This window comes from Protobothrops mucrosquamatus, unplaced genomic scaffold (genome assembly GCF_001527695.2).
Source record: "Protobothrops mucrosquamatus isolate PMUCROS unplaced genomic scaffold, P.Mucros_1.0 scaffold65, whole genome shotgun sequence".
Lineage (NCBI taxonomy): Eukaryota > Metazoa > Chordata > Lepidosauria > Squamata > Viperidae > Protobothrops > Protobothrops mucrosquamatus.
In genome coordinates this window covers 275,248-347,336 of record NW_015386443.1, presented here as the reverse complement: position 1 = coordinate 347,336, position 72,089 = coordinate 275,248, and the positions used below count along the sequence as shown (strand labels likewise).

At 35.3% G+C, this 72,089-nt stretch overlaps 2 protein-coding genes across 8 annotated transcripts; both read left to right on the top strand.

Moving 5' to 3' along the window:
- The first annotated feature begins 17,566 nt into the window (after positions 1-17,566).
- SIKE1 (suppressor of IKBKE 1) lies at positions 17,567-26,400 on the top strand. 3 transcript variants are annotated; one of them, XM_015812061.1, is made up of 6 exons: positions 17,567-17,696; positions 18,164-18,325; positions 18,433-18,538; positions 20,589-20,731; positions 22,165-22,278; positions 24,184-26,400. In XM_015812061.1, exons 2-6 carry the CDS (start codon positions 18,167-18,169, stop codon positions 24,298-24,300), a joined length of 639 nt encoding a protein of 212 aa, XP_015667547.1. In that variant the 5' UTR covers positions 17,567-17,696; positions 18,164-18,166; the 3' UTR covers positions 24,301-26,400. The 3 variants fall into 3 exon arrangements, with proteins under 3 accessions (XP_015667547.1, XP_015667546.1, XP_015667545.1); XM_015812060.1 differs by lacking the exon at positions 17,567-17,696 and having other exon boundaries at positions 17,956-18,325; positions 24,184-24,331; positions 25,062-26,400; XM_015812059.1 differs by lacking the exon at positions 17,567-17,696 and having other exon boundaries at positions 17,956-18,325.
- Positions 26,401-32,573: 6,173 nt separating this feature from the next.
- CSDE1 (cold shock domain containing E1) lies at positions 32,574-70,061 on the top strand. Of its 5 annotated transcripts, XM_015812052.1 has the most exons (22): positions 32,574-32,641; positions 38,285-38,680; positions 39,316-39,475; positions 41,570-41,719; positions 43,528-43,726; positions 44,653-44,762; positions 45,125-45,217; positions 45,603-45,700; positions 48,431-48,512; positions 49,509-49,637; positions 50,100-50,225; positions 50,392-50,604; positions 52,181-52,321; positions 52,406-52,564; positions 53,463-53,570; positions 54,095-54,270; positions 57,108-57,220; positions 58,538-58,657; positions 59,238-59,416; positions 63,978-64,141; positions 66,780-66,912; positions 68,772-70,061. In XM_015812052.1, the coding sequence occupies exons 3-22, from the start codon at positions 39,350-39,352 to the stop codon at positions 68,817-68,819; spliced, it is 2,667 nt and encodes an 888-aa protein (XP_015667538.1). In that variant the 5' UTR covers positions 32,574-32,641; positions 38,285-38,680; positions 39,316-39,349; the 3' UTR covers positions 68,820-70,061. The 5 variants fall into 5 exon arrangements, with proteins under 5 accessions (XP_015667538.1, XP_015667543.1, XP_015667541.1 ...); XM_015812057.1 differs by lacking the exon at positions 39,316-39,475 and having other exon boundaries at positions 41,696-41,719; XM_015812055.1 differs by lacking the exon at positions 39,316-39,475.
- The last annotated feature ends 2,028 nt before the right edge of the window (positions 70,062-72,089 follow it).

Sequence of the window (72,089 nt, the reverse complement as noted above, 5' to 3'; positions counted from 1 at the left end):
TGCACTTGCGCACACGCAATTTGACTTGCATGAGTAGCAGGCCAGCAGCGAGCCACACACGAGCGCATCTCATTGTGCAAATTGAGCTGTGTATGCATGCGCGCCAGCCCACTTCTCAGGTGGCACGCTTCCTCTCTCCCCCCCCCTACTGGGCCGCCAAGCCACAAAGGTGGGGACTGCTGCTCTAATATATTTCATATTATTACAAACTATAAAGTCACTTCACATTTTCCTTTGTACTATGATTAAAATAGACTGCATCTTTCCATGAAACCTTAACTATTTCTTTTTTATTCCTCAATGTTTATTTATGTTTCTTGAACTACAGAATGTTTTATCTATACTCCATATAGTTCTGGTATTTTTCATTAATGTTATGATAAAAAGAATAAATGGAAAAAAATAATAGCAAAACAATTGAAAACTAGCAACTTCATGTATTTTGTATTAGACATATGACTTAAAATAATGATAACTGAGGTTGTAATTTATAATCTTAGGAGGAAGGCCCACTAATCTCAACAGACTTTATTTTAGTACTGATATCCTTACCAAAATGCTTGAAATCCCATAATTCAACATTATATGGAAATAGTAAATTACAGAGTAATGGTGAGGGTGCTTTTTCCATAACAAATTAAAAATATTATTTTTTTCAACTTAAGTGTTTCACGTTGAAACTGTATCTTTTTCTTTTTGGAAGTTATAATCATCTCTTTTGCTCTTATTTTTTTCTTTTTGGAAGTTATAATCATCCCTTTTGCTCTGAAGCCAACTGTTAAGGGAGTAAGAGCAACAGTATTGCCCCGCTCTAAGTGCTGTTCCTATAGAGAGGGAATTTGTGGACTAATTGCACCAGGGTACAATTATGTGACCTAATGGAATGGCCTTAAGGTTCTTTTTGAGTGACACACCATATTGCAAGCTAGCATTTTGTCCTGGCATGTTACATAAATTGAGCCCCCTGTGGCTAGTTTATGGTTTGGTATATGGTGTAAGCCAAGAACATTGAGGAAATAAAACAATGCTAATTCAACCATATTAACAGAATTCACAAACATGGTGTTTTCCTTAAATTTGGAACACACAATTGAAACATCAGTATGTGACAGTGAGGAAAATTTCTACTATCTGATAAGTTATACACTAGTCTTCATCTCCTAATAACTATTCAGACTTTAGGGTCTTTATAATCTACATCTATATGGAGATGAGAAGCTCTTTTTAAGAGTAGAATTATCTATCAGGTAGGCTCTATTAGAGGTATGTATTTTCTATATTTCAGGCAAAAACAATCTGAATATCTACCTGATATTTTATTTGTTTGTTTGAAGTCCGAGTACTTGGAAAGAATCTCCACAAGACATAGAAAATTAATCTGCAACCTCTCTTTAGATAAAAGAACCCTTTCTTATTACCTAAGTTAATTTCCCTTTCCCAGATAGATAGACACATACAATTATAAGAAATTGTATTATTATGCATCTATTACAGACATGTCAAACTCGCGATGTCACATGACGTCGTGCAACATATTGGGACTGTTTTGCCATTGTTGGCAATGGGGTGGGCATGGCTTCTGCATGATGCGTCCGGCCCTTGGGCCGGCAGTTTGACACCCCTGATCTATTATAAACACTCTCTTCTCCTTGTTTTGGGTAATATGACACTAAATGACAGCCATCTGAAACCTCAACATACATAACTGCTTAGCTACACAGTTTCGATTACTATGAACTCTGATTTACTAGCCTCTTTTTTTTCTGAAAAAGTCAGATATAGGTAGTCCTCAACTTACAACAGTTCACTTAGTGACTGTTTGAAGTTACAATGGCACTGAAAAAAGTGACTTATGACCATTTTTCACACTTATGACCATTGCAGCATCCCCAGGGTCATGTGATTTACATTCGGATGCTTGACAACTGACTTACATTTATGACGGTTGCAGTGTCCTGGGGTCATGTGATCCCCTTTTGCAACCTTCTGACAAGCAAAGTCAATAAGGAAACCAGATTCACTTAACAACCGTGTTCCTAGTTTAACAACTTCAGTGATTTACTTAACAAATGTGGCAAGAAAAGTTATAAAATGGGGCAAAACTCACTTAACAAATTTCTCACTTAACAATATAAAATTTTGGGCTCATACACTGTGATCATACGTTGAGGATTACCTGTATTTGTTTTTTATTGTCCTCTATATAGGTTTCTTTGGTGAGTTGAAATTTGTCTCTAGGCTCAGAGAAAAGTGTTTTCTTTTCAACTTCTAAATAGAGACCTAACCATTTCTTCTTCTCCATTATGAATTTTCATGATAGCTGCATTTAGTTCTGAAGCTTTTCTTTATTATCTTTTTGCTAGAAGAAGGGTTTATGAGGACAAGAGAAGTGGCTTTTTCAGTAGAGGTGCCTAAACAATAAAATAGCTTTCTTTGCCTGTTTTAAAGAGGTTCTCAAAGCTATTTTATTCCTGCAATTGTTTTAAAGTTGAGTGTTTTATCTTTTTGTTTCAGTTTTTATGATTTTTAAAATTTATATGATATTTTGAATTTATGTTAATGAAGTATAATGAAAGAGAAACATTTTGACTAGTGGCAGTGAATTTATTGCCCATTTTCAGTGTAGCATGAAAATGTAACCTATTGTAGAACCTATTGTAGCAGAATAGAAATCTAATGGGCTGAGATCTCAATTCAAAATAATGTAGTTAGTTCATAAATAAATCCTCTTTCTCTGAAAAAGGGAAATTTAAACTCCAGGCTACCTCATCTCAGAGATTTGATCTGAGGGCTCCTGGCTGCTCTCTGAGCTTGGTTGTTTTCTTGCAGAAGTCTCATTACCCAAACTAGGTAATATCATCAGGGCTAGTTTTGACTGATTTTTCACAAATTTTCTTTCCTTACTTACCATATTAAAAGTTACTTTCCTTACTTTCTAGAAAAGATTCTGATGTCTGAATTCACCATGTGTTCACTTGTAATGTGACTGCTTCTGAATTCTTTCAATAATAGGCAATAGAATGATGCTCTTAGATTTGGTACGTAAAGAGTTAATGAGAACTCTTTCAGTCCAGCTGGATCTTTTCTCTGCGTAACTGACCCTTCTTGCCTGATCTGGTAGTGGATTTGTTTACAGCCACTTTGGTAATTAACCACTATCAGCCTCATTAATGAAACATAAACCACCTCTCCTGCTCATTTATAAAGCTCTTGTCAAACATTTAAACCCAGGGCAAAATCTCAGCAAAGTAGCAGCCTTTCCACAGCTACTGAAGACTGATTACTGGTGGTCATTTTGTTGTTGTTTTTCATTACAAATATTTCTTTCAAAAAAATTAAATTATATCCTAATCTATTGGTCTTGGTAACCCCCCAAGAATCCAGCTGTAATCTATCATTTAAAAGAGTAATTTGGGAAATCACATTGTCCCTTTCCCTCCCACTAGCCCCCCCCAATGCAAAAGACTGATGTTTCAACTCTTAACTATAAATTATTTAACTATAAAAATGAGATGAGACCAAAGCTCACATATACTTCTTTAAAAGACTTTCTCTTCACTTGCATCTGGGATGAAGTTCAAATGGAGGTGCTAGGCTATTTAGTCTGCTCATTATTCACTCTAAGACTCCTTCCTGGGATTGGAAGACCGGTGGGCTCCACACCCAGAAAGTTAATTATCAAAATGCACCCCAGTTTATATCATCAAAGACTCAGAACTGGATAACTTTAAACAACTAAAAGAATTTTAACAATAAATAACAATTAGCAATAGCACTTAGACTTATATATCGCTTCACAGTGCTTTACAGCCCTCTCTAAGTGGTTTACAGAGTCAGCATATTGCCCCCAACAATCTGGGTCCTCAGTTTACTGACCTCAGAAGGATGGAAAGCTGAGTCAACTGATAAAATGAATAGAAATGGGCCTATAAGAAAATTTCATTTACCATCTTAAAATATTTGAGTAATTGCCAAATGGATGTTGATATAAATCTGTTCTTGGCTGCTCCATAGATTGGAATCCAAGGTAACACTATAGTTATATAAAATAAAAAGACCAAGGGCTAGGGGTGGAGAATCAGAAGGAATCCAGTAGCACATTTTCCAAACAACAAATTATAGTAAGTTATAAAATCTCATGGTGCATAGAGTGGCTAGACTGATGTAGAATTTTAATTGTGACAAGGCTCGTTATATCAGTTGGTTATACAGATGCAGGTTACATGTGAGACGGATTGCCCTCATTTTATCAATTAACAACTGTAATATGCTTTTTTTGTTAAAAAAAGAACATTTTGTTTATTTTTTGAGATTGCCTAAAACCTTTTAATATGACTTCAGCAATCTCTTGCTCAATGGTATTGTTAAAATTTTGTTTTTATAAAGATGGTAGTTTTGAAGTCTGCAAAACAATGCCTTGGGTGGTGACTGATAATGGTATAAAATATATCACATTAGAGGAAAAGCATGTGAAGATATCAGTGGAAACAAAGTAGATATCTACTCGGTTACAACATCTAATTCTCATAGGATAATTGTTGTGTTGTTTCTTATTGCTAGTGAGACTGCTTCAGATTGTGTAGTTGTATTCAAAAATATGAGCCTGCTATACTCACATACGCAGAAAGTATAGTGCTATTTTTCAGTATGAATAGTGGCTTTTTAATAATGTATTTGAATGGTTTATGTTGTGAGCTGTAGATGACAACCAGTGGTGTTCTGTTTCTGTGGTCAGTTTTTAAATAGGTTCTCCCTGGGAATTGATTTGGCTCTATTGATTTGCTTATTGATCTTGTAAGGTAAGTTGTTTGTTTTTCTGAATGCGTGGTTTAATTACATCAGTTGAGCATCAACAGATAGGAAAAAGCTCCAGAGGGTCATTACCATCACCCAGAGGATTATTGGCTGCCCTCTCCTCCCCTACCCCGGATGAACTGTATAGTTCCCGTTGTCTTAGGAAAGCTCAAAATATTCTTAAAGACTCATCTCATCTGGGACATTCTTTTTTTAATTATTACCATCTGGCAGATGGTACAGGATAATAAAAACAAAGACTAATAGGCTGAAAAATAGTTTTTATCCCAGAACTGTAACCATATTAAATACCACTGTATAGTGCAACATTGAAGTGCAATATTAGGGGCAATGCAATGGTGAATAGAATGTGAAGGATGTGTGTATATAATATATGTTCTTATTTGTGGTTTTTACTTGTGTGTAATGTGTACTGTGGACAGCACTTAATTTCGTTGTGAGTTACACAATAACAATAAAGATATTCTATTCTATTCTATTCTATTCTATTCTATTCTATTCTATTCTATTCTATTCTATTCTATTCTCTCTGTTAAATGGGTTAGAATAAATACAGTTGTAGGATACAGCCTGACTGTAGATGATAGATTTGGTAGTTCATTTTAAGTGAAATCTGGAAGCATTTGGAATCTAGGTATTCCCAGCTATCTAGTTTCCTTTATAACATGGCTTATTTATGGTGACTTGTTGCAAAGTGGACTTGTTGCATAGATAAGTTGAGGTTGAGATTCATTGTGGAGTGGAAACTGTTGAACTCATGATGGAATTTGATAATAGATTCATTTCTGTATGTCCAGATGATGAATATATCATTAATGTATTTCAAACAAAGGGGTTTCAGAAAGGGGGGATTGATTAAACATAAGCAAGAATTTCCTAATAGAGCAATAGATTCTTCTATGTTAATGAATAGATGGCCACAATTGGAATCTTGTACAGGTAGTCCTCGACTTACAACAGTTCATTTAGTGACCGTTCAAAGTTACAACAGCACTGAAAAATATGACTTATGACTGTTTTTCACACTTACGACTGTTGCAGCATTCCCATGGTCATATGATCAAAATTCAGTCGATTGGCAACTGGTTCATATTTATGACAGTTGCAGCGTCCCAGAGTCAGGTAATCCCCTTTTGCAATCAATTGAAGTCAACGGGGAAGCCAGATTCACTTGCTGTGCATGTTGCTGTGGTGGCGCAGTGGTTAGAGTGCACTACTGCAGGCTAATTCGGCTGGCTGCAGTTTAGCAGTTCAGTTCTCACCGGCTCAAGGTTGATTCAGCCTTTCATCCTTCAGAGCATAGGTTGACCCCCTCTTCTTTCTGGCAGCCCCTTAGGGCAGGATAAGAAGCAATGGATGGAAAGTAATCAAGGAGAGAACCAACCTAGAACTAAGGAGAAATTTCCTGATACTTAGAACAATTAATCAGTGGAACGAAATGCCTCCAGAATTTGTGGGTGCTCCAATAATAGAGGTTTTTAAGAAGAGATTGGACAACTATTTGTCTGAAATGGTATAGGGCAGGGGTCTATACCTTTAAGACTTTAAGATATAGCTGGCTGAGGAATTCTGGGAGCTGAAGTCCACAAGTCTTAAAGTTGTCAAGGTTGCAGACCCCTGGTATAGGGTCTTCGGCTAGAAACCACCAAGATCCCTTCCAACTCTGTTATTCTATTTTATATTCTGTAGCTATGACAAAATTACAATGCTATAAATAAAAGCTTGTTTCTGCCCATTTTGTTATATAGAAGCAAAAGCCCATTAGGGTTAGGGTTAGAATAAATTGGGACCAAGTGAATGTAGATTGAGTGCAAATCTACACTAGTACAAAAGAAACAATTTGAAATGATTGTCCACATGGAAGGAAGGAATATCAGATTGCTAAAGTACCTTGGTTGATAAGGGGAAGACCAAATAATTTGTGGTCTTCCTCTTATCAACTATAAACTACAAAATGGTCCAAAAAAACTGGAAAGATGTTTAAAGACTTAAAGTCAATGTATGAAATAATATGCAGATATTGTGGAAGCAGAGATGGTTTATCAGGAAGCTATTGAGGGACATATTTACTTATAGAGGTTTTTTACTTTTATCTTTTTTCTTTTAATTTCTTTTTTTACCTCTTTTTTGCATTTAGCCTTATGCTGTTTGACCTGAAAGAGAGTTGTGCCATGTAAGTGGATAAATGGCAAATATGCTGAGCCCAAACAAGCAAATCACATTATGGATGTGTGGTATGAGATAATTGACTTAAAGGACCAGTGCTCTAACTTCAGTGTAAAGTTGGTTCTTATGATCCATTTGCTTTACTGAAATTTTTGACTCATTACAAGGTCATTTGGTCAATATTTAATAAATGTGAGACAGAGAACTTGTGTTCTTTCTTACATTATACAGTCCTCCTGTTATAGTGGAGTATCAGAATACCACAGTGGTAAATAATTAAATTAAATTGGCCTAACCACTTGACTTTGGCTTGTTGGAATTGTGAATGTTTGTTCCAGTGCTGCAGCAAGTGTTGAAACACGTGATACTAAAGTGTTGACTCACTTGAGTCAAAAATTAAAGAACCAGATTTTCCTAATCATTTGTGGGTGAATGTCTGCACTTCCTTAAAGTGCACAGTAGATAAAAATATGCTCCATTGTAAACAGATGCAACGCTGCTGATTCTAAAGCTTTAAAACACTCAGAGTTATATTCAATGCTGTCAGTCAGCCAGTAGAAAATATTCCCAACCACAAAACTGTTCTGGAAGGATGGGGATCATCCGGGCAGAATGGGGACGTCTGGAGATAATGGGAAGATGATGGGAACAAGGGAATACTTCTAATATGTGAACAGAGGGGGGCAGTTGGCATGGTGCTAGAGAGGATTCTCAGCTCTTACCGAATTTTTCCAAAAGTACTTGAAGTATTTATCCAGTTTCATGCCTGTTTTCTGTAAAGGCTGTGTAGATCAATACTCACACTTTACTGTAAAATTATAATTTTGTCAGCATTTTATAAAAAATAGATTAGAATAAAGCTGTCAGCAAACTAAGTTGATGGATTTCTAATTCTTGCATTTATCAAAGATAAGGCATAAGCTTTTTTTTTTAAATTCATTTTGGATAACTTTGTTTGACCAGTGCAAGGAATATTAATTTCATAAACAATACCATGCTAAAATGCTTCCCAGGTTTATGAAGAGTAATTAACTAATATGAACGTGAAACGCTATTTCTGGATTTTTTTTAGTCCCAGTTTTGTTCCCAGAATGGGCATAAACTTTATAATAAGTATAGATAGAATTACTCAGGAAAGGGAAGGATACACTTCTTAGAAAATTACAGAACTACAGCAAATCTATATAGATGCCTTACTCTTTTTAGTAGAATGGCTGAATTTACACTAAATTAAGTATTTTTCAAATGAAACAAAACACTTTTGGCTCTGTTGAACTCATGCAATGTGTCAGAAATATGTGATTAAATACATTATAATCTTTAAAGTTAATTTCATATTTCTCAAGAATCCTATGTGATACAGTCATTCTGAAATTATATTTGTGTTCAGTTTGAAGGGATCACATGTTTTTCAAAATTTTATTAACACAACAACTAAGAGGAGAGAAAGAAGTCAGATATATTTAAAACATTCAAATATAGACAAGACAAAGTCTCTGTTTAATGTGGTTTTATAACTGTGTTCTATTATGTTTCAGTGGATATTTGATGTCATAATATAGACTGTCTTTGTACCTCATGGATAGGTTTGAGGGGAAAAGACACTGAAACAATATTTATTTTAGCTACATACAATGATTTAACATAAAAAAAAAGACTTGAACTTGGTCTGCCATAATCTGCCAGAAATGCTTCTTGGCACTCAGACAAGTTTTCTATTTTACTTTTTAAGATTCTTTTAATTTAAAAAACAAGATGGTAGCATGCTGCAGAGGAAAATACTGGATTTCCAATGTCTTTCTCACAGATTTTTTCAAAACATTGTGAAAGAATAAAATGGGGGAGGGGTCAGAGATCAAAGTTTTGTTTGTATTTTGGTAGCTAGGTACTTGTGATTGCCCACGTGGCAACCATTTCATGTGACTGACTCGAACATTTTCTGAAGCTTGATTTGTTGACTAAGCCCCAATTAGCAGGATTTACACAATGCACTAAATTTATACTAAATAAAACAAGCTATGATTTACAGCCATGTGTGCGAGTCCAGTCACAATGGGCATACTAGTACCGAGAATATCTTAGTTGGGTGGACAGTTGGAAAATTCCTTTAGCTACTACAGGAAACACTACGAAACGATAGCTTCTAAACTTCTGAAGTTGCAAAGTGAACTAATTTATCATTTTTATTGTACATTCAGATTCTACCTGTGCAAAAATAAACAGCAGAAAAAGAGTATGTGTACATACTGTGATTGGAATATTTAATTATTATGCAATGGCATTTTCAGGAAATGTAGTACACTGTTTCTCGGTTTAAACTGTAAGCTGTTCAGGAAAAAGACTTTGTTCTTTTGTACCTCTAGATTTGAAAAGGAAACCTGAAACATCACTCAAAAGCTGCTAGCTTAAGCATAATTTGGAAAGAAGGCAAACATCATCAAACTGAATGAAACCACACATTCCAAAAGCTATTCACTTTTATATGGGCATGCCTGTTTTATCAATGCATGGTTGCCAGTATTTGTGTCACAATCAGAACATGCTTACTGAACTTTGAGATCTATGTAAAAGCTTGAGTAATGATTAAGTAAGTAATGCTTAAAGCAAATTCTATCTTTCCTCTTACCTCAATGGTAAACAGCCTGTGGTCCTCCACATATTACTGAAGTAAAAGTACCATTGGTTAGATATGCTAGATGTTGAACTCAAAAACATCTGAAAAGTCACCCTGTTATAAATTAGCTGGAAAAATGAAATTCAGTGGAATGAATATTTGATTCTTAAAGCTCTTTTAAAATATTCACAGGTTGCACATTCTAGACATGCAATGCAATTCTATGCAGGTCTACTCAGAAGTAGATACATTGAAAGGGGTGCTACCAGATTCCTAATTTCCTTCCAGACTGTTGTCCATGAAAGCATTAATGCAACCAATAAATCTGATTCTTTGTTTTGTAAATTTAATTCCGTGGCATTCTTCCATATATGTGTGCTTAATTTTGCACATATAGTTTCAGTTGTGAATATGTGATTACAATTTTAAAATTCCTTTCATTTTCCTCAATCTGAAGTTTGTACTCACTTAATTACACTTAGTGACACCTGATTTAGCATGGACATATTTAAGGCATATGCAAACAATATTTACAACAGTCCTTTCTGCTCATCTTTCTTTAGCTTTGGAAAAATGTACAGAAATGGAGAAATTTTAAGATGTACAAATGCTATAGGAAGGTAGTAGGTAACATATAGTCTGTTGTGAGGAATAACTGACTGTCAGAAGCAAAAAAAATGCTGTCTATGAGTATGCTTCTGCCCACTTTGTTCTATGGAAGTGAGAGTTGGGTTTATCAAATGAAATATAAACATTAAATAAAAATGGGGTACTTAAAATATATGTAGTAACAAAAAAAGAGATAGAATCAAGAATGAGTGAGTGATGAACAAATGTGTTAATACAAAAGTAATTTATCAGTATGATGAAGTCAATATGGTTTGGTCATGTAGAATGAATGAGGATGCAATCCCAAAATATATATACAAAGAGTGACTGGATGGAAAGGAAGGGAAGACTGAAAAAGTCATGATTGGGTGGAGTTAATAAGATCAACAAAGATGTGATAATTTTAATAATATATAAATTGTACAACATTTTGTACAATAAAAACAGCTTTTTGAAGAAGTATTCATCCTTTTTGAGTTTCTGAGTTTTGTTAGTTTTACCACTGAATCTTAATAGAGCTTCATGTGAATCATACAGATATATAAATGGAGACTGACTAAACAACACTAAACATTGTTGTTTTATTTGGTTTAGTTCATTAAAAACAATCAATACATGACACAGCAGAATGAAGAAGAAAGTATGTCAAAATCAAACATGGTTTTGAATTGGAGATCACCCTGAATAAGTTGTAATAAGTACATTGTTAATTTTATAATGAAGTAAAATCAATTATATGAATTAACTTTAACATCTGAACTATTGAGACTGATGAGCCTTATTCTGTCGCCTGACATACAGTTTCTATATGTGGTATAATGCACATAGAGAAAAGATGTTTACTGTGTTTAGTTCACTACCAGGTTACATATTTTTCCCCAACATATAGTAGTTTTGCCCTTTTGGAGGAAGCATTAGTTAGTTTGTTCCTATCTATATTTTTCTTCTTCAGACAGCTTTGTGCTTTATTTGACAAAACACAGCCAAGTGGCTAAAAGTTATTAAAAGCATTAAAGCATTAACCTCTCATAACCTCATTTTTCACTTTGTACACTTCCATAAGGATTTAATCGAACTGGATTTAAACAGAGAAAACTTGGAGAAGTCAACTTTCTACATTCCCTCTGGTTTACACAAGAGTATGATAAGCAAAAGAGAGAAGAAAGCAGTATGCATAAAATACTTATTTTTGCTTCATAAATAGTAATATGTTTAAACTGGTTCATGGATATGGGTTAGTTTGACACAGGCAAATTTCTGGATGTATACTATGATTTCTATATACAAAGATTTCTTCAAAAGTGCCAGGAAATATATGGATGCACGTACATAAAGTGCTATGTCTGAAGAATGAAAAGAATATACATCAATTTCACAACATATTTTTAAAGTTGAACGTTACACTGCTTAGTAAATTTTTATTTTGTATAAATAAACCACATTTGTCTGCTTTTTCAATTGTAATATAGTATGGCTATAACTGAAACATCAAAATACCAACAACTACAACTGATTCTTCCCCACAATGACGCCATGCTATTTTGAAAATATTTTTCCCTTTCAAACTATTTGCTTGTTGGATTTAAACAGAGAAAACTTGGAGAAGTCAACTTTCTACATTCCCTCTGGTTTACACAAGGGTATGATAAGCAAAAGACAGAAGAAGCTCTTTAATAGCCCATAGTAATTGCTTGACAATAGCAATAGGGACTGCTGGGATTGCTGTTGCTAAGTGATGGGATCACATGACATACTTTACAATGGCATCACTTAGTGACAGAAATTCTGGTTCCAATTGACACTACCTACAATAGAGAAATGGTTGCTCAAAATGATGGAACTTGCAGAAATGGCTCAATTGACTTCCTTGATTAGAGAAGAGGCAGGATCTACATCTATGGCTGACTGGAAACCCCTTGCAGACTTTTTGCATGAAACAGAAAACATGCACTTATGATTTGTGCTTTTAAGGATTAGAAAAAAAAATAGAGGTTTTTTTTACTGTGTTAAGAGTTAATTTGGTAATCATACTTATATTTGCTGCAAAGGGAATTTGAAGCTTCTTTCTATTTCTTTTTATTTCTGTACTTTTTTTTCTCTCTTCTTTGTTTATTCTCTGTGTTAGTTTTTTATGATATATATATATTCTGGTTCCAATCACCATTATTAACTGAAAATTACCTGTAATTTATTAACTTCACTTCACATATTTTGCTAAATCAAATGGATTTGGTGCTGACTTACATAGTTGTACAAATAATCTAACTGTAGCTTATTCAATGATTTATGTTTTAATAACTCATGTTTTATCCAGTCTTAGAACAGACCAATTGAAATCAGTGGGACTTGGGGACTGAAATTAGTCATGAATAATTTAATTTCTAATTGATTCACTTATGTGAGATGGCAGATGTAGAAATGTGATGAAAATAACTTTCTGTACTATTTTAAGGATGGTAGGCTATCAAATTCTACAAAATTTTGTTAAAAATCAGCTTGAAGGACATCCCTGCAGTCTGAAGCTGGAGCAATTTTTGTTTCAAGGTTTAGTCATACTATTTTAAAAGACAAATAGTTCTGAGTAATTACAAATAAAGAAAAAAGCAGTCAGTGATCAAAGTCGGATTAAGCTTCAAGGACATCAAATCAGTAACAGTATCTTCTGTTAGCAAATAAGTAACGAAGTTTCCAGTCCATGTTACAGAATGTCTGGAATGAATGTGTTTTAAATGGAATAGAAAGGTCTGCTATGAAAAGGAACAAATAAGAATATTAGATAAGAAGACATATTGACAAATCTCAGCCTGGAATTCATTAAACACTATTCCAGATGGTATTTAAATAGATAACCAGGGCCTATCAGGTCAAGGATAGGAGTCGACATGCCATGTAAATACACCAATCAAGCTATATACAGTACCTACTATAAGAACAGTGAATCAGGTACAATTCAACTAATGCTGAGAGTTAGGAAGGATGTTTTAAACTATGTTCCATAGATCCCTAGAGTTCTGCAAGGATTTTGTGAAAGACTAAAGCAAAGCCTTTCACAATAAAAAGTTCATTTGAATAAAATCCATTTCTATCTCCCACTGCTTCTCTATAAGGGGCTTAGTGGTTTTTATTATTAGGTTTCTGAAAACATTTGAAATGGCACAAGTTAAAGCATGAACAAATGTAGGTCAGTTTTTCAAAGAGCACACAGGCAGCAATGATTAGATCACATGGGTAATCAGGTATTTAGAGATATTCTTATTGCTCCCATTGGCCACACGGACTACTGCAGGTGGGAACTGCTTTTCTTCAAGAATTGCAGAACCGAAGATTCATAATACTGGTTGAGTTAGTTGAGTCTTCAGTTTGCACCAAAATCCCTATTCAGTTATGAAACTCAATGTGAAGTGTCTCTCAGTGACAAAAGTCATACAATATATTAATCTACAATGTGGTTTGGGCTAAATTCTCTGTGTAATCCCAAATAATTGTTCTTTAGTCAGCAAACTAAGTTTAAGCAAAACAACTAATATTAGAATTGCTGAGATATTACAAAAATGAAGAAGAGCATATATAGAAACTTGAACTGTTTCAGATAATGCTTTTCTGGAAAGAAGACATATTACATTGTTAAATAAAATTAAAAATTCTAATGGGCTAGTTCTTTAGCAGTGCTAACCTGACACACTGAGCCAAAAAGTAATCACCTTTTATTCTAGCATAGTGTGAACCTAGCCATTAGTGTCATAGGTTGGCTATTTGTGTGAACCTAGTCATTAGTGTTCACGGGGACCCAGAAAACTGGGTTGAGTAAACCATGTTTAAGTTATATAAAATAAGAACATAGACCAAGCATAGTTTATGTATTTTGCCTTTCTGTCACATTCTTCTGTGATTGTTCTTCAATCCATGATGTGCATTTGCATTTAATACAGAACCAGGTCAAAAGAGTTCCTACACAAAGTCACAGAGGACTCAGCAAAGAAATTATGAGCTGTAATCAAAATGGGAAATATTTTTATTCATATTTTCAAGCTAACAAAGCAATGCTTTTATATTTAATAGAAAAGAAATGCTCCCTCAGATTGTTGTCCGAGAAATATTTGATTGTTTAGAAAATTTTTGTCCCCCACAAGTTATTCAAAAAATCTGAACAATTGTACACAATCTTTTACCGTCAAAGCAATGAAGAGATTTCAGGCCATCTTTTTTTGCAAAATACTTGCCATATCAACTCCTCAGATGCAACAGCAAATGAGAACATAGTGCAGTGGGATCTGTTTATAAATCTTTGTTTACAGAAATGTTTAATTTGCCAAATTTTTGTTTCTTGGCATCATAATGGTTTAAAAACAGCATTCCTTACATCATCAAACTCATTCCTTCCATGAACAGGCCACTCTAATATAAATTGTGGGGAAAGAAGACCCTATTAGAAATGAGGTATATAATACAATCTTACGAATGTGTATTGGGCAGACTCATTTAATTGCTTACACTCCAGCTGCTAAAATCTCAGTGGTTTGCTTGGTTTTAACTTAGAATTATGTGAAACCCAGCTATTGTAGATTATAAATCATGGTGTATGGCTTAGTATATTGTATAAGTCAAAAACTGTTACCTTATTCAACAAACCATGATGAAACAAACCATATCATAATGCAATGAGATTGACCTGGTTACTGGCTGACTTAATAGATTTAGTATATATCAATTTACTAAAGTGTAAGCCTCAGTGCTTAATAAAATTCTCAAATAAATATGCATAGCAATAGCTGGACAATTGTGGTCTCTAACCCTTGTACTTTAGGATAATTTAATATCTGGGTAGATTTTAGTCAGGTTCATACATGATGCTGTATCATAATAAGACTTGTTTAGTTTTTGACCTAATTTGTACTGGGTGAATCAAACTCTGGTGGTTTGAAAACTGTTGTTTATGGTTTAGTATTCTGCACAAACTAATTGTTCTTATTTTATAAACCATGGTTAAGCATGTAATAATTTAATATATGTTCCCAGTCTTTAGGCCACACCTGTTTTAAGAGAGAAAAGATGGAAAATAGGCAAGCAAAATGGTTTACTTTAACCTAGGCAAATTGTTTAGCACCTTGTTAAATCAATTGCTATTATACAAACATTGAGACTAGCCTTAAGGCAGACATTTCCCCTTGAAATTACTCTTTGATGATATTTTCCAACAGGAATATATATGCTTAGCATTTATAGCATATGTAATTCAAGCAAGACACCAAGATATTACACTAGAGTTCTTCTATAGTATGTTTGCAGTCTTGTATACATTTATTCAGAAACTTTTAGTTGATTTTACTCAACAAATGAATATACAAAGTTTTCATAATTTATGCACTTCACAGCTTTTAATGTTACAGGAGGAAAACAAATCTTACATATTATCAAGTATTAAATACTGGAAGCCAACAATTGGTGTTAATTTTCTGATTTGGGCAATTTTGGGATATATATATATAGCACCTTTGATTTAATGGATATTAGGATCTAAATATAACTCTAGTATCTCTCCAAACAATATATCAATTGTAAAGCTATTGAGTGTAATGTCTAATAAAAACATTTGATTTTTCTTCCCATGCTAAATAGACTTTATGGGGAAATCCAAGATCAAAAATGGGCAAAAATAACGTGAAGGAAAAATTGAATGAAAGCAGCAATATTGACTTTGGACCAACTGAAGATGATGAATTTTTAACATACACCATGCCGAGATACAACTATCTATCAGATATAACTCAGTGGCAATATTTATAGCTACAACATAGGTTAACTTTATATGTTATCAGCAGCATTTTCAGCTTTTGGGACACCCGTGATATGAGAATAACTGGGTAAATCTTTTAAAACTAAAAAACCTATTAGTTTTAATACCTGTAGATATTTCTTATCAGTAAATCAACTTGATATGCAAAAATTAAAAAAGAAGTGGAATAAAGAATTAGAGGTTCCTATATTGCCTTAGACAATTGGAGAGTGTCTTAATTTCTATAGCAAAAGTGTCATTGTACCTTAAACTACAACTAACACATGCTTTCATTACCATCCATTTAGATTACTGTAACACATTCTACCTGAAGCTGCCTTCAATCACTTGGAGGCTGCAATTGGTTTATAGTATCAGCCAGCCAAATACCTTTATTTGCTTAGGGCTTATATGTAAGCTCCACAATGGTTGCTACTAGCTTCTGGATGCTATTTAAAGTGCTAGTGCTAATTTATAAAACCCTACATAGCTTGGCACCATATCTGTAGGACCAGATTCTCCCACTGGAATGGCCCAACTAATTCAGCTTACCTAGGAAAAGCTACTAGTTGTCCCCCACATAAGGGCAGTGAAGTAGGCTAAGGCTCATATGGCTTCCTTTTGGGGTGATGGAATTAAACTTTAGACTAGCGTATCAGTTGGGTGGAATTGACTGCATTCTGAAAACAACTTGAACCAAGCTCTTCTGAATAACATTTGGGCTGCGATTCAATTTTGATTGTATTATACATTGGTTTTATTTAACGTTATTCTTTTTAATGTTTTTCGGTTTTATTTATGCACTTTTATTGTATTTTGTTTATTGTGTATTTTATCTTGTAAACGACTGATAATCCTTTGGGATTCTGGTGATTCATAGATTTGATGAATAAATAAAAGTTATCTGAAATGAGATTCAGTTTAATATTTTGTCTTATTACATACTTGGGATAAAGACAGTAAAATACAGCAGCTCAAATCCCAAAGAACATTGCAGACAAATTTGTCATATAAATGTAAAGCTTCTCAAGCACAACTATAGTTCTGTTATATCTATTTACCTGGAAGTAAAATTCACTGAAATCCACTTCCTCTGTATTCATATGTACCAAAGAGTTCACTGCGAGAACATTTCGGTTTAGTCAATGAACAAGACAGCAGTTTTAACCAAAGTTAAAGAGTTAACTTCAACTCTGCTCTTGATGTGCCAAGTGCACATCAGAACCATTATATCTGCTTCTACTCGGGCTCAATTGCTCGTCCGCTTTAGACATCCGTCCGGGGCTGCTACTTTGGGGGTCCTTCGATGACTTTGGAGATATTGTATTGCTGTACAGACACTAACCTCCCCCATCGCTAGTAATAAACGCAGGCTACGCCAGATGAATCCCCAGCCTGCGCGTATACATTAATTGCACGCTCGTATCTCCTTTTCGCCTTCCCTTCACCCGGATCATTGGGGAGCGGAAGTGCCTTGGGAGAACCGTGACGTCCTTCGTTTCAGAAACCGAACGTTACACCGGAAACGACGACGCTTCAGAGACTAGCCCGTGACCTCTGCGCCCTCTAGCGGTTTTCTTACTCATTCCTCGTTCCTTCAGCTAAGATACAGCATTGGGTGGCCAAGCGGGTGCTCTGGGCCGCCCACACAGGTGTGTGCCCGGAAGAGAGGGGACATCGCGGGGAAGGGGGTGTAACGCGGTGCCTCGGGATTTCCAGGTGAGCGATCGGGAATAGCCTTCTCGTTATCCCTTTCCTTCGTCTCTCCCCCTCCGCTCTTTTAGAGTCGTACAGGCCAAAGATAGAAAGTGCTGTTGTCCTGAGTTGTTACTAATACCTAAGCCAGGGGTAGGCAACGTTGGCTCTTTTATGACTCGTGGACTTCAACTCCCAGAATTCCTGAGCCAGCATAGCTGGCTCAGGAATTCTGGGAGTTGAAGTCCACGAGTCATAAAAGAGCCAACGTTGCCTACCCCTGACCTAAGCCTAAAGCCTTGAATTGGGGCAACAGTGTCGCGATCTTCCCACTTTCTTATTCAGGGTTGTTCTACAACCTGATGTAAGCTTAGATCTCTTAGCAAATGCTTGTAAGGTTTTCTTCATTTCTTAATCCTCCCTTCACCAAATCGCATCCTGTCAGCTTGGAATCTGGGGTCTCTCTCTCTCTCTCTCTCCTGTCTTCTCAGAAAATGGCCTGCACAATAGAAAAGATCTTGACAGATGCAAAGACATTGCTGGACAGGCTGAAAGATCATGATAATGCTGCTGAGTCTCTCATTGATCAGTCCACTATGTTGCATAAGAAAGTAGTAGCCATGAAAGAAGCTGGCACAACTCTTTCGCACAAGGTGAGTGCAGATTTGTTAATGGCACAAATTGATTGGCAATGCAGGTTAATGGATGCTGTTGTGTATACAAGTTCTCTGGCTCATAGACAACATTTTTCTTTTACAAGTATCAAGAAGATGCAGCTGAGCTAAAGGATCTCTCTAAATATAAACCTCACATTCTCTTATCTCAGGAAAACACTCAGATCAGAGATCTGCAACAGGAAAATAGAGGTGAGCATTGTCCTAATTAAGTAATTGTGAGCTAGAATTATTTTTATAGAAGTAATGATTTAATTAAGGGCTTTACTTCAGAGCTTAATTTAGAATATCTTAGGAATGTTCTGAGACTGGAAGTATTATGTGAGAGATCTGGGACAGATAACTTTGATAAAATGGTTATAATTTGAGCCACGTTTCAGTTTGTTATTTCTTATTCATACAACAAACCATGTAAAAATATCAGCTTAAAATCATTTTATTATTGGTGTTCTTCGTGGTATAATATGCTGGTTGTATAAGGATGCCAAAACAAAAAACCTCCCAAATTTTATTCAAGTTATATTCAATCTGCAACATTTGAAAAATAGATTGTAACCATACTGATTAACTTGTGTTATATAAATGACAGTCTGCCATACGTTTACATAATAAGTTTCAGTGAAAAACAGAAATTTGTCCCCAAATAAATGCATAGGATTAGACTACAAACTAAATTTGCCTGATTATAAAATACTTATTTTTATTGAAAATTTTATAAAAGTTTTACAATGTAATTCCCCCCTCCCCAGAACCCACCCTTCCCCTCCCCCCTCCCTCCTCCCCACTTCCCAGAGCCAATCACAGGGTTAACAATACAATAACCATACTCTATCTAACATTAATCAACTATTAGATTAACAAATCTATAACATCCTTTAACTCTTTTAAACAAATATACTAATATTACACACAATAATTATAACATCATATTAATAATTATAAATAAAATAAGTAACTTATTGTAACATATAAACTACATTAATGCTCTAAAATTTACTCAAAAACCAAATGAAACTTTTTAGTCCCATATTTACTCTCAATATAATCTATCCATCTTCTCCAAACCAAAATATATCTTTCTTGTGAATAATCCTTCACATAGGCGGAAATCTTGGCCATTTCTGCTAAATTTGAGACTTTAAGTGACCATTCTTCTATAGTGGGCAGACGTTCCGTTTTCCAACATTGAGCTACTAGTAGTCTTGCAGCAGTAATCAAATTCAACATCAAATCCATTTCTTTTGTATTCAAATCTTCCATAATACCCAGCAAAAATATCTGCGGCTTAAACATTATCTTTTTCTTAAAAATATTTTGAATATTCCACCATATCTTAATCCAAAATACCTTTACTTCCCTGCATGTCCACCACATATGAAAATAAGTTGCATCTAAATTTCCACATCTCCAACACTTAGGTTGTAAATTAGAATACATGCAGGACAATTTTTGAGGATCCAAATGCCACCTATAAAACATTTTATAAAAATTTTCCCTTAAATTTTGAGCTTGAGTAAATTTTACATTTCTAATCCAAATTGTCTCCCATGTTTCCAGTAAGATCGGTTCTTGTATATTTTGAGCCCATTTTATCATACAATCCTTAACCAATTCTGTTTCTGAATCCAACTCAATCAATGCGTTATAAATTCTTTTAATATGCGCTTGAGATTGATCTTTAATCTGTTTCATCAAATTTACATCCTGTAAAGTGATACCAACTTTTTGGTCCAAACGCCATCTCATTGACAATTGGTTATAATAAAACCAAGAATATTCAGTGTTTTCTTGTTTCAAATCTACTAAAGATTTAAGTTGCCAATCTCGTCCTACCGGACTGAGTAGTTCCTTATAAGAAACTTTATCCAAATTAACTCCCCTAGATATCCCCTCTATTACCTGTCCTGGAATTGCCCAGATAGGAATTTTATAATTCAATTTATAATAATATTTCTTCCAAACTCATAATAAAGCACTTCTTAAAATATGAACCTTAAAATTTTTATCTACCTTTTTATCATAAATTAGATATGCCTGCCAACCAAATAACAAATCCCATCCTTCAAGAGACTGATTATAAAATACTAATCCAGAGTGTGCATTGATCAAAGAAGACTAGTTGCTTTCACTGCTCTCCCATCAGGGAAAGAATTTGAAATGGAAGTGTAACCAAACAAATAGTAGGAACCAATGTGTATACTACCAATATAGTTATACAATGGAATTACACTTCTTTTTTCAGAGCTATGGATCTCTTTGGAAGAACATCAAGATGCACTGGAACTTATTATGAGCAAATACAGAAAACATATGCTGCAGCTCATGATGAAAAGAAAAGATGTGGATGCCCAATCAGTTTTGCAAGTACATCAGACTCAGTCTGCGGTAAGAAATTACAATGTTCTCTCTAAAAAAAAGTAGAAATAGATTTAGAAGAGTTGCTTGGATGTGTGCTCTGTTCCTATGGTATCTGCTTTTGACTCTCACTTTTTCCTCAAGAGTCTGTTCTCTGAAATATCTCAGAAGTGGCTTTTCTTTCTAGGAGAAAGCATTGCAGCTGAGCCATGAAGTAACTTGAGAGTTATTATAAAACAAATAACTGTAAATACCATGGATGGTTAATTATTTTTATGCCACAAAAACTACAAAATTTCATTACATTCCTGCCTCAAAGTAAGTGGCTATGACTCCTCAGAGGGCATTCCATTTACCACAGGATATTTGAATTTTCTTGCAATGGAAAACATGAAAGCAAAATAGATGTACAAGAGAGGGTGCCCGTCTGCTGGATCCAGAGCCTTTCTGTTTTCCAGTTTGCTCCTAAACTGGTGTATACAATAATAGTCATGGAGCTAAAGAGAGGTAACAAGACTAGCTTGTAGAATATGAATGTTCTTTATGTATGGTTACATAGTCAGTGCAGTATTAATAATAGGAGCACCATATTAGTTGCAGTACTATATCCTGAACCAAATATCCTTGCTAAGAGAATACAAATATGTATGCATGCATTGCAAAAAAAAATTGGGGGTTGTGCAATATGTGTGGATACTGCAATGAAGAAGAAATAGGTCTCTTTGAGCTCTTAAGTGGAAATTGACTATGTTGGTACTGCATGGTGAGACTGGATCATAGCCACATTCTATAAGCAAAGCACCTATTAGAAATATTTCAGGGCAAAATTATATGTTTCTTACAAAATAATAATAGGGCCTGTCTTAAAGCTGTTTTCCAGAAAATTAAAATATATCTTAACAGAATTGCAGAATGATGGGATTATTTAGAAAGAGTATGATGGCAATAGTTGGTTTCTATTTAATTGCTGTAGTTCCAAGACACAAATCTGTCATGGTACTGCATATTAAAAATGTGAAGTATACTGTAAATAAAATGTAATAGAAATGCATCACTTAAAATTAGCTCTTTAATGTTCATCAGAGTCATTCATTAAAAGTTTTCTTGACTTGGGTGGACATTTCTGATTACAGATACTTTTTTCCAACCTTATATCGGACTGATTATTGTTTAGAGTATACTGCTTGTCTGCAGCATTAATTTTGCTTTCTGTAATAAATTTAAGGGTATTTTTATAAACTGAAAGATTTCAACAACTCAGTCTAATGAAAAGGTTTATTGAAGCCTAGTTACAATATCATCTGTTTCCCCTTGTTGACAAACATGAATTTAATTAAGACGATTCCTAAAACCTAGCATTTTTCTCTTTCTTCACAATAGTATTTTTAATTTGTGTTCATGACGAACATTTGTTTTATGTGTGTTTTAATTGAGAATAATTTTGTTTTAAAATCTATCTGCAGGAGATTGAGAGTCAGATTGACATGATCTGTGAAATGGGAGAGGTTATGAGAAAAGCAGTTAATGTTGACAGTGACCAGTATTGTAAAATACAAGAAAAGCTAGCACAGTTAGAGGTAAGTGCTGAACTACTGTGAAGTGTGGGATTGTTGAAAAGGAATATATTTGTGATTTTTCAGCATCCAAAGGAGCGTTGATTGTTCTCTATTAAGGGTTATTACATGCACCAGACTGAAGTAGCTTCATAGTTGTAGAGAATGAATAACAGAGTTGGAAGGGACCTTGGAGATCTTCTAGTCCAACCCCCTGTTCAAGAAGGAAACTATAACATTTCAGACAAATTATTGTCCATTCTCTTCTTAAAGAGTTTTGGAGCTTTCACAACTTCTGGAGGCAAGTCATTCCACTGATTAATTGTTCTAAATGTCAGGAAATTTCTCCTGAGTTCTAGACTGATTCTCTCCTGGATTAGATTCCATCCATTACTTCTTGTCCTACTTTCAGGTGCTTTGGATAGCTTTGAAAGCAAAGTAATAATTCACAAAGCTGGAATCATGCAACATTTTAAATAATGACTTTTAAGTTGTATTAAATAATTAAATAATCCAGAAAGAAAAAAATAACTTTTCCCTTCATCCCAGTAGGTAAAAACAATGTTAATAGCTTATCACTGTCTTTAAATAAAACAATCTCTCATCTTCTCATAGTTCATCTCCTATATAAGAACAAATTGTAAATACTCTGTCAATCTTTGTCAACAAAAATCCAGTAAGGGAAATCAGATATAACCATTTTCTTCTTTTAACCCTGAATAAAGAAGACAAACTTATAAAGCTTCCCTTTTTTAAAAAAAATATATTATTTGACCCCTCCAAAAAGAATTCCAGAGAGAATTTGCTACTCATCTGTGTTTCAAAGCAAAATTTCTTTAGAATTTTAATAGGTTTTTCTTACATCCATAAATAAAATGTATTCTTTAATTTGTCATTTCTTAAAAGTGCTTTCGAATCTTAGCAGAGCTCTTTTGTATATACAGAAGAAAAAATGATCCAAATCAGTTTCCTAATGTTTGTTCATCTCTAAGTCTCCATCAGATTCATTTGTATTACATTCAAATCCCCCTCCAAATTAATTTCATAAACATCAGCTTGTTCTTGTTTTACAACTTCATTAGGACATGCTCTGTCAATCTTATCAAGCATCTGATCCATTCTGTCCAAAAGTTTAACTGAAAGGTATTCAAAATTTTGCAATAAGGATTTCTGCTCCATTTTCTTTCTCCTCTGGCTCTGAGATCTAGCTTTCAAGATTTCCTTGTCATAAAAATATGAAAACAATCTTCATTTTCCTATGAGAATGTATCTTCTAAATAATTCAAAGCTATTGTTCCAAATTCCTTGGCCCCTTAATCCATTATTAATTTTCCAAAATCCATGTACCAAGCACGTATATAAAACTTTTAAAATTAAACTTACAGTTATCACCTAATGAAAAACTTGCCAGTCTGAAGAATCTTAATCTCTACAATATGCAATAAATTTTTTAAAACCCAAAAAAGTGATTAAGATATAAGGCTCTCTCCGTCTTAATGTCCATAATGATTGCTTTGTGAGTTTGAGTTTGATGTAAATCCTGACTCTCAGCTACTTCACTCAGAAGCCAATCATAAAAAATGACAGTTTTGGTGCTTTACTCATGAAGAGCAGCTATGGAATCACAAGGATGAGCTCAACAATCCTTTGTTCCAGAAAGATTACATTGACTTGGATCCAGCATCCAATAGTAAAATTCCTCTCACAAAGTTGTCTTGCTAGCTAACAAAAGCCAGCTTGCCACGGTGCTTATAGGTGGTGTTGGACATTTATCTGATGATAAATCTTTTAAAAAGCAGCATGGAAAGATCATAGGAGTGATATATGGGAAGTAATTATGGATGTCCCCAAAATTACATTTTTATGGCACTGAATGAATATATTATTTCTTGTCACTAACATCACACATTATTATTTTTTAATTTTCAGCTTGAAAATAAAGAATTGCGAAAATTATTATCAATCAGTATAGAGCCTGTTGAAGTGAGGCAAGAATTACCTGATGTTGCATCTCAAGTTACAAAACCTCAGTCCTGGAACAGTTGATCCTGGAAATTGGAAACTACTGCAAGAATGAGTATGCTTCCTTTCTGAGCTTTCCTTTAAATCCCTTTAGTCTTCTCTTGGAAACCATTCCAAGCCTGTTACTATATTGTAAGTTCTGTGCTTAGGTTAGGGATGTTGTAATGGCCCCTTCTTTGATTAAGATTTGTTTTACTTAATCATGCAGAAGAGTGCATGATTAATCAAGGTTAATCAAGGTTACCCATGATTTTAGAAATCTCAGTTGGATAGAGCAAGGATCATCTTAACTTTTCTAGTGTGAGCAAATAACATAAAGTGTTTTAGCATGACTTAAATTGCATTGGAATTCAGTTCTTAACTATGTTTAGGATACACTGTTGTACAAAGCTTAGGCCCTCCTACTCTTAATGCTAGAATTTCTGCTTCTAGCATTGTTTTTGGTGCTGCATTTATTGTATCATTTAAAAATATACTGTCATATTACCTATTTTTTAATATCAACCAAGCCATCCGAATCACCTTGCAGGGGAGATGGGCAGCATAGAAATTTAATAAATAAAATAAATAAACAAATACAGAAAGTAACACACAATGCTAAAGTGTTGAGTCCTCATACCTATGACTATTTCACACAGGAGATGTCTCTGTGGGTTATAACAAAGTCTGCCTACCTAGAATGTTCAATGGGTATGATAATCCATTACGGACATAACCACATTAGTTATTTTTCTGTCTTTGCCAATATCTACTTGTTCAAGGAATCTGTTTCTAATTTCTTATAGCCACATTAAGCCCCTGTACATGGATGTCAAGAGGGAGAGATGCGTGGAAACAAGTCTGTTATATCCTATAAAGATTACTCTGTGTGTAGGCATTTGCACAAATGTCATACATATTAATCCTGTAAAAGATGAATTTACTTTTTTGCAAGCACCTGCCAATATTTTAAAAATTATTTTTCTTGAAAGATTGATAATTGAAGATAAATATATCTAATATTTGTTTATATTGTTCTAAAGTGTACAAATTAGAAATGTCTCTTAAAATTTCTTGGGCATCTGTTCTCTGATGGTAAAACAGAATCTATGGAATTTATACGTATTGTGCACATTTATTCTTGTCCTGGTTTAACTAAGTTTTAGGAACATAACTAAATAGTCAATTTATGTCATTTTGCCTGTTTCCTTCTTGCCCCATAAGTTTTGAGGAAAGGAGTGATAGGCTAATTGATCAAATTCATTTGGGGTATTTTCAGGTTCTCACTTTGAAAATTTTACTTTAAAGACTGAGCAGATAAAAAAATCTGAAAATGTGGGCCCTATTTGCATAATGCAATCAGCTGAACAAACTTAGTATCTTTGCAGCGTTATGCCTTAAATATATGCCTTCAGTGCCGTCTTCAGAATCAATAAGCTCTTGTAATGAACTGCAAGTTGCCCAGTCTTTTTGTAAGCTTTGGATTATTTTGTAAATATCATGTAGGATGTAAATGTATTTACCTACAGAGGTGCTGTATTATCAGCCTATTCTATTCAGTAAATTAAAAATAATCTCTTTACCTCTCATCTTATTAAATATGTATATTGGCTCATTATTTTCTTGAAATAAATGTCTTGAAGCAGTATTGTGCACTAAGACACTTTTGTACAGAGAATTATGTATGGCAGAGGACTGGGAACTATTGGCCATTTAGATGTTGTTGTACAGCCCCAGCCATTATGATTGATAATTTGGGATATTGAAACTAGTTTTTCAATGAAAAGGGCCATAGGTTCTCTCTTCTTTGATGTTTTTGGACATATTTTAAATTTGACTGATATCAATGTTTTTGTCAAATCCTTGGAGATTAAGAGTTATATTCAATTTATAAATTAAATTTATTAAAGAAATGCTGTAGCTTCATATTTCTGAAAATGATATGTTGACTGTGAATTGAGGACCAATAGAACACTCCTCAAATAATGTGATCAGCTTGTAAATTCTAGTTTGCAAGTATAAAAGTCTGCTAGATTCATGTAGTGTTTTAACCCTGCTTTATTTACCAAGCCAAAAACAAACAAGCCGTATTAGAGCAGAAAGATTATTCTTTCATATGGCCACTAATAAATTTATTGTTGCCTTATATTATGTATCAAATTATTTTCTTCACATCCTGTAAGCAACCAGTTACATCCTTCCTGCCACCCAAGAAGCAGGTTTGCCTACATTTTAATAAGCATGCACCTAAGCATTACTTTGCAGTAACTAGGCTACTCCTAGAATAAAGCTGTATCTCAGAAAGTAGAAAATTCAGTTAATGGCTCACATTGCAATTGCCTATTTTATAATTGTCATAATGGCTCAGACCCAACATATAGCATGTTTAGTTATGCACTCATGTTTATTTTCTGCTTTTCCTACAATAACAGACCATATTTATAGAAAGCCGATGCTAAAGATTAAGCAGAAGCAGTGACTTCTGAATTTGGGGAGATAATCTTATTAAGCTTGTAGAAAGGGTGGCTACTCATTGCATGTTAAGTTTCTGGACAGAGTGACAGGATTGATTTTTAGGACTGATCTAAAGAAATAAAATTATAATGAATCTAGATAAGATGGAGGCAATAGGGATAGAGAAGCCTGATGATAAAGAAGAGGACAACCACTTCTGAATGGATTTTGAAAACAAATGGCTCTAATGGGTGATTGCCTACATATAAAAATGGAGAGATGGCCAATCAAAAAAATCATGGATGTTAGGTAGCTCCCCACTATATTATCTGCCATCCCAGTTTTCCACTGTCATTTCTATAAATAAATATAGTGCTAGAATTATGTCGGCTCATATGCCAGATTTTTTTCAAACAGAAATGGAACAGAGAGCCACTGGGTATTAATGGAAGTATCTTGGGTCAAAATGGTGCCCAAGAGCATTAGTACTCTACGCTATATCAGCAGTCATTATTGGATATAGTATTTGGTAAAACTATCATGATGCTTTCTTCAATCAAGTTTAAGTTTGCCATATACATGCTTGGTTGCTCTTTGTTAATTATTAGAGTTGTAAGTAAAATATGATGCAATATTCTGATTTGATTAATTTTATTTACTTCAGGATTTTTATTCCCTAGTGTCAATCTAGAAGTTATCTCCCACATGCTATTGACTATAGCTCACGGTGTACATAATGGTGGTAACTGCATCACAGTTTACTTGATTAGCCAAATTTTCTCTCATTTTTATGATGTGCTGAACAACAAATTAACCACTGGAGCTGGATTTACATAGCACACTAAGATAAAATGTTTCTTAAAATATGATCCATAGAATATCAGGGCTCCCAGAATAACACCCAGAAGGTGTTCCATGAACTGAGTTTGTTATCCCATCAAATGCCACTACTTTAAAGTAGACAGGAGCTCAAAAATAGCACTTTATAAAAGTAGCCTGTACATTTTAACAGCTCAGGAAGAACTTTATCAGATACAAGGTAGGAATGAAAAATTATACCTGCACTGTAACTATAGTTTAAATATTTTAAAAAGAAAACAGAAAAATAAGAAAGTCCAGTTGCCTTGTGAGAAAGCATTTTTGGGATAACTATGAACTATGAGTTAAAAATGCAATAGTAAAGGTAACAAATTCAAAACAGAGAGAGGGGTACCACAAGAAACAACAGTGGATGACGGAGGAAATTCTTCATCTCATGGATGAAAGAAGATTTTATAAAAATAAAAACAAAGAAAAATACAATGAATTGCAGAAAACAATTAGAAGAAAAATTCGACTGGCAAAAGAAAAGTGGTTTGCAAAGAGATGCAAGGAAACAGAAGAGACAGAATGTATACATAATTTCAATTTACACAAAAAAGTGAAAGAAGCAGCAGATACCAAATGATTGGCTAAAATCAACCTTTGTGACAATCCCCCAAAAAATAAATGCAAAGAAGTGTACCGAATACAGAACAATAAGCTTAATGAGTCATGCCCTGAAAATATTCCTGAGAATAATTCACACAAGAATATACAACAAAATTGAAGAGTGTCTAGGTAACACACAATTTGGTTTCAGAAACAATTTTGGTACACGAGATGCGCTGTTCAGCATTCAGGTTCTTGTACAGCGTTGTAGAGATGTCAATCACAATGTTTTCATGCGCTTCATTGATTTCAAAAAAGCTTTTGATAAAAGAAGACACAGCAAACTATTAGAAATCCTGAAACAAGGGGGACTAGATGAGAAAGACATCCAAATAATAAAGAATCTGTATTGGCATCAGGTAGCAAATGTGAGACTAGGCCAAAAATACTCAGCTGATGCAGAAATAAGAAGAGGGGTCAGACAGGGATGTATTGTTTCCACTGTTGTTCAATATCTACTCTGAGTCAATCTTCAACGAGGCACTGGAGAACATCGATGCTGGCATCAAAGTAAAAAGTGTTTGGATCAACAACGTAAGATATGCTGACGATACAGTTCTGCTTGCCAGTAAGCATGAAGACCTTCAGCTCCTCATCAACAGAGTCACAGAAATATCTGAAAAATACGGCTTGAAGCTTAACACCTCAAAAACCAAGATCATGGTCGTCAGCAAACCCATTAATTTACCACCAATAAATTCAGAAGGAATACCACTAGAAAAAGTTGAAAGGATCACACACCTCGGTTCCAATTTACATGAAACCTGGGATATGACTGTTGAAGTAAAGACAAGGATAGAAAAAGCTTGAACAGCATTCTTCAAAATGAAAAAGGTCTTCTGCAGTCACGACATAAGCCTAAGACTGAAAATCAGGCTTGTCAGATGCTATATTTTTTCTATCCTGCTCTATGGAGTAGAGAGTTGGTCTCTGACAGAAGGCCAACGGAAGAGACTAGAAGCATTTGAAATGTGGATTTACAGGCGGCTGTTACGTATAAGCTGGGTTGACAAGATCAAAAATTAGGAGGTGATAAGCCGCCTGGGAAAGCCAAGGGAAATCATCAAAACAATTAAAAAACAAAAATTAGAATATTTCGGACATGTGATGCGACACCCAGAAAAATACGGCATACTCCATTTAATCCTCCAGGGAAAGATTGAAGGCAAACGAGGTCCAGGCAGAAGAAGAACATAGTGGCTTCAAAATCTAAGGGACTGGTTTGGACAAAACTCAGAAGCACTTTTTCGTGTGGCTGCTGATAAAAACAGGATCGCCAACATGATTGCCAACGTCCGATAACAGATATGGCACAAGAAGAAGAAGAAGATGAACTGGATGACTGAGAATCTCCATAGACAGAAAAACAATCCTTTGTATTAACTATTTTGTTACCTGTATCTATTTCTCCACATAATCACACTTCTGCCAACACAGAACAATATTTTTAAAGCCATCACAAATTAACTCTACTTTTTTTCTTTAATCAAATCTTAACAGTCCTTTCCACTTCTTCATCTGAGTCAAATATATGCCTGTGAGGGTATTGCTTCATTTTGGGGAAAGGTGGAATGTATATGGGGCTAAATGGCAGATAAGACACCAAAATCAAATTTCACAGCTGCCTCTTGGGTTACTTGTGAGGTGTGAGCCCTAAAGTTTTCATAGTGCAGCAAAATTTCCTTCTATGCTTCCAAGCTCTGCTTAATCCTTGTTTCAAAATTTTGAATATTGTAGTGAACCTAGTCCACACCAGGTTCAAGGAAATCCAGAGAATCCATCTGCATCCCACAAGCTGTAACCACTAGTTTTCCTGCTGGAGCCTGGGTTTTTTTCCCCCACAGGTGAAGCTTTTTGCTAACATTTAATATACTAGCAATTCATTTCTGGATCACGATGAGGTGTTTTTTTTTTGCTATCACAGTGCTGTGAAGAAACTCCTCACTTTCTTAGCTTAAATAAGAATTGCTGGCAAATGTTAATTCTTGAAGCTTTTAATTCTGCTGTTATCAGAAGAAGCCTGATAGCAATTTCCCTTTCTCAGTTCATAAATCTTTCTCTTGTGAAACTTACCAGTTGCTATCACATATTACTTTGTTCTTGATCACACAAATCAGCTCTTTGTGCTTGACTCTCTTTCATTTTTATTTTATTTTATTTTGCTCCTTTGGCTCATATGTTCACATCAACATAGTTATGCTTTGCTGTGCTTCTACATTTCTTTTTCTTCTGGACCATCCACTCCCTTTGAAGGAAAAAGAAAACCCCTTCTTTTATTTGGCTATTTTTTCTGTCTGCCGATGGCTGAGGAGCTTCCAAAACAGACATCTACTCCATTCTCACATACCCCTTTCAAGGTTTTATGTTTATTGACAACTCTGCTCTTCTAAGCTGGGGAGAAAGCTCAAATAGTAGGGGAAGGTAACACAGGGGCTTGCATTTTTTTCCTAAGCAGACTGTTTTTCCACATTTATCCAAATAACTGTACATAAATTTTAAGAACTGAAATAGTTTAGCCATATTTTAAGAACTGTTTACAGATATTTTAACAGAAACTCTTTTCAAGTGATAACATCTGTATGAACAATTGAATGCAAATATAAAACAACTGTTTGCAACACGAAATCTTTGTATGGACATGAAGGCTTTCTTTTGAGCTGGAATTCCTGCTGCGACAATTGTGCTACACTCACGATAGTTGCAGACACTGTCAGAGAAACTGAGGAAAGGGAAAGGACTCCTTGCTCTTATATTTGCATGCAGAATTGAAATCATGAATATCATCTGAATAGAGTTTAAGCAATTACCACTATGGGATATCTAACACCAGATCAAAACTTTCATCTAGATTACAAAATTCATTTGGGGATGGTGAGAATCTTAGGATGCTAAATACTTGCATTATGCCTCCTAGATCAGTGATGGCGAACCTATGGCACGCATGCCAGAGGCGGCACTTGGAGCCCTCTCTGTGGGCACACGCACCGTCACCCCAGCCCTGCCTCCTCCCACGGCCCCCTCCTCACCAGCAGCCCCCCAGAGGAGAGTTGCCCCCTGGCATGGCCCACATGAAGCAGCGCAGCCAAGGACATGGTAGCCGGGCAGCAGGGACAAGACTCTGCCCTTGAGCCCCGTCGCGTGCAGATGATGCTGCGGGGCACAGGTAGAGGGCGTGGCTGCCATGACGCTGCTGGGCTACCTGGGTGATCTGTGGTGGGCCGTGGAGGTGGTGGGTGGCCCAATGGGCACGGAGCGGGGATGGGTGGGGGGGCAGTTTATGGGCACTCGGTCTCTAAAAGGTTCGCCATCACTGTCCTAGATGCTTAGTTCATAAAAAAAAAACTTGAGAAGGGAAAAAAGGGGCTATAGTACCACCAAAAATCCATGCTTTCAAAGTAGCTTCACTGCCAAATTTGCTTTTGTGATGAAGCCATTGGCACCGAGTTTCCTTTGTCACAATTTATAGCTGACACTTCACAACAACTCTTTTTTCATTGACTAGTTGCTTTTCCTCTTCAGTCTCAGCATATGGGGGTCTCTAACTTTATCCCTAAAATAACAGTGTTACTGGCTTAATCAAGTCTCCGCAGCACAAGTCCAATGTCTTAACCACTATATAGGTTCACTATAGGTACACTAAGCCAAAAACAAACCGCATTTTGCCTTAGCATATTGTATGAATTTAGCCAACATGTTCTAAAGCTGTTGCCTCTATGTCTAGAGATTTCCAAAGAATGAAATAACTACCAACTGATCCTAGGATAATCTGCCTAATATAATTATTAATTACAGCTGTGTTGCAAGGTCAATCTAATACATTTTGCCAACTAAGGCAAGGTAGAAAAGCAAAGGGCATTTCTCACATGTAAACACAGGCATTTTCAAAACCTATAGATCCTAAAATGGGCAGATGGAAGCTCAACATTTCTTCAGTCTTTTCAAACCCCCACAAAAAATAGCAATTTCCTAACAATTTACAGCTTCCCCAAAGACCGAGAAATTGCTCTTTGAGGTGATGCTTCTTTTAATGACCTGTCAACGTTTTCAAGGTGTTCACTGGTCATCCCCAAATGATTTAGTGAAACCATGTTTACAAACGATAGTAGTTTGTAAAAATACAAACTAGTTCAAAATATAGCCTTGCTTTGTGGCTCAGTATATTGTGACTTGCCATTTTCGGCTTAGCAATCAATAGATGCTCAGTGAACCACCGGGCGTTAAAACTTCCCCGAGAACAGCGCTACTTCTGCAAACGGCACTGTACGCATGCGCCCTATGTTCCTCCTTACTCGAACCCTCTGCGCTTCGCTCCCCCTGCCTCTTTTCCTGGCCTGGATTCCTGCGCATGCGTGAATCGACCCTGCTTTCCCCCTGCGAGTCTCGCGAGAAGCCGGGATTTATTCCTACGTGCTGTGCCGTGCTGCTCATGGCGGCGCTGGAGCGGGGGCGCTGAGCTGTTGGGGTAAGTGAGGTTCTTTGAGAGGAAGACTAATGGCCTTTCTTGTCCTGCATCGTGGCTTCGTGGAGGACAGACGGGGATCTTGGAGTGACTTGGAACGTCTCCTGTCACAGTCCCTGGGACCAACGGTCTAGTGCGGGTGGGACCCCTCCCCCACCCACGGAGTGCCTGCTGATTTGACAGCAAAAGGGAGCGAGAGAAAAAAAAGGAACGTTGCCGAGACAAGCTCGCTCTCTTCAGCAACCCCTCGGTTTGCCCTTAGGCAGGGCCGAGAGAGAGAGAGGGACGGGAAACTAGTGGGCCCAAGGCTCGACATTACTACGCTTCCCAGTGTGCGCGACGCGTTTTGCCTTTTTTTTCTCCCCCGCAGGGGCCGATGGGGGATTGAGTTTAAGGGTGCGGTGTTGGCGGCGGCGGCGGCGATGAAAAACACTCCAATTCCCATCGTGATGCCTCTGAAAAATTAGGCTACTAGGCTTGCTGGGGGATGGAGTTCTTGGTATTTTACAGTCTACGGAGCGAAGTTAGCCGTGCAGACTACCTCTCCCAGCATGCAGCGTGCGGACGTGGGGAGGGGAAGGGGCGGTCAATCTTCCTTTGTGTGAGGGGGAGCGGCCGCCATTTTCCTTCTCTCTCTCTCTCTCTCCCTGTCTCTCCCCCCCCCATATCTTGTTCGGGGAGGGGAGCAAATAGTGGACACGCCTCAGATACTTGGGGAAATTATCTCCGGTTGGGATAGTAGCTACTATGTAGCCAGCAACGGAATGTTCATTTCTAGATTCCACTCTTATGTTTCTCAGCAGTAGCATAATTGCTGGGAGCAAGGCTTTTGCACTATAGGGATATAATCTTATCGCCCCTTAGTAGCAAGAGCCACCATCTTGCTGCCTAAGGACTACATTCTGTGGCTGCACGTCTTTGTAAATCTACAGGGGGAGACGGGGTGGTAACTCACGTTTCCCTTATTTTCTTTAATGGAAATGCTGAAATAATATTTTTTTCAAAATCTTAAGATTCCCACCTGAATGCTCCAAATACAATTGGACACCGGTCACTTACTAAAATTTGTAATCATTTGGTTTATTCAATTTGTGTCTGAGTGCTCACAATATAACAAGCAAGATAAAAGCAATATAATAAGAAACATAAAAAAACCGAACTATAAAAAGGAAAAAAAAAATAAGATGACAAACCCAGCAGACGCCCAAACTTACCATTTAACATCCAGCATTTTAACATTCAGAGGCTTCAACCCTCTTAGCCAAGGCCTGTGAGAACAACCAAGGCTTTATGGCCTTCCAGAACACCAGCTGGGTGGAAGCCACTAGATTTGGGGGGCTGGGAATCTAATTCCCAGAAGATTTTAATTTTACAGCAAATTATTGAGACTTTATTGCAGTATACTTTTTTTAAAAATGCCAAATATATTGGTAAGGACATTTTTTGTAGACAGAAAATGATAAGTGCAAATTGAAATTTGCTGCCATTTTAAAGAATAGATTTTTCTCCATTCTTGTTGATGAGTTAAGTTTGTTTAACTTTGTTTCCAAGCCAGAGGTTCCAATTCTGCTGGTTTTTCCAGTGGGAAAAGTCTAATGCCCTGTTTTCAAAGTCATGTAATCTAATTACAGCTGATTCCTATGCAGCTATATTTAAAAGCGAATCTCGGCTGAATTCAGTGGGCCATGGTTACACCCTTATTGCACAATGCCATGCCTGATTATTCCAATGTAAACCTTACTGAATTCTATAGGAGTTAATTCCCAGATAAGTATAGGATAATAGTTAAAGCCTTTTGCTTTTGCTATCTTGCATTAATAAAGATATATTTAATTATTCCTAATTATTCTAAGTGAAACAGACTTTTTATATTTATTCATTTATATAAAGGAATATCAAATAGCATACTTTGACTACAAATGAAAGGATATTTTGAAAAATATTTTAAAGTAATTTAAGCTAAATATATTTGTCTTTAAAAATACTATGCCCAGAAAAACTTTTTCATATCAGCAATACTATTATTTAATTTACCTATGCAGATAGGTATAAAAACAATATACATGTGTCAGAATCAAATAATATTCTGAAGGGAAAAAGTCTGAACTTTCTCTTTTCTCTGACTGACTTGGGCTAATCCTTCAAGATCACATGTTGTATTAGAGACTACTGAATTGAATGAAAGCTTGGCAACTGCACTGGGTGTTTACCATCAGGAGGAATATTTATAGCTGCTGAGTTGAAAAGTAAAGAATTTAAAATAGAGGCACAAGCTAATAAGTTGAGAAAGGTCTTCTAAGGTTTTGCAGCTTTGAGGAAACTGGATTTGTTCATCGCATGTAGGAAGTATTTGGAAATAAATTTATATTATCATATTTCTTAGAGGCAAACCCTGGTGAATTTAGGCATAAACATTTATCTCTTAGTAAATATATAGGGGATTAGGCTTCTGTTTTCTGTATTCAGTAGAAAGGATTTTCTGATTCTAAGACTACTTCTATGAAGTAAGAACCACTTACTTTAATTTTCCCCCAAATAAGCTTTTTTTTTCCTGAAAAAAGCATCTTTGAGATTTCGCCTTCTTCTAGAAGTTTCATTAAAAAGATCTGTCTAGCCTAAGTTCCTATCCCTATACAATGTTTAAGCAATCTTGATATAGTTGTTAAGGTACTGGCTTAGAAACCAGGAAACTGAGTTCTAGTCCCATTTTAGGCATGAAAGCCTGCTCTGTGTCTTTGGGCCAATCACTTTCAGCCCAACCCACCTGACAGGATTGTTGCTATGGGGAAAATAGGAGATAGAAATATGTATATTTTCCCCTTGAGTTACTTAAAAAGTAATAAAGATGGGATAAATAAAATACGAAGATGGGTACTTTTCAGTTTTAATTATTGGGATTGTTTTTAAAAGCTGCTGTTCTGGCATTTCCTCAGTAACATATGAAAGCAGTTCCAATTGGAAATGTTATCTTCCTCCCAAAATAAAGTGGACTAAGCAGAGCTGATAGAAAAAGATATAAGGCTGTTTTAAAACTGGAGGAGTCCTCTTTCTTCTTTCCTGTTCCCTAGCATTTGTTTCTGATTACTTCCTTCTCCAGATTATAATCTTAAATATTTTACCCTTTCCTTTGGCTAAATGACTCAGTTGTTTCTTAACAGCATTCTATATTACTTGCCCAGTTGATTGTTGGGTGCTCGGAAAACTCCTTCGATATTAAACATAATTTATCCTATCCTGCATCCTGTTCTTTACATAGAGTATAAGAAAAACATACTTGCATGGAAGAGAAAATTTGTAAACAGTTTCTGAAGGGCTGCCTCTTTTAAAATATTCTTTTTCTGGGACATAGATTTTGAGAATAAAATTATCTGTAATATCATTGCCCCCTGTTTGAATATAGAATCACAGCATAAAAACTATTTTTAGTAAAACATTTTACTAGTTAAATGTATTGATAAACTTTATTTACCTATATTAAGTACAGGGATTAGGTTAAAATATATTTATATTCAGATTGCTACTTAGTTATGCTTTTTTGTAATATTTATTAGTATACATAATAGCCAATAATAGTACATTGCAGACTGAACATCAGCATTTTCAGATCAACTATTTTCTCAGAAGAAAATAGATTTATTTTTTAAAGCACTAGATCAGGGCTTTTCACCCATTGTACCACCTTTAGGATATGGCAATATCCGAGTACCACCAGTCGCCTAGCAAGGTGTCAAAAACTTGATGACCAAAAAAAAAAGGAAAAAAATGATAAAGTACAGGTAGTCCTCGACTTACAACAGTTCGCTTAGTGACTGTTCGAAGTTACAATGGCACTGAAAAAAGTGCCCCCCAAGCCACAGCTGAGCAAGACACCTGCCTGCCCACCCAGCGGCGCTCTTCCTCCGAGGTTTTCATTGTTGTGAGCATTTCTGTTGAGGATTGGCAGCGGGGGTGGGGGGGTGTTTGGTTTTTATTCCCCCTGTCTGCTGGGTGGTTGCAGCAGGTTTTGGTCACTTCACATGACCCTGGGATATTGTGACCGTCATAAATATGAATCAGTTGCCAAGCATCTGAATGTAAATCACAAGACCCTAGAAATGCTGCAACATTCCAGCTGATCGGTGCTTCTTCTGGGCTCAGCTGGAGCCTGGTGCTGATCCTGGCGCTTCCGCTGAGCCCTGACAGCCCTGCAGCTCCAGCCTTCTCTTGCTCAGGCTTGTGCGGTGCTGCCACCAGTTCAGCTCATTCCCCTCCCCCACTACCACTTTTCTAGGATGGTCGCGTACCGCCTGCCAGGTGCCAATGTACCACAGGTGGTACCTGTACCACTGGTTGAAAAGCCCTGCACTAGATGTCCCCACACTTTCTGTGCATTTGGAATTTAGAATATGAGAAGGATGCCACCATAAAGGTCTTTATTTTTCACAAAACTATCACTAAACATTCGAACAGAAGATACCCATTTCATAGAAAAATTACAATAGCTGGAAGATCAATAACTTGTCCAGCAACCTAAACGTGTTTATGAGTACAGAAAATGTATGCCACCACAGAATTTAATTTTGTTAATTAACTGACTGTTTTTTTCTCTTCCCTTACTCTTACAACCAAGTATCTCAGTGAGAAGCCAGCCTAATACTGCCTTCTTTCTCAGAGCTCAAGGAATACTTCTGCCCCTGCTCCCTTTTTTTGTAAACAGCTTCTGAATTTTCTCTGACTATCTCAGTAGCTGTTTGCAGTATTAAAATGTATGTCTTGAACTATATATATTTATATAGAGAACCTGAGGTTTCTTCATTAGTGCTATTACCATTAATTCTGTCTTCTGTTTATATTGTTACCAATATTCTACTCTTCTCTTATTATTTAGGGGAGACCTTCCCTAAAATATCCCAAGCCATTCCATGTTGCAAAACGGGGGTTCAATTTCAATCTTTTTGAAAGTTTCATTTTATACTGATATTTCTAAGGACTTGATGAACCAAACACAAGGCCCCAGACAAGACATTTTTAAAAAAGAAAATCAATTATGGTCAAGTTGTAGATGATCGTAGTTAGTTGAGTGCTTTATAAAAACAGGATTGGGTATCTGCACTTACCTTGATTCTTATAGATACTACATTTCTTGACTCTAGAAAATGTTTCAAATTTATAATCTTGTTTTTACCTGTTATGTTGAAAAAGTGGACATTTAAATTTCAAATAAGAAAATTGTGAACCATAATCATATTTAGTAAATAGCGAAATTCACCTAAAAATCCTGATAGTGTGATAGATGGGAATTGGCAAGACGTAAGTTAAATTCCAATTCAGTCATGAAACGTAGCATGTGACTTTGGATCAGTCATTATACATTTGCCTAATCTGCTGACATGAGTTTAAAATGAGATTTGAGAGCAATATGCCTTTAGTTTCTTGGGGTAAATGTTCTATATGAATCAGTAAAATATGTTTTTTTTATTGGTTTGTATTCAGTGCATTGGCAACACTTGCTTTTAATTGAATTCCATGAAGTTTGGTTAAAACACTAGTAATGTCTGAAATTCTTGTGAGGAACTTTTCTTCTCAGAGGTGGAATCATATTCATGAGGTACAGAAACATCTAAAATGTATATCATAATAAACTTGTTTATCCTTTTTCTCCTCCAGTATGAAGTGTAACAGAATAGAATTTACCACCTGAAACTGCTGCTTCAAGTTCAGATCAGGAAAGGAACACATTACATCGTAACAACAAAACAAGACCAAAGAAGAGTAAACTTTACACTGAAGACACAACACTTGATCTGAAACAAGAAGTTTGTGCCTACTCAACAGCTTCAAAAGAGCACGTCCCAACGCTGCTAGTAGTCTTTGTTTTCTTCAGTACTGTGCTGAAATTGCCCAGGGCAGCACCAGTTATTCTTTATTAGCTTGATAGATCACTTGTCTCTTGCTATTTCTTTTTTTTTTTTAACAATAGCAATCTTCAAACTTTGAAACGTGTGCTGAAACGAAGAATCGGCAAATACTACTGAAAGTGCAATATTAGAATATCACTGCGAGGTTGGTCCATGTACTGTGTTGAACAGCAATATATTTATTTCGAATTAAAAGTGCCATATAAAATGAGTTAAATAATCATTTTGTTTAAATCTTGTCTTCATTGGTCAAAATATCAAACCATATCTAACATTTGGCTATGACGTTTGTCTTTTTAAATTATTGAAATTCCTTAGAAGTGCCATTTTGTTGTATTTGTTGAGCTAACCATGGAATGCAGTCTTATTACTGTAACTATTTCATTAAGCTTTCTGCTACTATTTTTCAGTTTCTCGCTTTTGAAATCAGTTTACTCTAATGCTATAAATCTGGATCTCAAACTTTCTCCATATCCTTCTCCCAGTTACTGGTATCGGTCAGTGAGTCTCCATTTCATAAGCTGGTAGGCTAAATGTGAATTTTCTGCTGTAAAGATAACGCATTAATAGTAATCATGAGTTCAGTTACCAACCAGCTTGTGTTATTCATTTCAGAATCCCTCTAAAAAACAAAAACCTAATGCTTTCTTAACTAGCACATCAGTCCCTTCCTGTCTAATATTCTAGGAAGCTGCCACAATGGCAGCTTTTTTTAATGACACTGGATAAGTGGCAGATGTACATTGACAAGGTTGTCTTGTTTGATTTTGTTATATGCAGCATTATAAAATTAAGTTGAAACAGGCGTAAAAATATGGCAAGCACCTGGAAAGAATTTGTTGAATTTTCCATGCCGTCTTCTCCCCCTACTGCATACGTTAGTGCCAACCTGGGCAATGCATCTCCAGTCGGACTGAATTTATCACCTTATGGCCAATCAGTAAGTTCTTTTGCCATACTAGCAATATTCGTAAGGGTAAAGCCAAATTAGCTCAGATGGTGTGATATAACAACCTTTGAGCAAAAGAAAAAGTGTGGCCAATTTGCAGATAGCAGAAAATACTGCTCATTTTGCAACCTATGAGCCTTTTAATCATGCCAGTTATGAGTAGACTAAAATATCCTTAGCTTCAGTTTTGAATCATTTCACACTCACTCCTCTTTCCCAATCATTCTTTTCATTGGTCATTGTGCCAGGCCTAGTTCCTGTTTGAGGGCAGTTGGTTACCTCTCCAGCTGTTTAAAGGCAAAGCTACCCTGGAACATAGATGTCACATCCTATGCAGATTCAAAATTTAAAAGTATCCAGTTGAAAATAGGCAGTGCCCACACCTGTCAAATTTGCTTATATAAGAATTTCACCTCTTAACAAATATATTTGTTATTATTTAATCCAGTATTTCTCAACCTTGACAATTTTAAGGCATGTGGACTTCAACTCCCAGAATTCCACAGCCAGCATTGCTGGCTGTGGAATTCTGGGAGTTGAAGTCCACATGCCTTAAAATTGTCAAGGTTGAGAAACACTGATTTAATCCTTTTGTATCATGGTCCTTTACAAGTACAGAAATTATGCTGGTTTTCCAGCAAGTTTTTTAAAATTGGCCAGTAATCACTAAAATGTAGTGGTGTTTAAGTCGATAGCCTTCATCCAAGAGGTGCATTTTGATTCTTATGTTTGGCGTATGAAAACATTGTGGAAGGGAGCAGTCTTAACATTTCTGAAGACTTGCTTTTTATTAAAAAAAGTATAAGATAGTCATGACCCTGAAGTGTATGAGTCACCTTTCTTAGTACTTTATTTACTAATAGTTGAGAACTGTTGAAACTGAACTTTCAGAAATGTGTGTGTGTGGGGGGGGAATCTTAGCTTAGAGATAGAGCACATGAAAATGACTTTGTTTAGTCTCTGATATCTCCTGGTTAAAAACATATCTGGCAGAGGACTTGGAAAGACCTTTGCTCAGGACCATGGATGCTGCTACCAGTCAAAATACATAGCACTGGGCTAGCTTGGGCAAGGGTCTGACTTGGTATAAGGCAGCTTCATAGTTTTAATACAAGGATCATTCTAGGATATAGGCCTTTGCCTCATTTACTGACCTAAACTTTTTAAAATTTATGTTGCATATGTATGTAGAAATGTCTTATATTATGGATTTTGGCATACAAACATGACCAACAAATTTGTATGATTTAATATTGCTACTATGATACATTCACTAGTATGTAGGCCATAAATAAGTGATACAGCATTGTCCCTTGAATTCATCTATGTACAATACAATTGATATTTGCTTAATACTGTGTATATTTAAGCTGCTGAAGAACTGAAGATTTGCTGTTAACTTGCCATTCTTCCTAAGACTAAATTCAATTAACCAGATTTAAAGTGCTTGTACCTGATATTCAGTTTCTTCTATGATTTGTCCCCTAAATTAAGGATTGAGGAAATAGGAATGGTAGTCTCCATAGTGATGTGAAAATAGACTAGTATCTTAATTATAAATAATAAATTATAACTCTTCATTTACACTGTTTATTACTTACTGAAGTCTTTGAGACTTTTATTCAGTTGAAAAATTTCAGCCACAACTTTCATAATAAGTATGTGTTTGTTTTTGTTTGGGTTTTTTTCGTAGCCCAGTAAAATTAATAATGGTTCTCAAATTCATAGTTATGCTATTCCTTTAAAATGGAAAAGAAAAATAATAGATAAGTATATTATTTGCCATAGTGCAAGGATATTTGAAGTAGTACAGCTTTTAGTTCAATCCACTACTTGCATATATTTCTTCCCAGTGACACATGTTGGGTTTTTGAAAATATAAACAAACTAGAATATTGTTGGAAAGAAATTACTGACCTAGAAATAGAGCTTGCTCATACATTTACACTAATTCTAGAACAATATCTAAATTGACTGCTTTTGATTTCCAGCTAAGTCTCTTGAAACATGGATTTAATAGTTATTGGATATTGCTAAAGATGTGCTAATTATTGACTAGTTATACTGTGTACTATGTTATCACAGCTGTATGAGATGGAGAACCATTATACTGTGTCATCAGATCCTCTCCCCCCTCCTGCAGCTCCCCCTCCTTCTCATCCTTTACCTTTTTCTTCATCTTCTACTTCATCCGGGTCTAAAAAACCGAAGAGGACCCCCCTTTATCAGAGATCTGTAAGTCAGGGCACCTATTGACAGACATGCCATCTTAGCATGGGAATCCTTAGCATTTAACTCTTCTCTGCATACGTTCTCACTTCTAACCTCACTGGTATTAAATCTCCTCAACAGGTTAAGGAGTATAATTCATCTATACCAATGGCAAACTTGCTGAGTTCTCAAATGTTGCTTTCCTGTATCTGTTTTAGAAACTATGAAAGCCTGATATTACACATACATTTGTATTTTCATTTTATGCATTCAAAGATGTTAAACATTATTTTATTGGCTTACAGATGTGAACAAAATGAAAAGACTTCTGTCCTAAGCATATGCAAAAATTATTATTGTTTTTCTCCTCTAGATGATGTCAATCATGTCATTCTGGAGGTGGTATGGAGTTTAATCCAGCTCATGCTGTTCTGGATTAAATGGGACCATTTGTCAAATATCAGGTTTTTTTTTTTTTCAATTCAGCAGATTAACTTCTACAAAAATCACACCATCTCTGAAATTGCCAAATGGCTTAAAGTCTGTTTGATATATTTATAATAGGAAACAATAAGATGGTGTAAAAAATTGTAAACAATGATTTCCATAGGAAAAAGTTGCATCTTATGATGCTATTCCTGAATTGTAAGTTATACATTTGTGGTTTTTGGATTAGTAATTTTATGTATGTATGGAGGCTTTCTGTTCTTACTTTTTGACAATAGCATTTCACATTGTCATCAGTTCCTATGCTATTCGACTAAAAAAAATCTAAGATTTGTTTCAACTCTCCAAGGTACACTTAATCAGAAAGTTCTATACTTTTGAAGAGATTTACTCTTAAATATTTCTGTGTTGTGGGATCTTTGTATCTGCAGCCGTTACATGCCAAATTAATCCATAGCATTGTCTGTAAAGACAACCCTCTCCTTTAAAATGAAATATTTTTTAAAAAACCCTAAAACAATTTGATCAGTCTCAGTTTAATGAGTAATTGACTATTCATCAAATGTAGATTTCAAAGCTGCTTACGTTTACAATTCTGAATACTTAATAGCTCCTTATGGTTATAGGAATGTTAGTTTGTTTTCTTAAACAGATACACAGGAAACTGCGTAAAATACAGAGGAACAGTATGCATGATTTTGGCACTGCTTTGCCTTGAACTCTTTGACTTGCATGAGATGGTTACTGTAAATATTTACAGGGAGCTTCTGATACTAACCTCTTTTTGAACTTAATTTAACTTGATAGCCAAACAGATTGAAGTTTTTTTGAAAGTGTGATTTTAAAAAAATACTATAACATGTTGATGAGAACTTAAAATTTCAAACTTTCGTTATATTCTGTGGGTTTAATAAATCTCCATGGATAGAAAAGTATTTAAATTCAGTGAACATAACAATTGGCTTTGAAATTTAATGAATATTAAGCTGCTAGCTATGTTCAGAGAGTAAATTATGGAAATTGCCTTGATATTAATTTGATTTGGAAAATGTCTTAAAATTGCATTTGTTAGTAACCATTGTGGCTTTGCTTTCTTAGTTACCTCCATTGGCAAAGTCAAATGATGTTAATGGGTAACTTGAAATTTATTTTAATATGTGTAAATGTGAAATATAATAGCAAATAACTTTCAGTGCAAAGTTATTATTTCGATGTGTTGAAAAGTATCACACAAAATCTGTTCAAATTGCTAGAAGCCTACATACTTATTTGATAATGTTTAAGCATCGGCTTTTACATTATATTTTTCCAGAATTAACAAGTAACAGTATGAAAGGAAAAGAGAATATTCTTAGAGGAACTTACACATTTCTTTTTAATTCCAGATGAGCTTTGATCCAAACCTTCTCCATAACAATGGACACAACGGGTACCCCAATGGTACTTCTGCAGGATTGCGCGAAACTGGGGTTATTGAAAAACTGCTGGCCTCCTATGGATTCATTCAGTGTTCAGAACGGCAAGCTAGACTGTTCTTCCACAGTTCACAGTATAATGGCAATCTACAGGAGCTTAAAGTAGGAGGTAATTAATTAACTAGTAGAGGGTTGTCCTTGTATGTGAGAATGCTAGAGACACATCTGCTACTGTAAACAATAGTGGCTGAACCATTAGCCAGATAATGGAAGTGAAATCAAATTTCAGTTCAAATGTTAATAATGAGATCAGATTAATCATATGACAGAACATCTTCTAAAAGTTATTCTTCATACTGCATGTTGGAGAGAGCATTCTATAAGGTTTAGTTAGGGTTTCTAAGTGAGAAGATGAGAAATGGCAATAGTTTTGCCTATTAGTATCTTTCACTGTGTTGCTTCAAGAAATGGTTATATGTTAGGACTGCAAAGATTCAAAAGATTCAGAGGACAAAGTATGATTTAGAGCAACTTGAAAGCACAGGTTACATTTCTTGGGAACACCTTAAATTTGCCTTGAACTTGCATTCAGCTGTGGAGGACATGGCATGTCATCTAGGTAGCTAGGAAGAAACACAACTGCTTGAAGTTCTGGACATATACATGTGCATTGCAACATAGGTTTTAGCCTTTGAGTCTGGATTTTGCATTATATTAGAATGCATATTATGGGACATGTTGACAATAGTGAAATTTGAGGTATGGTATCTCTGTTGTTTTTATTTTATTTTTTACATTATGTAACATTTTTTTGTACACAACGTAGTGTGAAACAAATTCCCTGGAATCAGAAAGTTAAATAGAGTATAGATGTTATTTTAAAAATCACATTTGCTTTTCATATTAACTAAGTGTAAATGAACCTATGAAGCCTTATATTATGTGATTTTAGTTGCTATTAAATATTCAAATTAGAGTAATTTTTTAATGGTTACTGCTTTTTGAAATTGTGTGTTTTGTTGACTTAGAAGTTATCTTGACATGGTTTTACCACTAAATTGAAGCCTTTACATTATAAATATAATTTGTTTATAGATGATGTTGAATTTGAAGTATCTTCTGACCGGCGAACTGGAAAACCGATTGCAATTAAACTGGTGAAGATAAAAACAGAGACCTTACCTGAAGAACGAATAAATGGACAAGTTAGTGCCTATTCTTAGGGGTTTTTTAGTTTTCTTTTCAATATGCATGCCATTTTCAGCTGCTGTGGTGAAACAGAAAAGGATAGAATTAAATGTAGCATGCCTCTCCTTAGTTGCATTAAAATATTTTTTTTCAAATAAGCTTTTTTTTCTCCTTTTGGTAAGCACATAAAAATTAAGAAATTTACCTAACCAGGAACAATTCTTACAGTTGATAAAAGTACTGTAAGATAAAAGCTTTGCAGCATGGCATACTGTTATGGGTTACCTGTTAAATGCATCCCTGAGTGTGTTATAGAAGTCTGATGCATAATGGTGCCTCTAGAAATAATTAGCAATGGATTTTTTTTTTTGACTGGTAGGTTGTGTGTGCTGTTCCTCACAACTTAGAGAGTAAATCTCCAGCTGCCCCGGGTCAGAGTCCAACAGGGAGTGTATGCTACGAACGTAATGGGGTAAAAATTATGTATTTACTAAAAAATGTTTCACTGATCCTCCAGTGTAGTTTAAACTAAAATACTTACCAAAATAGACAGTTAAAGATGTATTTGCTTCAAAGGTTTAAATTGCTTATTAATCTATTGATATGTAAATGCATAAAGTTTAGCATACTGATTATAATTATGAAATATTTTCAAAATACAGATTAGAATATAAGGTCAGTTAAAACATTAGCAAACAACTCCATTGTTGGAATTTATTATAAAATTCTATAATATTGTAAATTTCTGACCACTTTCTAAATTCCAAAATTCATGTTTAAACTAACCTGGAGATTATAATTTCTGTCACTTTAAATATGGTAGTGAAATATTCATGCAACCAAATTATAATTTACAGGAAGTCTTCTACTTAACCTACACCCCAGAAGATGTTGAAGGAAATGTTCAATTGGAAACTGGAGACAAAATAAACTTTATTATTGATACAAATAAACAGTAAGTGGATATCTTGTATAGTACTAAATCATTTTAGATGGAATGCTAAGATTTCTTTTTTAAAATGTATTTTTACTTGAAACATGGTTAACAAACTTTGAAACATTCATCTTTTGGATATAGTACTGTATATTTTGGAACAGTAATTGATAAAGCACATTTATTGTCTGTTTTGTTAGATGCAAACTTAGAATATAATTTTCAAACAAAGATGTAGCAATTTGACATCTAGTTTGTTCTAAGCTTTCTAATCATAGGAAATGACTGGTTTGTTCCAAGGCTCAGTTGTGAGAGAAAGTTTGTGAATCTTTTAGAACTATCTATAATTTTGCAGGATTTTATTTTAAAATGTGACTAGAACTTCATGTACACCTTATTTATGAATAAAGAGAAGCTGAGTAAAGAAATAGTATCCCAAACTGTGTACTATGTCATATTTGTATTGAAAACACTGAACCAACATTTGCTGTTAGAAAAGATGTGTGAAACCAAATAGGAGTCAGCAACTTAGCCTGAAGGCCAGATGTAACCTGCTATCCAAAATCATGCAACCCATAGTCCCAAAAGCAAATATATCCACCCAGCCTGTGAGAGAAAGGGAGAGAAAAACTGACCATTTGGCTGCTATTCTAAGCACTCATAATCTCTTCAGCCAGGCATTTGATAATGGTTTTACTAGTTGCCTAAGTGTGGATGGGACAAGTCCCCTGCCTTGTGCTGGCTAGAGCAAGCCATGAGGAAGAGATCACAATGACATGGCTTTGGTCTTCTATGCAGAAGATGATTGCTGATTCCTGCCCTAGGATAACTCTCTTAATGGAGTAGGTTAAGTTAGAAATTCTAACTAATGCAATGATGTTTATGTAGCAGTTTGAGTGGTCCTCTCCAATCATTAACATACATGCTCTTTGCCATCATTGAAGTCTGCTGTTCCTGACACAGGTTGCCATCATCAGATACCACTCTCCAGGCATATGTCCAGTCAGAAGAGACCTCTCAAAAAAAGGGGGGAAATCAGTACTCATGAATCTGGAATGGATTACAGAACTATTATCAATTATTAACAATAATTATTATTATTCTATCAGATGGTGCTTAAGCAGATATTATACAAATGGAAAAAATACAATATTATTACTCTTACAGGAGTGACTATCCAAGTTATTATAAGACCAGGGCATACAGTTCTTAAGCATAGAGACCCTCAAGGTGACAGCAAAGGAGTTGCAAGCCATTCAGATATCAGTGTTTATTAATCTTGTATAAAGAAAATATTGAACAAGAGTGGTGAGCATAAGAGGAAACCAAGAAGGAAGCAATTTATCTTTAGAAGACACATAATCTCATATTTGCCAGCAATGATCCTGCAGGCTATTTAAACACTGGAACTTTTAACCATTAATGACATATGTTTGGGGTAAAAAATGAAATACAGGTGTTGCGTGCTTAACAATTGCCTTGTTTAGCAATTGTTGAAAGTTACAAGAACGGTAACTTTACATCAGGCCCTTGCACTTAAAACTTTGCAGCATCCCCCTGGTCATGTGATCAACATTCAGACCCTTTGCAATTGATAGGCATTTCCTATGTGTGCATGGTCATCTTGTGTGTGCTTCACAGCTGCCTTCCAACAAGAAGAGTCAAAGGAGGAGCTGGTGGTAAAATCACAAGTTGCCATCATGTGATATCTCAATGATAGAATTGCTCATCTGAATTGTGCTTGTTAAGTGAGGTCTACCTGTAGTGCATTGTAACAATTTTTTTTTTATCCTGATGGATAAATTATTTGGATATCATTTCTCTGTCCTTGAAGGAACAATAGGTTCTGGGGGGTACCAGCAAATTCTACAGGAGAATGTCTGAAGTATCCATCTGTAAAGTACTTGCCTGAGCTGTAGCTTAAACAGATGTGAGTCATAGTAGCATAACAACAATTATAGACACAAAAGCAAATACACAACAAAATGGCTAAAGCAGAAGCAATTTCATATTTTTAGAACAGTTAAGTCAGAGTCCTGACATTAACCCAGTTGAAGTATTGTAGCAATACTGTAGGAAGCAGTTCATAGAAGACAACCCCCAAATATCAATCAGTTGAAGTGATATGGGCCAAAATGTCTTCAAGTCAAGTGTGGAATTGATTTAACAGATACAGCAATAATTTGGTTGAAAACCTTATTGTTAGTACTGTAAAGTACATCGTATTGTATGTTGCTTATTTAATCAGGATCTATTAGTGGGATATAGATGAAGCTCAAATCACTGTAGACAACACTATTGCAGAATTTATATTTATTTTAGTTATTTGCCGCCCATCTCATTTCAAAGTGACTCTGAATGGCTTACAGCATTAAAAGCATTAAAATCAAAAGATAAATATTTCTAAATAAAAATGGATTATGGTTAGTTCCAACGGATTCACAAACTGAAAATAAAACAACCTTTTGTGCTATTCCCCCCAAACCTCCCAAAACACAAAGCATTTTATTTTAAATTTAGAATGCTTTTCTCTTAACCATACTATATTCCATAAGAGGTTATTTCATAATACATTTATTGATCTTTAAAATAAAGATTTCGATTAACAGCAGGACTTCCTTTTGAAGATTATTTTATAACGAGGTTTGTTTCTATATCTGGATTTTGCATACAAAATTAGAGAGGGATTCTCTGTAGTTGGTAAGATAAGTGAGTTGCATTCATCTTTATATAATCTTACTTTCTTCCTAGTACTGGTGCTGTAAGTGCTCGGAATATTATGCTTTTGAAAAAGAAACAAGCTCGATGTCAAGGAGTAGTTTGTGCCATGAAGGTAAGGAATGTTTTACTAAGTTTAGTTACATGTAATAGAGTTAAATAATTCTGATATGTTTGTACTTTCAGTATAAAACTATAATAATTTGAAGGAAATTTATTTCTTATTTTATCTCTTCTAAAGCTGTAAATCCTATATATTTTTGCTTGGGAATAAGCTGTATTGTATCCAAGAAAGCTTCCTTTATGCCTTTTACCATGCAGGGGTTTCATACATGTAGCCCACTGGGTTGTTTTGTGCAGCCCATGATGACTCAAAGGTTTATGGCATTGCCAGATCTCAAATCCCACTAGAGTGACTCCAGTGAATGAAAGCCCCCAATCTCCCCTGCCACTATTCTACCTTGTTGCAGATACTGTGCCAGCATGTGATTGCTGCAGAAGTAATGTTGCCACTAACTTGCCATTTGTCCTTGCTAATGCATACGGAACACAGTAAGATGAGGGACTATAGACAGTTCAGAGATTACATCCATGGTTATACAGTATTTTACTTTTTTCATTGTATACAACATTTTAAATTAATAGTTAATGTTAATATTATAGTTGTCACTTTTGTGCATGTGTATGAATGTCGCCCACTGATTATTGCATTTTATGTAATGTAGCTCCAATGTTCATTGGAGTTTGAGATCATATATACATGTTCTCTAACTGTGGATCTTTTTAAAACTCATTTTCTCTTTAACTAATGACCACAATTGGGACCAGAATTGTCGCTAAGTGATGTGGCCGTTAAGTGAATTGTGCCTAATTTTACAATCTTTTTTGCCAGAACCATTAAGCAAAATTTGATCACATGACCGCAGGGACATTGTGACACTCATATGTGCAAGGACCAATCATTAGTCACTTTTTTCATCGCTGTCAAAACTTTGAATGATTGTTAAATGAATGGTCATAAGTTGAGGACTACCTGTAGTGACTAGATCTATCAGGGAACTTAACGAATGTTTGAAGGCATTTTGGCTAAATAATTGTGATCTTCCTTTAGGAAGCCTTTGGATTCATTGAGAGAGGTGATGTTGTAAAGGAGATATTCTTTCACTATAGTGAATTTAAAGGTGACCTAGAAGCCTTACAGCCTGGTGATGATGTGGAGTTCACAATCAAAGACAGAAATGTAAGAGTAAACTTCATACACTTAAATTATATTAAACTTAATACAATTAAAAATTAAACTTAATACAATTTACTGGTTTATATGTCTGCCTGTATGTACGTGCACACATATACACGCATGTGTGTGTGACTTATTGCTAGACTTTGTACGCTTTGCATGCGTTTGATCATTTTTTCTTAATGATCTCAGTGAGAGCCAGTTAAGTCTAATGGTTAAGGCACAAGGCTAGAAACCAGGAGGCAGAGGCTCCAGTTTTTATCCTAGCCGTTTAGTACTGCCTTAGGCATGAAAGCTGACTGTGACTTTGAGCCAATCACTCTCAGCCCGACCCACTTCACAGGGTCGTTGTAGGGAAAATAGAAGGAAAGAATATTAGGTATATTCACCACTTTGAGTTATTTATAAAAACAATAAAGACAGAAAAATAACTAACTAAATAACTAAATAATATTCTTTTAATAGGGTAAAGAAGTTGCAACTGAAGTAAGGCTTTTGCCTCAAGGAACTGTTATTTTTGAAGATATTAGCATTGAACACTTTGAGGGAACTGTAACAAAAGTAATTCCAAAAGTACCCAACAAAAATCAGGTAACAAACACTTTTTAAATGTGTGTTATAAGGGACTGATATATGTGGTAATAATGACTAGTGAATTATGCTTGCTATTTGCGAAAATATTTTTTAAAAGGGAATAATTGAAAAAGAAGGTTGAGTACAATCAGCATTATCTCAATTTCTTCTTTGTTATAATTAGAATGACCCATTACCTGGACGCATAAAAGTTGATTTTGTGATTCCTAAAGAACTTCCATTTGGGGACAAAGATACAAAATCAAAGGTGACACTTTTGGAAGGTGACCACGTTAGATTCAACATTTCAACAGATCGGCGTGACAAATTGGAACGAGCCACTAATATTGAAGTTCTTCCCAATACTTTTCAAGTCACTAATGAGGCTAGAGAAATGGTAAGAACTTAATAAGAAATGTGGCAGAATATGTAGAAATGTAATGCATAATACCTTTTAGCTATGTGGGTGTATTACTAGGATTGTATCATGGTGCCAAATTTCTTACAGTGATGAATGTAGTGATGAGGTCAGAAAAACACCTAATAAATTCAGGGTGCTTTTATTCTTAAGGAAATATCTTCTAGGATGCATTGCTGTGCACTTGAGCAGAAGTTACAAAAAACTGAAACATGGAGTTTATAAGTACCAATAAAAGAGAATAGCTCAGGGTTGAAATGAGGGGTCCATGCTGCTCTCTGAGCTTGCTTGTTTTCTTGCAGACATTTCATTATCCTAGCTACGTAACATCATCTATAGTTGATCAGTAGCACTGATGATGTTACCTAATTTGGGTAATGAAACATCTGCAAGACAACAACCAAGCTCAGAGAGCACCAAGGAGTTTATCAGTGTCTAAACTGCAAATTAAAGTCTTGCTATATATAAAATGTGCTTTGCTTTGCATCCATTTAGAATAATAAGCATTCCATTACATGTCTTTATCCTTTTTAATGGTTTTTACTCACTCCACTATGGTATATTTGTGAGATGGATGTGTATTTTTTTTTCTTATTTGCATGGATGTATTCCCACCTATTTAGCTCACTAGTCTTAACTGGGTTCTAAAGAAGCAATGTAATTTGAAATAAATGGCCCCTTATAATTAGGATTGAATTGAACATAGTAAAAATATGTGGCTACTGGAGAGTTGGTATACTGCACAGGTTAGGAGATTAGATTCAAATTGGGAAGTCTGCTTTGACACTTTTCTCTACCACATTCTGATTAAGTGTCATTAAGCAACATCCTTCTAGCTTCAGCTTAGGTGTATTGTTTGGATAATAAAACTGGCTTTCTTTGCAGGGTTTTTGAAATGATATATACAAACAGCCTTGGTAAAAACCTAGTTACCCTAGGACAGATCTGAGCATTTTATGGGCCACAAGCCATATCTGGCCCTTTTTGGTTGTCATTGTCTGGCCTGTGGCAGTGATGGTCGGGGATGGGAGGGCGATGGCAGCCCTCCACAGCTGTCCTAGATTCTCAAGTCATCCCTTGGGAAAATTAATTGTCCACCCCTGCCCTAGGTCATGATCATCCTTATTTGTTCATTTTCCTTCTTTCTAGTCAACTGTATATGCTTCATAACAAAGAGCTGGGATACAGTCACCATCATTTTTATTTCCTAAGAATGCCTCTAGGCCCCAGATATATTCTTAGAAATAAATACAGTGTTGAGACTTTTGGTCTATTAACATCAATAATATTTTTTTTAAATGCTTAAATTAGGAGCTTAGTAAGGACACAAAGGACACCTTACTTAGGGTCATAACAGTGTTCGTAGGCCTTAAGCCTAAGCCTGCACAACTAAAGGTACGGGCTTTTTTTATGTCCCAGTTTTTATCCTAGCTGTTTAACTAAATTGTCTTACTTTTTGCTTCATTTTCAATATGAATTGATATTTGGCCAAACGCCTTTATTACCCCGTAATAAGAATGTGTCATAGTGATAAACAATATCTGTTGTTTTATAGGGTGTGATTGCTGCAATGAGGGATGGCTTTGGTTTCATTAAATGTGTTGATAGAGATGCCCGCATGTTCTTTCACTTCAGTGAAATTTTAGATGGTAACCAGCTCCACATTTCAGATGAAGTGGAATTTACTGTTGTTCCTGTAAGTAAAATCATAATTATGTAGAATTTAGGAAGCTTTGGGAAGCTTTGCTTCTTTGGGTAATAACTTGCTTCTTCCATTCAGGATATGCTGTCTGCTCAAAGAAATCATGCTATAAGGATTAAAAAACTACCGAAGGGCACAGTTTCATTCCACACCCAATCAGATCATCGTTTTATTGGCACTATAGAAAAAGAAGCCACTTCTGTCAAATCCACTAGTCCCAATAAAGGCAAAGAAAAGGTACCTCTGTTTTATTCCTACCCTTTTTAAACTCTGTATAATTGCCTTTCAGAAAAGATTTAATTGAGTTTTACTCTATATGCAAAAATGATGAAAACTTGATATTGCCCCCACTATTACCACAAATCTAGGTAGTCTAATGCCTCTTGTTCATTGCAGCTTTCTGGTATATAGACACAGAAACTATGCTTGTCATAAATGTATATTACATCTAATGGAATGGACTTGATTGGTGGTGGTGACGCTTCAGATCAGGATTCTTCCCTCCTCCCAAATTAATAAACCAAATAATATAAGTTTAAGTGCATAGCTTATGTTGTACTATAAATACATTACACTGCAGTACCATATTTAATGTGTCAGAAATACTTGTTTAAACATTATATTGCCTCAGAGAATTGAGACAGAGCAAAGTGGAACAATATTCTTAATTTCAGCTTTAGAATTTCAGGATAGTTTACCTTAGCCATAATGATATTTTTAATTTAAATAAATAAACCCATTTCTCATTTGATAATTGTCCTTTTCTAAGTCGATGTTGGTGAATAAGATTTTGTTTTCTTTGCAATTGTTTATGTAATGCTTTTGTTTTAATTTAATAAAGGTTCCATTTATCAAAGAAAACTAGTAATCTATTTTTCAGAAGCAGAGTTTTTGAATTACCTGGATGATCAGGCTAAATATACAATACATTTTCAATGTTAGTGTATTCTTGTTAGCAGTAAAGATACTTGTTATAGAATAAAGGTCATATAAAATCAATAAATATCCTGAATTGCATTTTTTGTCTTGGTACCGAATAATTTTGCTATTAAACCATGTTTTTATTATTAGACTCTGGCCAAGTGGATGAATTGAAGAACAATACTTCTGACATTCTTGCTTCTCCCCCTTTTAGGAAGCTGAAGAGGGAATAATTGCTTATGATGATTGTGGAGAAAAATTGACTATTCCCTATCAGGCTAAAGATGTGGAAGGATCTACTTCTCCTCAGATAGGAGATAAGGTAATATATTCATAAGTAATTATTGGAATATTTTCTTGTAATTTGTTCTGTACAAGTATTGCTAATAACTAATCATGGCTATTTTAGTTGTATATCTTTAAAATATTGTCAATCCTATGTTTCTTATGATTATTGCACATAAAAGTTAAAATTATAAGACAGTGGCCCATATATAAATGTGTACATTAAGTGTAGATAACAATTAGATTTTGCTAATATCTTCAAATTATATGAGTTTCTTTAATAAAAAATTAAATTATAAAAGTTGGTCTGTATAAAAATACCTCTCTTATTTTGATAGAGTTAAATGGTAAGACAAGTGGCCTCTAACTTTTCCTTGGTTGATATTTTAATGATAAAATAAAAGTGTGGGAATAGTCAGGAAAGATCTAATAGGACCATATGCCATTTTATTTCAGAAGGCAGGAAAACATATAGGAGATAAACTACTCCTAAAGTACATGTAACCTGTCTAACCCTCCCAAAAAGCATTATCATTGTTAATAGGTAACATTTTTATACAGGTTGAATTTACAGTCTGTGAAGTAAAAAGAACTGGGTTGCAAACAGCTACTTCTGTTCGACTGCTTGGTAGAAACTATAGTTCAAAAAGACTTTTGGGATATGTTGCAACTCTCAAGGATAACTTTGGGTTTATTGAAACAGCCAATCACGATAAGGAGATCTTCTTCCATTACAGGCAAGTGATACTAGTAAAGACTGACTATATTACGTGAAAATGTAGTCTTTGTGGCATCTCTTACATACCACAAAGAATCTCTTTACAAGACATTTTTTTAAAGCTACAATATTTCTTTTGAAAAGTATATAACATTTGCACTTTTACCAGTTATATAAAGAGTGAATATTCACTAACATAATGCCCGTTGATTTATATTCATTGGATTATCCACAAATTTAGCCACAGATGATATATATATAGAATTGATGCTGTTTTGTTTTTTCTAATGCTAATATTGGACTGGAATATTGACTCAGAATAACTGCATATGTGCATTCTGCTGTGAAACAAGCTTAAAATCAGGAGGTAATGTGTCTGATTTCATCCCATATTAGCATTTGTCAAGTGTGCATAACAGTTGAACATTGATGCGACTGAACCCTAATACAGATAAAAATCTAGATACTCTTTTCTGGTAGTCTGTATAAATAAAAAAAAATCACACAGAATATATACCATGTAATATACAGAAATCTGATGTCATGTAAAGCCTCATACATGATATTATTTATTTATAATTTATATATCCACCAATCTCACCAAAGGCTACTCTGGGTGGCAAACAACAACCGGATGAAACCATGTATAAAAACAACAATATAAAAGATATAAAAAAACACTTGAAAAAAAATGAAAAAAAATGAAAAAATATACAAATCCTAGGTGAGGAGATCCTTGAAAAACCCAGCTTTATGGAGTTGCTGATAATTGCTGTATGAGCCTTCTTTGTATACTTTTAAGAATTGTTTCTCCTTTAAACCTGAAGCTCCTTTAAACCTGAAGCTTTGTAATGCTCTAGTATTCGGTGTATTGGCTTAGTTCTGTAAAACACTGGATTGTTTAATGAAAACATCTATTGTAGCAAGAGAAAATAATACAAAAATGGCTTTCATGTTGAATTTGCATGTGACTTGTATAATCATGTGAAAAAGCAGACCCCATTGACATTTGTGACTTTTTCAACATATTTCAACATATAAATACTTGATCTTCATTTCAATAATATTAACAAAGAGGATATAATATAACTAATTTCATGCACTCAGAGTTACCCTGAGGTTACATGACTGGCCAATAAATAAACAAACAAATGCACTATTTACATTTTATGGTCTGTTGTGTAATTTAAACATAAATGCAAATTTTGCATGTGAGAAAAGTAAGTACACCCTAAATTTATCACTTTCTCAAATATTTAAAATAATCAGGTGCACCAGATTCTGTGCAGATGATTAGACCAAGTTCAGTGTTAGGGGATCTGGGAGGGACAATGTACTTTAAAACCTCAGATATTCAGTTGATTTGTTCTTGTTGAAATGTGTGATATAATCATGCCTACATTGAAACTTTATTTCTGAAGGCCTCTGAACACCAATCATTCCTTTGTCTGGAAGATCATCTATAAGTGGAAAAGATTTCAAACAATTGCCAACTTGGCCAGGCCAGGACATCCCAGAAAGTTCACCCCAAGAGCAGAATGCAAAATTCTAAAAAGAGGCCCTTTTATCACATGACCAATAGCCATTATTGCTATCAAAGTGCATGAGTCTACCATTAGAAAGAAGCTACACAAATCAGATCTACATGGTTGTTGTGTCAGGAGGAAACCGTTGCTGCCCAGAAAGAACATCAGGGCAAGACTAAAGATTGCTATGAAAAGTTAGGCAAAGGCCAGGGCTTCTGGAATAGTGTGCTCTGAACAAACGAGGCAAGGATAGAGTTATTTGGCCACTTTCGTTAAAGACTTCATCAGAAGAACTTGATACAAAATGTAAAGCATGGTGTTGGAAATGTTATGGTTTATGGCTATTTAGCTGCATTAGGACCCAAGCAGCTCACCATCGCAGAATCTACTATAAATTCTTCATTGTACCAGAGGATACTTGAGGATAATGTGAGCCATCTGTTAGAAGATTGAAACTCAACAAAAAATGGATCGTGTAATATGATAGTGACCCTGAACATTTCAGTAAATCCACCAAGGAATGGCTGGGGGGGGGAGGATCTAAATTCCACCAAGATGCTTGGGGGCGACTTGAAATGGGCCTTGCATGCACCAACCCTTATACATCCCACAACTGAAAAATTCTGCTTGAAGCAGTGGGGGGGGGGGGGGGAAATCCTTCCCTCGATGTGAGAAACTGACAGACATAAGATAAACCTGAGGGCACAAATACCAAATATTACAGTCAAGGGTGTGCTTAACTTTTTTTTCATAAAAAGAAACAGCATCTCTGTTAAATTGAGTTTGCCATTATTCAACATGTTTTCATGTTTTTGTTACATTATGTCATTTTTATTTTGATATACTGTTTTCAATGAAGATAAAATACGTCCATGTAGATTAAAAAAAGAAAATATATGGGGTATGATTACTTTTTCGCATGATTGTATAGGGTATATATTAATATTTCTGAATAAGATCAAGATACTGGAAATAATTCTTCAAAAAATAGGTTCTTTAAGGTACTTGTCTATAAATCCTATTTCTCTAAAACGGGTCTTCAAACTTGACCCTTTTATGACTTGTGGACTTCAACTCCCAGAATTCCTCAGCCAGCATGCCTGGCTGAGGAATTCTGGGAGTTGAAGTCCACAAGTCATAAAAGGGCCAAGTTTGAAGACCCCTGCTCTACAACATAAATTTATGTAGCAGTTGAATACTGATGCTGCCTGAGGAAACACTACACTATAAGCACAACTTAGTGGCTGATTTCCACATTATACTTTAAATGTTCAGCTATTTTGCTGGAGGTATTTATGCATATTCAAGATTTTTGTGTAATTGTTTTCAGTGAATTCTGTGGTGATATTGATAGCTTGGAACTTGGAGACATGGTTGAATACAGCTTATCAAAAGGCAAAGGAAGCAAAGTCAGTGCAGAGAAAGTGAACAAGACACATGCAGGTAAAGTTCCCTCTTTTTTGCTTTTTGTTTTAAACAAACAGTCTGGAGGGATAAGGTATCTTTCTACTCAGGAGGAAGTGTTTGTCTTTTGCTGCTCTTTTTTTTTAACTGACATTTAAAAAAAGAAATTTGCAAATTTATGATTATGAGGAGGATAAAGGATGAAATGGTGAACTATTCTTTCCCCAGCCATTCTAGCTGCAAACTTCTGATTTTCCATAGCAGTAAACTAGAGACCAACTCACTTGGAGATTGAGAGGAACCTCTTTGCATAGGATATATTCATATATAGGTGGTTTGTGTGTGTGTGCGTGTGTGTGTACACTTCAAATCCAAACGTTAAAACTTGCTTTGAAATGGGCATCAGTATGTATGTCATACCTGTTCAAGTTCTCTGCAATAACTATATCTACGCAATCTAGCAATGTGTTGTATTTTTAAAAGTTAGTATGTTTTACTATAGTATGTTCTCAATCCTCCCTAAATTATTCAACTTTTTAGTATGACCCCAGGCTCTGGTATTGTGAGAAAATTGGACATTTATACCCCCGAATTAAAAAGCAATTTCTTCGTAGTGGATTTTCTCTAGCCTAATATGTTTGGTTACCTGGTTCTATAAACCACAACTCATTTTAGTGATTATATACATACATAGTTATTTAAATAGGGCTACTTTTTGGAGGTTGCCAACAGAATTTTCCTAGTTTAGGCCCTTGTTTTGGCCAGTGAGTTGTTAAAACTGGAAGAAAATTAATTTCTGTCAGGAAATATTTGTTGGACGGCTTATTGTTAATTAACAAAATATTGTTAATCAGAGATCTTGGAAATTTGAATTATCATTGTAATTTAAATATTTCTAGTATTAGTAAATTTTTATTATTACATAAATAGAATAATTAACCTACGCAGTGTTTTTTTATTGAATAGGAAATAAAGCCGTTTTGATCTAGTTGTTGAGAGCCAGTTTGGTCTAGTTAAACCCTCAGGCTAGAAATCAGAAGACTGAGTTTATTCCCACTTTAAGCATGAAAGCCCGCTGGTTGACTATGGGCCAGTCATTCTCTCTTAGCCCATGATATCAGGCTGAGGCAACAAGCCGGTCAGTCAGTCAATTTCTGTTGCAACAGAAAAAAAAAAAAATCAGACCTTACACTTGATGAAAAGTACTAATAAGCCCATTCAGCATAGATTTCAATGTTTTTTTGAGTTGTTTCATTATGTAAGTAAGTTAAAACAATGCAATCAAATGATACATATTTTTTTGCCAAACATGGTAATTTTATTGCAGTAAATGGCGTCATTGATCTTTTATTGCAGTAAATGGCATCACAGATGAAGCTGACCCAACTTGTTACACGGGTAAAATAATTCGCCCTCTCAGGAGTGCAGATCCTGGCCAAACGGAATACCAAGGAATGATTGAAGTCATGGAGGATGGTATGTAATATGTATCCTCACTGTACCTTTAATATGTTGTTCTGGGTATGTGTTAGGTAACTCTTCAGTCTAGAAATGCATTAGTTGTAATAGGATTTGCATGCTATTCTCTAACTATAAATTCACAGGACTTAGTATTTATTTAGAATACAGGTAGTTCTCAACTTATAACAGTTCATTTAGTGACCGTTCAAAGTTACAGCAGCACTGAAAAGAGTGTCTTATTCTTCACACTTACAACCATTGCAGCATCCTCATGATCACATGATCAAAATTCAGGGGCTTGGCAATTGACTCTTATTAAAGAAAGTTCAGTGTCCTGAGGTCATGTGATCATGTTTGCAACTTTCTGACAAGCAAAGTCAATGGGGAACTCAGATTCACTTAACAATCATGTTACTAACTTAACAAATGCAGTGAATCATTTAACTGTGGCAAAAAAGGTTGTAAAATGGAGCAAAATTCACTTAACAACTGTCTTACTTAGCAAGAGAAATTTTGGGCTCAGTTGTCATAAATTGAGTATTAGCTACTTTTTTTTTTTAATGAAAGCACATCTTTGGTTTTGTGTTTTTTTTAGGAGAAATGAAAGGTGAGGTCTATCCTTTTGGAATTGTTGGCATGGCAAATAAAGGGGACTGTCTGCAGAAAGGAGAGACCGTGAAATTCCAGCTTTGTATCTTCGGTCAGAATGGGCAAACAATGGCTTGCAACATAACCTCTTTCCGTAGAGCTACTGTAGAATGTGTGAAAGATCAGGTAAGAAGATAATTCTTTATGCATAGCTTGTGTTGCTTGTATATAAAACAAGCAAGTTCCAATTTGATACATATATTCCAAAGAGAATATATTTAGCTCAGCATTGAACTATGGAGTCCTTGTATTCTTTGAGCGTGCTTGTTTGCTTACAGACATTTCATTACCCGACTAGGTAACATCAGTGCTAGTTGGTATGGGGTTTTCTTCCTATAATCAAATTAAAGCCAAACTGCTATTCAAATGTTACTTGTTTAGATGAATTATTTTTTTCAGGTATAGCTTTTGCTGCGGCCATTGTTGCCTAGCATATTTAAGTGCTTTCTACTAGTTGTTATTTTATTTTTTTAAAATACTTATAGCTTACTTTGGCATCTAATTGCCATAATTAGATGACATTATCAGGTATAGTTTCTCCTTTTATGAGGATTCTACTTGCCAAATTTTAGACAGATACTTTTATGTGAAAGTGGAATGAGCCTTTTTATCTTATCATTAGTCTGGAAAAGGTGTATTTCCTTCTCCTTTTTTTTGTACAAGATCATGAAGAAAGCAAGCACTGTAGAGCCACCCCTTCGCCCAAAGCCTGCCAAATTAGAGCACAGTAATTGGAAGGACTTTTTTGCTATATAACACCAATTTTGATTTCATACAAGGAAAGAAATAATAAAATATGATTCCTTATCCTGCAGTTATGTGGGAGAGAAAATGCATGATAGCATGTAATGTGGGATCATAAGCTTCTGCGGGGACACTAAACTTGATGAATAGCTGATAACATCTTACTGATGTGGTTGGTTATGTTCTCTGCCCAATTTAGCCTAACCGAAATACGAAAGTTAATGCTACTACTTCTGGTATAAGAACAAATGTATGGTAATATTATATTTTGGTTATTTTCCTCCCTTACATATAATCCACAGTACAAGATATAGTTTATAATAGGTCAGCTACCACAGAGCAAACCCCTGTGCTAATTTCAGTAATTCCCAGTTAATTCAGCCTTTGACATAATAGTTGAAAATTAATAAATTTAATTCCAACACATCTAGAGAGTTGAAAAAAGATTAATTTATACAGCACTCCCAAACCTCTGCTTGGACTTGCAGGCATTTATGCCTCTGCATTTTTGTCCCAGGATTGATTATTAGGATTGTGAAAAACGTTTTTCTTGATTGCATAGTAAACAAAGCTACATGGAAAAAATAGAAAACATATATGATAATGTTGTTAATTTCTTGATCAAAGCACCATATATTTATTAGTAAATATTCTATTCGTTTTTTCATTAAAAATAACCTCCAAAATAAATCAATGTAACTTGATTAAAGCTAACACAAATAGTGGTTAAATACTGCCTGTACAGGTAGTCCTTGACTTAAAGCCATTTGTTTAGTGACCGTTCAAAGTTGTGGCAGCACTGAAAAAAGTGACTTATGACTGTTTTTCATACTTACAACCATTGCAACACCCTTATGGTCACATGATCCAAATTTGGGCACTCAGCAACTGGCAGATATTTATGACAATTGCACTGTCCCAGGGTCATGTGATCCCTATTTGTAACCTGCCAAGCAAAGTCAATGGGGAAGCTGGATTCATTTATTAAAAATGTGATTTACTTAATTGCACTGCAAATCTTCAGTGATTCATTTAACAACTGTGGCAAAAAAGTTGTGAAATGGGGCAAAACTCACTTAACAACTGCCTTATGTTAAGAGCACTACCTTTAATAAGAACTCTGGATTAATTTGTTCTATGATCCATTTTTTTTTGTTCTGTTTTTTTGGCTGTTGATGGTATTTTTAAGACATTTCTTGGCCCCAAAGTTCAAACTAGAAAGCCAATTTGCTTTTATTTTTACTTCCAAACAGTATTTATTTTTATTTATTTTATTACATTTGTATAGCCAATTTGCTTTTATTTTTACTTCCAAACAGTATTTATTTTTATTTATTTTATTACATTTGTATCCCGCCCTTCTCCTTACGGACTCAGGTTTTCCTTCAGATACTTTGAAGTATCTGAAGGAAAACCATTACTTGCATGATTCTGAACTTCTCAATGCATATTTAAGGCATATTCTGGTATCTGAATATCTTTTCCAAGTCTTCATTGCTTCTCTACCAAATACTGTGGAGTGTTTCAGGACTGCTGATTCTTTTACTGTTGATAGTTGATTCTAAAAAGCAGATGGTATCCAACTCTTCAGTATCTTTGCTGTCAATGCACTCATTTGCATTTTCAGCTATCAGAATAGCGTAGTCAGCATAGTGCAGATTGTTGATGTTTCTTCCTCTAGTTTTAAAGTCATACCTCACTTCCTCCAATCCAGCTTCCCTCAGTATTTTCAGGAAATAGGTTGAATAAATATAGAGAAAGTATACAACCTAGCCTCACTCATTTGCTGATCTATGCATAATGTCGCGTTCAGATTCTTGCTTTCTGACCTGTATATAGATTTTGCATAAAGACAATGCATTATTCTGGGATTCTATTTTTTCTTTTTTTTTCCAAATAGTAAATTTTATTAAAGATTACAATTACAGCAATAAAAAATAATGCAAACTAAAAAAAGAAAAAGGTATAGAAAAGAAAAAAGAGCATATAGTAAAGAAAAAGAAATTTAACATACGAAGAAGTAACTTTCCCCTTCATCACAAGTACAAACACTTTTAGTAATTAACTCCTGTGGTTTACTCACAAGGAGCAGTTGACTGGAGCACTTGTGGGCAGCAATTCAAGTAAGAATTATTGGAGAGCTGGTCTGCTTGCTGCTCCTTCATTCTGCTATGGTAATTGACTCTCATTTTCACACAGCTATCTACAATATGCTATTTTTTCCCCTAGAGTCCTAAAGACATTCTGTAACAAGTCATGGTCAATATGAACAAATACCTTTTTTATCAATAAAACACATATTTATTTTTTGGGGGTGTTCTTGGGGTATCTACTGTGCATTAGCAATTAATGTCTCCCATTGCTTTTTCTGCCCCCAGAGATCCGGGTCATTCCGGATCTCCCCTCCTTCCGCCGCGCCCTTAAGACCTGGTTGTTCCAGCGGGCAGGACTGGCCTAGGGGTATTTTAAATTGGTTTTAGCCAAATTTTAGTAGAAGCGGCCGATTATATATTTATTTTTAATGATTTTTTTAAAAAATTCTATTGTATTGTATTAAATTGTTTTAACTGGCTGTAAGCCGCCCTGAGTCCTACGGGAGAAGGGCGGGGTATAAATTTAATAAAATAAAATAAATAAATAAATAAATAAATAAAACCAGCTTGACCATCTAGCACAGACATGTTAAACCCGCAACGTCATGCAACGTATCGGGACGGTTTTGCCATTGCTGGCAATGGGGTGGGTGCGGCTTCCGGATGATGTGTCTGGCCCGTGGGCCGGCAGTTTGCCACCCCTGATCTAGCATCTCCCTCTAGCATGTAGGATTCTAAATCTGTATTGGTTAATTCTAAGTATTATTTTGCTAGCATGTTACATTAAGAATGTTGTAAAACAGTTTGAACGCTTTTGTTTAAGTCTCCTTTTTTTGGTTTGGTATGTAGACTAACTTTTTCCAATGTGTTAGCCACCATGTTCTCCATATTTGTTGGCATAATTTGGCTAGAAACTTTACGGATTGTTCTTTTGTTGCTTACCACATTTCTACACATAATACTTTAATAACAGTAGCAATAAAGCATCTCTTCATCAACCTAAACAATACTGTTGAATTTAAGAAACCCATAACTAGGAAAATATGGTTTTATGTGGATGCAGAATGAAACTGCTCTTTTTTGATAGCCTGTGTCAGAACTGAACCACACATTTATTAATGAAATGAGATTGTTACGTTGTGAGCTCAGATCAAAGTATGGGTATTATGCCTTAAAGATGTGAGAGAAAAACAAAGGGCATCAAATGATGAGAGGGAGAAAAGGGAAGATGCTGGTGAGTATTTCAGATTGATGTCACCCTGGTGGATACTTCATGCTGTGGAGATTGTTGTGGTGGTAGCTGAGGAGAAGCACAAAAGGAGAAGAAAAACCACTGGGAAAATTGAGAATTGGGCTGGCCAGTCAGATTTGTTGTACTAGAAGCTAGAGAAGGAATTGGGGTAGCATACACTAGCTGTGTCCAACTATAAAAACCATCTGGGATCCTTCCAGTTTAGAACCTATAGGATAAGATAGTTTGTTCTAAATCTGGTAAATAATACCAGATTTCACTTGAATGGTCTCCAGTTTCTGAAGCGTACCACCTAGAAACCTAAAAATCACTCCTATAATGTTCACATTAACGTTATTCTGCGTATATGGAAGCGTGGCCAAGTTTTAGAGATCTTGTGTTTGGCTTTGAAGTAAAAAAAGTAGCTAGATTTAACATTTTTTATTTGGATGGAAGTATGAAATTATTATGATATGAAGCCCTTTACTAAATGTCTTAAAATGTATCATGTCAGGAAAACAAAATTGGCATTCTGAAGGGTATGGGAAACATTTGTAGAAAACATTGCTTACATAGTGCAATTAATAAGATAATTTCTGTTCCTCCTTTCCTCTTTCAGTTTGGTTTCATAAACTATGAAGTGGGTGACAGCAAAAAACTCTTTTTTCATGTGAAAGAAGTTCAGGATGGAGTGGAATTGCAGGCTGGTGATGAAGTAGAGTTTTCAGTCATTCTCAATCAACGCACAGGGAAATGCAGTGCCTGTAATGTGTGGCGTGTTAGGTAAGTAACTGCTAATCATTAGCAGTATTGTTCTTTTCACAGAAATAAATTAAGCAATCCTGATCTCAGAAATATTACAAAAATATTTCATTAGTTGTTCGTTTCTTGCAGCATTATATCAGTTTGGGTGGATTAATCGATACCAGCATTAATGCATGTTTTTTGCTTACAAAAAGTATATTCTATTTAATTCACTTATTCGCTGATAAATATAACTTCATTGATTGCTGTGATGTTTCAAGAAAGCATCACATCTTTTGAAAACAAGTATATAGGAAAGCATCCTGCCTTCTACTTGATTATATTTTTTTCTTTTGAGAAGCCTGCTAATATAACATTCTTTCAAAATTCCTAGTGCACCCATTGACAAAATTCTTATCCTGCAAAATACTGTCATAATCGACCATTCATTAGTTCCCACAGATGCTATCATATTTTTCTCCCTGGTATCAGGGTAGAAAGATATACAGCAATATTCACTTCTCATTACTTCAAATGACTAATTTAGATTACGCAATGTAACCATTTCTTTTCAGTCATTGCTTTATTTATATCAGATAGGCAATTTGTCTCCAAATCAAATTGAATTGATCTTTATTTGTGTGTGATTACAGACAGCACTGTAAGAATTAGGTTCAGCATGAGAGAAAAAAACTGTCCTTTGTCTAGTTGCTTTGGCATGCAATGCCCTATAGCAGTGGTGGCGAACCTATGGCACGGGTGCCAGAGGCGGCACTCAGAGCCCTCTCTGTGGGCACGTGTGCCGTCGCCCCAGTCCTAGGCCTTCAGCTGGGTTTTATAAAACCTTTTCGCTTTAGGCCTCCGCTGCCGTGTACAAAAAAAAAGGTTCAATCAATCAGTCAATTTCAACTTCTCGCTGGAAAAAGATCTTGCAAAGTTGGAATTGATTGATTGAACTTTTTAGTCCCACCCAGTCTGCTGTTACCACCACAGCCACGCCCACCCAATGGGCCACGCACACCTGGCGATGCATAAGTGGATTTTGGGTTGCAGTTTGGGCACTCGGACTCTAAAAGGTTCGCCATCACTGCCCTATAGCGTTATCTTGAGGGAAGGAGTTGAAACAGTTTATGTCCAGGATATGAGAGGTCTGCAGATACCTTCTCAGCCCTCTTTCTGCCCTTCACAATATACAAGTCTTCTATGGAAGTCAGGCTGGTTGCAATTATTCTTTCTGCAGTCTTCTATTGGTTGGAGTTTGATTGCTATACCAAACCAGTTACAGAAGTACACATGACAGACTCAATAATTCCTCTGTAAAACTGTATCGACGACTCCTGGGACAGTCTGAACTTCCTGAGTTGACGCAGAAAGAACATTCTTTGTTGTGCCTTTTTAATGATTGAAGTAGAACTCCCTTTTTCCTATAAGAATGTTGTTGAACACCAAAATATCTAAAAATGCCAAGTTGCCAAGCCCTGATTTATAATTCTTCTCATGCTGCTTGCTTGCTTCCTTTCTTGAAATCCATCTGTGGCAGATTTTTGTTCCTTCCAACATTTTTAATAAAAAATATTTCAAGATTATTTCTGTATCTCTTTTGAGTACAACAATCCTAGGTTTCCCCATTTTTATCTTGTAAATGTCATTATAAATCATATTTCTGAATTTGAATTCAATTTAGTTTTTTATTTCAGTGGTCCAAACGTTTTGAGACCAGGAACCGGTTTTGTGGAAGATGATTTTTCCACAGATCCGGAGGGGGATGGTTTTAGTTTAGCTTGCTCACCCGACTCTCATCTCCAGCTGTGTGGCTAGTTCCTAACAGGCCATGGACAGGTACCAATCCATGGCCTGGGGGTTGGGGACCCGTTTTATTTACATTATCAGTATTTTATTCACATTCTCAGAAATTAATAGAAAATACATTGTTTGGAAAATATTTGGTGGGCCTCTCCTATTTCAATTTGTGCAGAGGCACTTATTTTGTTTTGTAAATGTTTTCTAAATACATGGATTATTGTTATAGATACTGTATATACTTTCTATGAATTCCCTGTTTTTCCATGTTCATTGTTGATGCTTCATAGTCACCTGCAAAACATGCTTTTTTACATTCATATATCTGAGTAGATAACTTTTTGTGTAAACATAACTTTCCTATCTTTAGTTTTGCCTGCACTTCTCCATACATTTTGCCTGAAATATAATTTTGGTGGCTGAAGTGTGAGAGGAATTCCAGAAATCAGGAATTAGCAGATCTGATGGTTGGATTTATACTAAGAATGGAAGGGAAAGCTATGTAGTACAGCTAGCCTCATTATTATGTAGCATTTGGACACATTAGTCTTTTTTAAAATTAATCTGATTTTCACTTATTTGTTGTGTTTTCATTGAAGTTTTAAACATGAAGGTGGCAGTTCAATTATGCTTATTGCAAAGGTGGTTCTATTAGAATCACAGAATAATTTGACATTTCTTTGATTTGCTCTGTACTAGAGCTTACATTTGGAATTTTATTGTAGACATCAAATATTCTGATTTTCATCTTACTACTCCACTTAGTAACCATTAAGATTTTATAGAAGGAGAAACCAAAAGCCATAGTATTTTTATGTGTTAATTCTGTGTCCCCCCCCCTCATTCTCCCATTGATTTGGTTGGTTTCTATTAACAGTGAAGGTGCTAAGGTTGTAGCTGCTCCACGCCCTGACAGACTTGTTAATCGTTTAAAGAGCATTAATTTGGATGATGCCAGTGCTCCTCGTCTAACTGTGCTTCGTCAGCCAAGGGGACCGGATAATACAAAGGTATGTGACAGGAAATTTGCCCATATTTCATAATATTGGAATTTCAGCTTCTATGACAGAATGACATTATTTCTAATGGCCACATCATTGGAATGATATAATAAATTTATGAATTTCTTACATTTCCTATTTGAAATGGACCAGTGTATACATAGGATGGGAATAGACAATTTAGTGTTGAAACATTTTTAACTATAATTCTTATAATCCCTTAATATTAGCTATTTTGCTGGAACAAATTGGTGTTATGCAGTAATCTAAATATTCTTGGCAAAGTGATGTCCATCAAGGTAATGAAGAATCAGATGGGACTGAAAAATGAAGTTAGCATAAAGCAGTAAATAAATAAACAACATTTTGTGATGGTTGATTAATAAACATTGATATAGCACTTTATTAGGCTTTGGTATCAGAGATTAAATCCAGAATATCCAGAGATTAAGCCCATAATAATATGACGATTGCTGTTTGGAAGGGTAGGAGTAAAAAGACAAGTATGATCATGAATAGACAGGAGTTATCTAACATAATTGAATAAGAGTTTTCAGACAAAGGAAGAAATGGTTTTGGAAAGGGATTTGAAGAAAAAGAAGTTGCACCATTTGTTGAGGGATATGTTTTCAGCAAGGGTTAGGGTTTAAAATCTTTGACTTATTTTAAAAATAAACATTCATATCACAAAAGGTGATAGTTAACATAGTTTAAGGTATCTTGTTCTTCAAAATAACAAAAGATAGATATAATAGCTAATTATAAGGATATAATGAGGATGTGGGTCTTATTTCTGAGGTTTCCTGGTTCCACAATAGGGGACCTTTGAGACAGGACGTGCTTCTCTTTGAGTCCTTTTTCCAATCTGACAGGGAATAGAAACTGTTAAATAGGACTCTATCAAAACTCACCTCAGGTGGATAGATTCTTTATATTCACTGAAAACATTCCATTCCAATATACTATTTTGTTTTGCTCTTTCTTGATATTTTTCACATTTCTGGAGATGCTGTTTTTGTTAATAATCTGCAGTTGCTTATTGTAGTCCCTTTGAGTCACAGGTAAGAGTTATGCAACTGTGTAGAGAGTGTTCAGAATCTTCTAGAACTTATAGAATTATTTGCAGTGCACTGTCTTCTACATCTACCATGTGACTAAGCTGGCTCCCGCCAAACTCATTTTGTTTCTGTGTCTATCAAACAGTATATTTGTCCTTGAACTCTGATATTTCTTAAATACTTTTATTTAATTTTTTATTTGCATTTTTACATATACACTGGCATAGTATATTGGAAAAGGCTTGTCCTAGCAAAAAGTTCTATAAGCTCTAGGTTTCCAATAAAGCTCAGTACAATCTTTCTGCGTATATTCACAAATGACAATTCAAAGATTTTCAATTAGAAATAAGTTAGTAGTTCTTGACCAGAATTTATTTGCCCAGTATAGACAAATCAGGTTTTAGTCAGGACTTTGGTGTGCAATGCTTTATTTTTTTGGTTTAGCTTTGTTTTTAGGAAAGAACTATAATTATTTTTTCCCTGGAAGCAGAAATGTATATTTGGGCACTTCAGAGGCTATTAAAAAGACAAATACTCATGACTAATTTTAACAGTTAAAAATAATACACTAAGTAGGACCTGCAAACAGGAATGTATGGAACATTCTGTATTCATTTTTGGTTAATTGTAGGAAATATCAGGTCCACAAATTGTGTTAAGGCATTTTAGAAGATAGCATAAACACAAATAAGAGCAAAATGGGGAAAAATGTGACCTCAGTAGCAAAATGTATGTGATGCCTATAACTGTCTACTTTCATTGTTATTTCAACATCCAATTTAAACTCATAATATATTTTGCCATTTACAGGGATTTGGTACAGAGAGAAAGATTCGTCAAGCTGGTGTTATCGATTAACTGGTCTCAAAGCAACTAATATTGGAATATGGGTGGGGTCTGGTGAAGGGTATTGAATAGCCTTGTATTCATCCCTTCCGAAATCTAAGGAGCTATTACACCAGTTTTAACACCTTCCTCATGTTATGTTTAAAAATAAATTTATGAAACAGTTTTAAAATATGCACAGTTGCATCCTGGAGAACCTAAGATGGCGCCTTATATTAACACATTTTAGAAGCTTTTTGAATGGTGCATTTAAAGCAACTGGTAACTGCAAATCTACTTTGCCTCTTTAAGTAAATATTATAGACAGTTCTATTCTGGAAGACCTTATGAAATTCTGCACTGAAAAGAAATATATATATATAGACACAACATGCATATATTTTCCTTGATTCAATTTTGCCAAGGTATTACTATGCCTTAGGTCTCAATTATTTTGTCCTCTCCAAGGCAGGGAAGGCTGATTTTCTATTCATTTTCATCCAGTTTTGAGGCTCGTGAGGATAAATATACTAACCGTATTATATAGAATCCTGTATGAGTACTCAAACATTTATTTGATGGCCAAATGTTAATGTTTTTTTTATGTCTCATTTAAATTCAGATCCATTTAGCAAGCAAAAATATCTCCTAGATCTCATTGAACGTATTTCCAAAGTAGACTACTAGTTTTTTTTTAAATTGCAATTAGCATGCATAGTGCAGAATTTCATAAGGATAAAGTGTGCCATCAGTGTGGTAACTTAAAGATATTTAAAACAATGCACAATTTGCTGCTTACAACACTGCAGCTTCTAAACCCGGTTTATTTTACTGATTAAAAAATAAATAAAAAGTTGTGCCTGAAGTGAATACATTTTTTTTGCAGCCAACACCCAGTGTACTGTAAAAGAATACTTAGGCTTTCCATAGCTGTATTGAGACTTTCATCAAGGTGAAATAGTTGATGTCTGTGTGCTTTTTTTTTTCTCCCCTCCTTCCAGGCCCGTCCCCTTACCTTCCTTCCCTCAGCCACACTTTATCAAGCAAGCAAACTGAATGATTGGTCTAAGTATTACTTTAACCAAAAAGATCAGGAGTTATTTACTTTGAATAGAGGGCAGTACTGTGTTTTTTCCATGTTACCTCTATTCTCAATTTAGGGTTTTTCTTCTCTGGGAGATGCATTATCTTTGTAAAACAAACATTGCTTTCTCCAATTTTTCTGTTAATGGCAAAGAATGGAAATAGAATAAAGTTTTACTGATTTTGAAAATTTGCCTCTGTCTTGTAATTTCTTCATAAATGTCTCCCACCTACTTTCCTCCTTGGCCAATTTGTATGTTTTCAGAAGACGTTCCAGATCCTGAATAAAAAATGAGACTTTTCCCCCATTTTTATGACCAGGCAATGTAACTCTAACGAACCTCTTTTTAAAACTTATAATATTTTCTTAGTCTTCTTTTTTTCCATTTTGTACACATGAAGATTAACATCTAAAATCCCAACCACATTTGCACATGCACTAGCATCCGATTAACTGACTTGGTATCAATTTACAATTCACACTAAACCAAATATACATTATTTGAACTTGCACTAATTGTGATCTATCTATAATCCAAATTTCTGGCTTAGTATTGTTAGTATTAAATATTGAATACTGAATTTTGCTACAATAATTGAGTTTGTAGATGTTGATTCTGAATCAAAATAATTCTGGATCAGGCCTGAAGCTAATTTAATAGGATTATGCTTTTGATTCAGTACCAGAAAGATACTTTCAAAGTGTGCAGGAACAGGAATTTAGTTATTTTATACATCAAATTTAGAAACTGCCCATCTTGCAGTGTGATCCTGGGGTAGCGTACAATTAAAAAATGTAAATATATCCCATATATTTACACATGCGTTTCTCTGAGAAACCCAGGTGAGTTGGCAGAGTCAGGTCTTCAGATACTTCCAAAAGGCCAGGAGAGTAGAGGCCCACCTCACATCTTAGAGAAAATTCCAAAGGGTGGGGGCAGAAGCAGAGTAGGGTCTCTTCCTGGACCCTACCAGTTGAAATTCTTTGAACTGAAAGGGTCTGCCTAACCATGTGAGGCAGGCCAAAGAAAGTACACCTTTGAGTTCTATGGTTTTATGTATCAGGACATAGTGCTTTGCAGTTCTTAAAAGTAGGTAAATGTAACCTCAGATGAACAACAACACGACATATTACACCATGTCATTTATTTTACATCATAAAATCCATCAAGCATTTGGTGAAAATCATGCAGATTTTCGGTCAACAATACAGTTAGTACTGGATTTACAACCACAATTGAGCCCAAAATTTCTGTTGCTAAACAAGACAGTTGTTAAATGAATTTTGCCCCATTTTACGATCTTTCTCGCCACAGTTGCTAAGTGAATCACTGCAGTTGTTAGTAACACAGATACTAAGTGAGCCTGGCTTTCCCATTGACTTTGCTTGTGAGAAGGTTGCAAAAGGTCACATGACCCCAGGATATTGTAACCATCATAAATACATGCCAGTTGCCAAACGTCTGAATTTTGATCATGTGATCATGGAGATGCTGCAACAGTTTAAGTGTGAAAACCAGTCATAACTCACATTTTGAAGTGCTGTTGAAACTTTGAATGGTCACTAAACGAATTGTTGTAAGTCAAGGACTATCTCCAGCACCATCTACATGTGAAAGTACATGCACATTTACATTCCCAGTCAACATATCTCTAATCTCAGTACAAGCATTTGTTACCTATTTACTGTTACATGTATTACAGGTAGTCCTTAATTAACAGTAATTGGAACCTGATAGTCTGCATTAAGTAATGCAGTCATAAAATATGTCATGCAACCACACTGATTCCAGCCATTTTGATTGTTCCAGTTGTTGACATTGAGGGAATCCCACATGGTTGTTAGTTGCAATATCACACAATCACCATTTGGGACCTCTTGCCAGCTTCGCTGTTGATCTTGCTTGTTGGAAATGGGCAATGAAGGTTGCAAATAGTTATCACATACCTGGAATGCTGCAATGTAATTACAAACAGGTTGCCAAGCACCTGAATCATGATCATGCAACTGCAAGGATCCTGCCATGGTGGCAAGCGTGAGGACCAATCATAAGTCTCATTCAGCACTGCTGTAACTGATTGCTAAACAAGTGGTCATTGAACAAAAAGACTACCTGTACACAACCAAACAACATACATCTTTCTCTTCCTCCCTATTCACTGTTGAATTGCACAAAATGTTCCGAAATTCAAGCCTAGTTAGTGTTATACACTTTCTCA

Bases quoted from the DNA above. Each gene is read 5' to 3' on its own strand.
- SIKE1 (XM_015812060.1), top strand. From the start codon at position 18,059: ATGCTTGTAAGGTTTTCTTCATTTCTTAATCCTCCCTTCACCAAATCG. The intron at 18,326-18,432 runs GTGAGTGCAGAT...TTCTTTTACAAG, and splicing joins GCACAACTCTTTCGCACAAG to TATCAAGAAGATGCAGCTGA. The intron at 22,279-24,183 runs GTAAGTGCTGAA...TTTAATTTTCAG, and splicing joins AAAAGCTAGCACAGTTAGAG to CTTGAAAATAAAGAATTGCG.
- CSDE1 (XM_015812052.1), top strand. From the start codon at position 39,350: ATGGCAAGCACCTGGAAAGAATTTGTTGAATTTTCCATGCCGTCTTCT. The intron at 43,727-44,652 runs GTAATTAATTAA...ATTTGTTTATAG, and splicing joins ACAGGAGCTTAAAGTAGGAG to ATGATGTTGAATTTGAAGTA. The intron at 54,271-57,107 runs GCAAGTGATACT...AATTGTTTTCAG, and splicing joins GAGATCTTCTTCCATTACAG to TGAATTCTGTGGTGATATTG.